Below are 72,089 nucleotides of genomic sequence, written 5' to 3'. Positions count from 1 at the left end.
CATGCCGGAAGGACCGACGTTGGCAGCAGACTTAATTTGTAAAGCTAGCCATTGACGTTGCTGGGAAAGATCTTTGGGAAACAATGCAACAATCATCAAGGAGATCAAACACCGCTCTCAAGCCTTTCGTTCTTGTTCCTTCGTTCATGAAGGTTGTCTCTCTAATGTGGAGGCACGTAGTTTAGCTAAACACACTCTTTCTCTGTCTCAAGGGCGCCATGTGTAGTTTTCGAATCCACATGACCTAATTGTAATTCCTACGTAACTTGTGTTAGATCAATAAAGTGAGTATGTTACTGTTATGACCGGCCTGACTTATGGCCGTAGAAGGCCCACCGGACAATCTTAGCCCACAAGTTATCTTAGGTTAATTCGTATGCAAGTTATCTAGGTTATAAATATATGCTATAAGACTCTTTTTCAGATTAAGCAATAAAAATATTATCTCTATTGCCCGGCTCCCAGAGGAGCCGGAACCCTACCAACCCTTGCCTCTTGCACACGCGGCCGCACATCGCCTCGCCCAGCCCCCTCCTTCCCTTACTGCTTACGCCCCAGGCCTGGTAGGGTACAAGCTCCTACCAATTTGGTATCCAGAGACTTGGGTCCGATCATGTCTTCTTCAACAGCATCGCCGCCGCTGCCCGTCTCCACCTCCGCGCCGATGACCACCGCGTCGATGATGTCCGCCCCGATGACCACCGTCGGGGCCTCCACGCTGTCGGGCCCGGTCACCACCGCAGACTCGTCACCGCCGCCGGCACACATCACGTTCGCGCCGCTGACGACCGCCGTCTTCACGCCGGAACAGATGACTAGCACGCCGCGGGATCTCGTGACGGCCGTCCAAGGGCTCCACCTCAACCAGTACCACCAGTATATGGCTGGGCCATACGCACCTCCGCTGGCTGCGCCGACCGCCGCCTACGGCCACCCCGCGCTGCCGTGGCCGTCCCAGGGTGCACATGCATACAGCGGCCAGCCGCTGCTGCCGTTCCAGGCCGGGCCCCCGGCGTTGCCATGGCCGACTCAGGGTGCGCCGGCCTACACCGGGCTGCCGCTGCTGCCGTTCCAGGCGGGGCACCCCGGCGGGACCACTCCGGCCGCGGGCCCTCTGTGGTATCTGCAGCCGCCGTCCCCCGCGGCCACCGACGCGACCGCCCACCCTCCACAGCCGACGCTGCAACCACCGGCGCCACCTCTGCCCAACTCAGGGGCATCCTCGCCGGCGGGATTACCGATCCATCAGGTTCTGTTTCCGTCCTCTCCGTCGCCACTACCAGCTTGGGCGGCGGGGTCGTCGCCATCGTCGGTCTACTCTACGGCTCCGGAGCAGCTGACCCCGTTTCCACAGTTCGGCAGGCCGTCCGGCTCTGCGGGTCCCTACCCGGAGTCCCCCGACTAGGCGCCATCCACCTCGCTGCTCCGCACCTCCGAGCCAGCTCGACACGGTGCTCCAACCCAGGCACCGCTGCGGTTCGCCAATATTGACTTCGCCACATATGACAGCACGAAGGACCCCCTCAACTAGCTCAACCAGTGCAACCAGTTCTTTCGCGGGCAGCGCACCCTTGCATCGGAGAGTACGAGGCTCGCCTCTTACCACCTCCGCGGCGTGGCACAGACCTGGTATTACGCTCTCGAGCAGGATGAGGGTGCCATGCCTCCTTGGGAGCGCTTCCATGAGCTCTGCCTCCTTCGCTTTGGATCGCCGGTTCGCGGGAGCCGCCTGGCGGAGCTCGGCCACCTTCCCTTCACCTCCATGGCGCAGAACTTCACCACCGTTTCCAGGCCTTGGCCTGTCATGCGTCGGGCGTAACGGTGCAGCAGCGCGCCGACCTCTTTGTCGGTGGCCTTCCCGATCACATTCGTGTGGACGTGGAGCTTCGCGGCCCTCAGGATCTCCAGACGGCCATGTATTATGCCCGCGCCTACGAGGCTCTGGCCCAGGCCATGCAGCCGGCCGCCCCGGCTCGAGGAGCCCGGCAGGTCGCCCGATCGTCCCCTGCGCCGGGTCGGCCACCTCCGGCCAATCTGGCATCTACTTCCCCGGCCACGACGCGACCCTTCCGACGTCTCTCTCCGGGGAAGCAGATGGAGCGACGACGCCAGGGCCTCTACTTTAACTGTGATGAGCCCTATACACCGAGCCATGTCTGCCCGCGCCTCTTCTACTTGGAGACGGTCGACTTCATCGAGGAGGACACCCTGGCCGACGGGGCCGATGCACTACCGCCCCCCGCGGCTGCCCCGGCGACGGCCCTAGTGGTCTCCCTCCACGCGCCCGCTGGCATCCGCGACGAGCGGACCATGCTCTTGCCGGTGATGATCCACGGCGAGCGCTTGGTGGCCTTAGTGGATATAGGCTCCACCCATAACTTCCTGCCCGAGGCTACCATGTGTCGCTTAGCGCTTCAGCCGACAGGCGGGGAGCAACTTCAGGTCACGGTGGCCAACGGCGATCGCCTCCGGTGTCATGGCCTCGCACGAGACGTACCCATCACCGTCGGCGATGAACACTTCTCCATCACATGTGCGGGCATTGATTTGGGCTGTTTCGACTTCATCCTTGGCGTCGACTTCCTGCGGATCCTCGGTCCCATACTTTGGGACTTCGACGCTCTGACAATGACCTCCGGGCCGACCTTCGGCCTCTTCAGGCCCAGCAGCTGGGCCGCCACATCCGGTGGGATAGCATTGGGGGCGCCGCACCGACGACGCCACAGCTTCAGCTGGCCGCGGCTACCTCCGAGGCTGAGCACCCACTCTTGGAGTATCTTCTACAGCAGCACGGCGACCTCTTCACCGAGCCGCAGGGCCTCCCGGCCGCCCGGGCTTATGATCACCGTATACATCTCCAGCCGGACTCCGCACCGGTGGCAGTGCGTCCTTACCACTACCCGCAGCTGCAGAAGGACGAGTTGGAGCGGTAGTGTGCACTCATGCTCGCCGCGGGCATCATTCGGATATCCACGTCGCTGTTTACCGCGCCGGTTCTCCTCGTCCGCAAGTTGGATGACACGTGGCGCTTCTGCATCGACTACCGCTGAAGGAAATATGCCCTAGAGGCAATAATAAAGTTATTATTTATTTCCTTATATCATGATAAATGTGTATTATTCATGCTAGAATTGTATTAACCGGAAACATGATACATGTGTGAATACATAGACAAACAGAGTGTCACTAGTATGCCTCTACTTAACTAGCTCGTTGATCAAAGATGGTTATGTTTCCTAACCATAGACATGAGTTGTCATTTGATAAACGGGATCACATCATTAGGAGAATGATGTGATTGACTTGACCCATTTCGTCAGCTTAGCACTTGATCGTTTTAGTTTACTGCTATTGCTTTCTTCATGACTTATACATGTTCCTATGACTATGAGATTGTGTAACCCCATTTTTTATTAACAGTAAAGGAAAATTCTGTAGTTCCGAAACTGGTAAAGGGTCCCTGGAAATTGCAAAAATAGGAAGGACGTCGTGAATAACAGTGTCCATGATGGACTCTGTTGCTAACAGCGTCTAGGTCTGGACGCTAGTATCGTCGGTGTCCAGTCATGCTGTTCCATTGGTGCTCTGATTAGGCTCAATCTAGCCGTTTTGCACTTATAGATAGAGGTTTCATGACTTATAAAACCTAATACGCATGTAGTCATCGCTCCTTACCTCACAGGGTTGTAAGCAAGCTCTAGCGCGGGCATCACTAATCATCACAAGAGCAACATCGTCTCACTGGATACTCGTCATTAGGATCATTCGCTCGTCATTAGGATCATCCACTCGATCTATGAATGGCGCATGTGAGTTGTTCCAAGTACTCATTGAATCTTCTTCGTTTGCTATTCTATATAATTTATTCAGTGGTTACAAGGGTACATTGTATAGATGACTTGGTTGTTACTCTTGGGTAATATAATTGGTAATTGGCTAGTTTATGAGAATAGATAAGTCGACCTTGAGTTGGCGGCCGCGCTTTTGCCTCTACATGCCAGTGCACCGCTGCCAGTACTTTTGGGAGCATGGCGTGCCGGCGCCGTAGCTCAATGTGAACCTACCATAAGGGTGCCACCTCAACCTCGATAGGGTTCCAGTGTCGGCCCTGCCGGCCTCATGCCACGCGTAGCTGACGAAGATCCACTGCCACCCGTGCTCTACTACTGCCGACCTTTGCCATGACCCAACGTACGCGGTGGATTCGCCAAAGGGGGATGCGTGGTTCGCCACCGAGAACGGCCAGCGTTGTCGGTAGTGCTTCGAGTGTGCGTTCGATGCACCGCGCGCACTCGCCGCTCCACCACCACTGCCGGTCGTGGCAGGCGGAGCAGCAGCTGGCAGCCTTCCAATAGGCGTTCCCGTGGATGGTGGCGCCAATCTACATCAACCTGACCAAGGAGGAGGAGGACAACGACGACGCTGCCTAGATCTACTGCCCGTAACTGACTATTTTATAGTTTTCATTTATTTTTTAGATTTAATTAATATAAATAAGACTTCTGTTGGCTGTTTTATTTTTCAAAATTTCCAAAAGCTAGCGCAAATGTGAAATGCTTCCGATCGTGTTGGACGCACCTACGAACCGGCACACAAAACGAACACTGGCGTCCACCTGACCAACCTAAATGAATAAAGAACGAAGAAAATCGGCGTCAGTTTGGGTCGCCTCGGAGTTTCCCTCGGACGGAGGCCAAGTTCAACACATGGGACACTGCTAATAATAGCTTCCAGGTGTGGACGTGATCCGCAACAGCGACCAGGCCTGGATGCTACTAATCATTGCGTCCTTCCTATTTTTCAAAATTCCAACTTATTGTTACTAGTTTTGGAATTACACAATAATTATTTATTATTAATAAAAATATCGGTTATGTAACTCCTGATTACCGGAGGAACACTTTGTGTGCTACCAAATGTCACAACGTAACTGTGTGATTATAAAGGTGCTCTACAAGTGTCTCCAATGGTACTTGTTGAGTTGACATAGATCAAGATTAGGATTTGTCACTCCGATTGTCGGAGAGGTATCTCTGGGCCCACTCAGTAATGCACATCACTATAAGCCTTGCAAGCATTGTAACTAATGAGTTAGTTGCGAGATGATGCATTACAGAACAAGTAAAGAGACTTCCCGGTAACAAGATTGAACTAGGTATTGAGATACTGACTCTGTTGGAAAAGGCGGTGCCTAGGAGGCGCTTAGGCACGCCTAGGCGCTAGGCAATGGCCAAACACCTCGCCTAGGGCATAAATGGAGGTCTAGGCAGGGCAAGCAAGGAATTGCCTACCCAAGAAAGAAATCATGCCAGATACTGCACTGATATGCCAAATGGGTTATACTCCAATGGCAGTAGATGGTAATTAACTTATTTATATGCCCTAAACTAATATCGACATCCATATAATAATCACAAATACACCATGAGTAAAAACTATATTACCGCCTAGGCCGCGCCTAGGGCGCTTAGGCACCGCCTAGGCACTAGGCGAAGGCAAACCGCCTCGCTTACGCCTACCGCCTTTTCCAACCTTGGATACCGACGATCGAATCTCGGGCAAGTAACATACCGATGACAAAGGGAACAACGTATGTTGTTATGCGGTTTGACCGATAAAGATCTTCGTAGAATATGTGGGGGCCGATATGAACATCCAGGTTCCGCTATTGCTTATTGACCGGAGACGTGTCTCGGTCATGTCTACATAGTTCTCGAACCCGTAGGGTCCGCACACTTAAAGTTCGGTGACGATCGGTTTTATGAGTTTTTGTGTTTTGATGTACCGAAGGTAGTTCGGAGTCCCGGATATGATCACGGACATGACGAGGCATCTCGAAATGGTCGAGACGTAAAGATCGATATATTGGACAACTATATTTGGACACCGGAAGTGTTCCGGGTGATTTCAAAGAAAACTGGAGTGCTGGAGGGTTACCAGACCCCCCCCCCCAGGAGAAATAATGGGCCTTATGGGCCTTAGTGGAGAGAGAGGGCTGGCCTAGGGCAGGCCGCGCGCCCTTCCCCCTCTGGTCCGAATTGGACTAGGAGAGGGGGGCTGCGCCCCCTTTCCTTCTCCCTCTCCCCCTTCCTTTCCCCCTCCTAGTAGGAGTAGGAAAGAAGGGAGTCCTACTCCTACTAGGAGGAGGACTCCTCCTCCTGGCGCGCCATAGAGGGCCGGCCGGCCTCCCCCTTGTTCCTTTATATACGGGGGCAGGGGGGCACCTCTAGACACACAAGTTGATCATTGATCCCTTAGCCGTGTGTGGTGCCCCCCTCCACCATAATCCACCTTGATCATATCGTAGCAGTGCTTAGGCGAAGCCCTACGTCGTTAGCAACATCATCATCATCAACACGCCGTTGTGCTGACGGAACTCTCCTATGAAGCTCTGCTAGATCGGAGTTCGTGGGACGTCATCGAGTTGAACGTGTGCTGAACTCGAAGGTGTCGTGCGTTCGGTACTTAGATGGTCGGATCGTGAAGACGTTCGACTACATCAACCGCGTTCTCATAATGCTTTCGCTTACGGTCTACAAGGGTACGTGGACGATACTCTTCCCTCTCGTTGCTATGCATCACCATGATCTTGCGTGTGCGTACGATTTTTTTTGAAATTACTACGTTCCCCAACAGTGGTATCAGAGCCTGGTTTATGCGTAGATGTTATATGCACGAGTAGAACACAAGTGAGTTGTGGGCGATACAAGTCATACTGCTTACCAGCATGTCATACTTTGGTTTGGCGGTATTGTTGGATGAAGTGGCCCGGACCGACATTACGCGTACGCTTATGCGAGACTGGTTCTACCTACGTGCTTTGCACACAGGTGGCTGACGGGTGTCAGTTTCTCCAACTTTAGTTGAACCGAGTGTGGCTACGCCCAGTCCTTGAGAAGGTTAAAACTACACTAACTTGACAAACCATCGTTGTGGTTTTGATGCGTAGGTAAGAATGGTTCTTGCTCAGCCCATAGCAGCCACGTAAAACTTGCAACAATAAAGTAGAGGATGTCTAACTTGTTTTTGCAGGGCATGTTGTGATGTGATATGGTCAAGACATGATGCTATATTTTGTTGTATGAGATGATCATGTTTTGTAACCGAGTTATCGACAACTGGCAGGAGCCATATGGTTGTCGCTTTATTGTATGCAATGCAATCGCCTTGTAATTGCTTTACTTTATCACTAAGCGGTAGCGATAGTCGTGGAAGCAATAGTTGGCAAGACGACAACAATGCTACGATGGAGATCAAGGTGTCGCGCCGGTGACGGTGGTGATCATGACGGTGCTTCGGAGATGGACATCACAAGCACAAGATGATGATGGCCATATCATATCACTTATATTGATTGCATGTGATGTTTATCTTTTATGCATCTTATTTTGCTTAGATCGACGGTAGCATTATAAGATGATCTGTCACTAAATTTCAAGGTACAAGTGTTCTCCCTGAGTACGCAACGTTGCGAAAGTTCGTCGTGCCGAGACACCACGTGATGATCGGGTGTGATAAGCTCTACGTTCACATACAACAGGGGCAAGCCAGTTTTGCACATGCAGAATACTCGGGTTAAACTTGACAAGCCTAGCCTATGCAGATATGGCCTCGGAACACTGGAGACGAAAAGGTCGAGCATGAGTCATATAGAAGATATGATCAACATATTGATGTTCACCATTAAAAACTACTCCATATCACGTGATGATTGGACATGGTTTAGTTGATATGGATCACGTGATCACTTAGATGATTAGAGGGATGTCTATCTAAGTGGGAGTTCTTTAACAATTTTGATTAACTGAACCTTAATTTATCATGAACTTAGTACCTGATAGTATTTTGCATGTCTATGTTGTTGTAGATAGATGGCCCGTGCTGTTGTTCCATTGAATTTTAATGCGTTCCTTGAGAAAGAAAAGTTGAAAGATGATGGTAGCAATTACACGGACTGGGTCCGTAACTTGAGGATTATCCTCATTGCTGCACAGAAGAATTACGTCCTGGAAGCAACGCTAAGTGCCAAACCTGCTGCAGGAGCAACACCAGATGTTATGAACATCTGGCAGAGCAAAGCTGATGACTACTCTATAGTTTAGTGTGCCATGCTTTACGGCTTAGAACCGGGACTTCAACGATGTTTTGAACGTTATGGAGCATATGAGATGTTCCAGGAGTTGAAGTTAATATTTCAAGTAAATGCCTGGATTGAGAGATATGAAGTCTCCAATAAGTTCTACAGCTGCAAGATGGAGGAGAATAGTTCCGTCAGTGAACATATATTCAGAATGTCTGGGTACCATAACCACATGACTCAACTAGGAGTTAATATTCCTGTTGATAGTGTCATTGACAGAGTTCTTCAATCACTGCCACCAAGCTACAAGAGCTTCGTGATGAACTATAACATGCAAGAGATGAATAAAACAATTCCCGACCTCTTCGCAATGCTAAAGGCTACGGAGGTAGAAATCAAGAAGGAGCATCAAGTGTTGATGGTTAACAAGACCACCAGTTTCAAGAAAAAGGGTAAAGGGAAGAAGAAAGGGAACTTCAAGAAGAACGATAAACAAGTTGCTGCTCAAGAGAAGAAACCCAAGTCTGGACCTAAGCCTGAGACTGGGTGCTTCTACTGCAAACAGACTGGTCACTACAAGCGGAACTGCCCCAAGTATTTGGCGAATAAGAAGGATGACAAGGTGAACAAAGGTATATGTGATATACATGTTATTGATGTGTACCTTACTAATTCTCGCAATAGTGTCTGGGTATTTGATACTGGTTCTGTTGCTAATATTTGCAACTCGAAACAGGGACTACGGATTAAGCGAAGATTGGCAAAGGACGAGGTGACGATGCACGTGGGAAATGGTTCCAAAGTCGATGTGATCGCAGTCGGCACGCTACCTCTACATCTACCTTCGGGATTAGTATTAGGCCTGAATAATTGTTATTTGGTGCCAGCATTAAGCATGAACATTATATCTGGATCTTGTTTGATGCGAAACGGTTATTCATTTAAATCAGATAATAATGGTTGTTCTATTTATATGAGTAATATTTTTTATGGCCATGCATCCTTAAAGAGTGGTCTATTCTTTTTGAATCTCGATAGTGGATATACACATATTCATAGTATTGAAGCTAAAAGATGAAGAGTTGATAATGATAGTGCAATTTATTTGTGGCACTGCCGTTTAGGTCATATTGGTATAAAGCACATGAAGAAACTCCATTCTAATGGACTTTTGGAATCACTTGATTATGAATCACTTGGTACTTGTGAACCGTGCCTCATGGGAAAGATGACTAAAACGCCGTTCTCCAGAACTATGGAGCGAGCAACAGATTTGTTGGAAATCATACATACTGATGTATGTGGTCCGATGAATATTGAGGCTCACGGCAGGTATCGTTATTTTCTCACCTTCACAGATGATTTGAGCAGATATGGGTATATCTACTTGATGAAACATAAGTCTGAAACATTTGAAAAGTTCAAAGAATTTCAGAGTGAAGTGGAAAATCATCGTAAAAAGAAAATAAAGTTTCTATGATCTGATCGTGGAGGAGAATATTTGAGTTACAAGTTTGGTCTTCATTTGAAACAATCCGGAATAGTTTCGCAATTCACGCCACCCGGAACACCACAGCGTAATGGTGTGTCCGAACGTCGTAATCGTACTTTACTAGATATGGTGCGATCTATGATGTCTCTTACTGATTTACCGCTATCGTTTTGGGGTTATGCTTGAGAGATGGTTGCATTCACGTTAAATAGGGCACCATCTAAATCCGTTGAGACGACTCCTTATGAACTATGGTTTGGCAAGAAACCAAAGTTGTCATTTCTTAAAGTTTGGGGCTGCGATGCTTCTGTGAAAAAGCTTCAACCTGATAAGCTCAAACCCAAATCGGAGAAATGTGTCTTCATAGGATACCCAAAAGAGTCAGTTGGGTACACCTTCTATCACAGATCCGAAGGCAAGACTTTTGTTGCTAAGAATGGATCCTTTGTAGAGAAGGAGTTTCTCTCGAAAGAAGTGAGTGGGAGGAAAGTAGAACTTGATGAGGTAACTGTACCTGCTCCCTTATTGGAAAGTAGTTCATCATAGAAACCAGTTTTTGTGACACCTACACCAATTAGTGAGGAAGCTAAAGATGATGGTCATGAAACTTCATATCAAGTTACTACCGAACCTCATAGGTCAACCAGAGTAAGATCCGCACCAGAGTGGTATGGTAATCATGTTCTGGAGGTCATGTTACTAGACCATGACGAACCTACAAACTATGAGGAAGCGATGATGAACCCAGATTCCGCAAAATGGCTTGACGCCATGAAATCTGAGATGGGATCCATGTATGAGAACAAAGTGTGGACTTTGGTTGACTTGCCCGATGATCGGCAAGCCATCGAGAATAAATGGATCTTCAAGAAGAAGACAGACGTTGATGGTAATGTTACTGTCTACAAAGCTCGACTTGTTGCGAAAGGTTTCGATAAGTTCAAGGAGTTGACTATGATGAGACCTTCTCACCCGTAGCGATGCTTAAGTCCGTCTGAATCATGTTAGCTATTGCCGCATTTTATGATTATGAAATTTGGTAAATGGATGTAAAGACTACATTCCTGAATGGATTTCTGGAAGAAGAGTTGTATATGATGCAACCTGAAGGTTTTATCGATCCAAAGGGTGCTAACAAAATGTGCAAGCTCCAGCGATCCATTTATGGACTGGTGCAAGCCTCTCGGAGTTGGAATAAACGTTTTGATAGTGTGATCAAAGCATATGGTTTTATACAGACTTTTGGAGAAGCCTGTATTTACAAGAAAGTGAGTGGGAGCTCTGTAGCATTTCTAATATTATATGTGGATGACATATTGTTGATTGGAAATGATATAGAATTTTTGGATAGCATAAAAGGATACTTGAATAAGAGTTTTTCAATGAAAGACCTCGGTGAAGCTGCTTACATATTGGGCATCAAGATCTATAGAGATAGATCAAGACACTTAATTGGACTTTCACAAAGCACATACCTTGACAAAGTTTTGAAGAAGTTCAAAATGGATCAGACAAAGAAAGGATTCTTGCCTGTGTTACAAGGTGTGAACTTGAGTAAGACTCAATGCGCGACCACTGCAGAAGATAGAGAGAAAATGAAAGATGTTCCCTAGGCTTCAGTCATAGGCTCTATCATGTATGCAATACTGTGTACCAGACCTGATGTGTGCCTTGCTATTAGTTTAGCAGGGAGGTACCAAAGTAATCCAGGAGTGGATCACTGGACAGCGGTCAAGAACACCCTGAAATACCTGAAAAGGACTAAGGATATGTTTCTCGATTATGGAGGTGACAAAGAGCTCATCGTAAATGGTTACGTTGATGCAAGCTTTGACACTGATCTGGACGATTCTAAATCGCAAACCGGATACGTGTTTATATTGAATAGTGGAGCTGTCAGTTGGAGCAGTTCTAAACAAAGCGTCGTGGCAGGATCTACGTGTGAAGCGGAGTACATTGCTGCTTCGGAAGCAGCAACTGAAGGAGTCTGGATGAAGGAGTTCATATCCGATCTAGGTGTCATACCTAGTGCATCATGTCCAATGAAAATCTTTTGTGACAATACTGGTGCAATTGCATTGGCAAAGGAATCCAGATTTCACAAGAGAACCAAGCACATCAAGAGACGCTTCAATTCCATCCTTGATCAAGTCCAGGTGGGATACATAGAGATTTGCAAGATACATACGGATCTGAATGTTGCAGACCCATTGACTAAGCCTCTCTCATGAGCAAAACATGATCAGCACCAAGACTCCATGGGTGTTAGAATCATTACTATGTAATCTAGATTATTGACTCTAGTGCAAGTGGGAGACTGAAGGAAATATGCCCTAGAGGCAATAATAAAGTTATTATTTATTTCCTTATATCATGATAAATGTTTATTATTCATGCTAGAATTGTATTAATCGGAAACATGATACATGTGTGAATACATAGACAAACAGAGAGTCACTAGTATGCCTCTACTTGACTAGCTCGTTGATCAAAGATGGTTATATTTCCTAACCATAGACATGAGTTGTCATTTGATAAATGGGATCACATCATTAGGAGAATGATGTGATTGACTTGACCCATTTCATCAGCTTAGCACTTGACCGTTTTAGTTTACTGCTATTGCTTTTTTCATGACTTATACATGTTCCTATGACTATGAGATTATGTAACTCTCGATTACCGGAGGAACACTTTGTGTGCTACCAAACGTCACAACGTAACTGGGTGATTATAAAGGTGCTCTACAAGTGTCTCCAATGGTACTTGTTGAGTTGACATAGATCAAGATTAGGATTTGTCACTCCGATTATCACAGAGGTATCTCTGGGCCCACTCGGTAATGCACATCACTATAAGCCTTGCAAGCATTGTAACTAATGAGTTAGTTGTGGGATGATGCATTACAGAACGAGTAAAGAGACTGTAACGCCCCGGATACAACTTTCCATATTTGTAACTCTGACTCTTGCCTTTTCCAAAGATGCGATATGAGTTTCCCTTCGTGGTTGGGTTTTGTCTTCGTTTCGCATTATGTTTGTGTCATGCATTTCATATCATGTCATCATGTGCATTACATTTGCATACGTGTTCGTCTCATGCATTCGAGCATTTTCCCGTTGTCCGTTTTGCAATCTGACACTCCTACGTCCTCCGGCGTACCCCTCTTGTCTCTTTTTGTGAGCGGGTGTTAAACGTTTTCGGATAGACCAAGATTTTCCAAGTGGCCTTGGTACACCACCGGTAGACCGCCTGTCAAATTTCATGCCATTTGGAGTCCGTTTGATACTCCAATGGTTAACCGGGGAACCGTAAAGGCCTCGTGTGTGTTGCAGCCCAACACCCCTCCAAAACGGCCCAATAACCCATCCAAACCTCTTCCATGTCCTCCGCCGTCAGATCATGATCGCGTGGGCAAAAACTACACCCCATTTGGACACTCCAGACTCCTTCTGTGTATAAATAATCATTCCCTTGCCCAAATCTGAGAAAGAGCACCCTAACCCTAATCCGCCTCGTTTTCTGTGCCCAACAGTGCTAGCCGCAGCCTCCCACTGTGCGGGCCCGCCAGATCCATCTCCGGCCCGCCCAAGCCCATCTGGGCCCGAGCGCGCCGCCGCCCGCGCCCGTCTCGCTAGAGTTTCCCCGCCGTTCATCGCCGTCGTCGCCGGCGAGCTCCACCACCGGAGTTTCCTCGGCATCCGCTCCACACCGCCATCCCGCAGCGCCGCCGCCCGACCCTGAGAGCCTCCCCGCTCAGGACCCCGACGCCCTCGCTCCTCGGCGTCCCGCGCCTCCGCGTATCCGTCGGCCGGCGAGCCCCGGTACCCGCATCGCCTCCCCGCAGCCGGTCATGCCGCCTCCTCGCGCCGCATCTTCGACTCCGGTCGCCACCCGGAGCTCCGCCATCGACTCCGCTCCAGATCCTGACCCCAGCGACCGGATCCGCCGGCTCCCCACTGCCCCGGCCTTCTCTTCGCCACCTTCACCAGGCTCCCTCGCCGTCGCGGCTCCGTCGTCGTCCCCCGCGCGTGGGCACACGCGCAGTCGGCCACGTGGGCCCCGCGGCCCTTCCCCGCCGGCCTGCTCTGCGCTGGCCCGATCCGCCTCTCCCTCCTCTCTGGCCCAAGTGGCCCAAGGTGAGCGATCCCACCTAAGTCCCCGCCCGTGCGCACTTTAGCTATCCTGCGCCCATGTAATTTTGTCCAAGTCTGGAAAAATCCATCTCAGTGCATGTTCAACATAGCATATCTATGTGCATTTGCTCCATTATACATGCATGATATATCAAAATGTTCATTGTGAGATGCTCTTCATTTCATTCCATTGTGGCATGCTTGTTTGAGTCCATCTTGATGCCCAAATCACTGATGCAAGAGTGCTATAAAATGTTTGCTACTGTTACTTAGCAGATTAAGAGGATTTGTCATTTTTGTCACTTTTGTTGTGTGCTTCATATGGGCATGAGCTCTACATGTGTTTGTTGGAAATATACCCTACATGCAATAATAAAATGGTTATTATTATATTTCCTTGTTCATGATAATTGTCTATTGTTCATGCTATAATTGTGTTATCCGGAAATCGTAATACATGTGTGAATACATAGACCACAACACGTCCCTAGTGAGCCTCTAGTTGACTAGCTCATTGATCAAAAGATAGTCATGGTTTCCTGACTATGGACATTAGATGTCATTGATAACGGGATCACATCATTAGGAGAATGATGTGATGGACAAGACCCAATCCTAAGCATAGCTCAAAGATCGTGTAGTTCGTTTGCTAGAGCTTTTCTGAATGTCAAGTATCATTTCCTTAGACCATGAGATTGTCCAACTCCCGGATACTGTAGGAGTGCTTTGGGTGTGCCAAACGTCACAACGTAACTGGGTGACTATAAAGGTGCACTACGGGTATCTCCGAAAGTGTCTGTTGGGTTGGCACGAATCGAGACTGGGATTTGTCACTCCGTATGACGGAGAGGTATCTCTGGGCCCACTCAGTAATGCATCATCATAATGAGCTCAATGTGACCAAGTGGTTGATCACGGGATCATGCATTACGGTACGAGTAAAGTGACTTGCCGGTAACGAGATTGAACGAGGTATTGGGATACCGACGATCGAGTCTCGGGCGAGTAACGTACCGATTGACAAAGGGAATTGTATACGGGATTGATTGAATCCTCGACATCGTGGTTCATCGGATGAGATCATCAAGGAGCATGTGGGAGCCGACATGGGTATCCAGATCCCGATGTTGGTTATTGACCGGAGAGTCGTCTCGGTCATGTCTGCGTGTCTCCCGAACCCGTAGGGTCTACACACTTAAGGTTCGGTGACGCTAGGGTTGTTGAGATATTAGTATGCGGTAACCCGAAATTTGTTCGGAGTCCCGGATGAGATCTCGGACGTCACGAGGAGTTCCGGAATGGTCCGGAGGTGAAGAATTGTATATAGGAAGTCCAGTTTCGGCCACCGGGAAAGTTTCGGGGGTCACCGGTATTGTACCGGGACCACTGGAAGGGTCCCGGGGGTCCACTGGGTGGGGCCACCTATCCCGGAGGGCCCCATGGGCTGAAGTGGGAGGGAAACCAGCCCCTGATGGGCTGGTGCGCCCCCCTTGGGCCTCCCCCTGCGCCCAGGGTTAGAAACCCTAGGGGTGGGGGTGCCCCACTTGGCTTGGGGGGCAAGCCACCCCCCTTGGCCGCCGCCCCCCCATCTAGATGGGATCTAGAGGGGCCGGCGCCCCCCTAGACCCCTATATAAAGAGGGGGAGGGAGGGCTGCGCACCCTAGCCCTTGGCGCCTCCCTCTCCCTCCCGTGACACCTCTCCCTCTCGCTGAGCTTGGCGAAGCCCTGCCGAGATCACCGTTGCTTCCACCACCACGCTGTCATGCTGCTGGATCTCCATCAACCTCTCCTTCCCCCTTGCTGGATCAAGAAGGAGGAGACGTCTTCCCAACCGTATGTGTGTTGAACGCGGAGGTGCCGTCTGTTCGGCGCTCGGTCATCGGTGATTTCGATCACGACGAGTACGACTCCATCAACCCCGTTCTCTTGAACGCTTCCGCTCGTGATCTACAAGGGTATGTAGATGCACTCCCCTTTCCCTCATTGCTAGATAACTCCATAGATTGAACTTGGTGATGCGTAGAAATTTTTAAATTCTGCTACGTTCCCCAATAGTGTTTTGGTCTATGCCATGCCATCTTTACAGGGGTGCTTGCCATGTATTTTTGTGATCTTTTTGGTCACTAGCACAAGCATGCAAAGTAGCCTTCATGATATTGCTGATTTCAGGGACACATGATTTTTTCTAAGTCCTTGCTCTGCTATTATTTTTATGCCATGTAACCATGATGCTACAGTGAGATCCATGCTTGTTTTGAGTATCTTCAGTAAGGATGTTTTGGACATATGGTTATGCTCTATCCATCCATGCCAATGTTTGCAATTATGGAGTGCCCTAGCATGTGTCAATCTTGCTCTACTTTTGCTATAAAATGTTCCTGGCAGATTGTTTACCTGTTAATCAATTTTGCCATGGTTGTTGTAGTTTATCCATGCATGATATGAACTTGCTCTTGCCTTGGTTAGCTTCATAAACATGTCTTCTTACTGTTTCCATGCTTGTCTTGTCATGAAAGGCCTTGTGATGAGTGATTTTAGCTCGCAAAGATGCCTTCGTAATGCTGTTTATGCCATGCTCAGTTTTCTGCTAAGTCTGAATCTGTTGAAACTTGCTATGTTTACATGGGTGCCATCATATCTTCTGTACCTTTTTGGCTCATGATCAGTAATGGACTTTTGTTCTATGCATTTAGTAGATTCATGCCATGCCTTGTTTTTCTATGATCAGTTCTTGTAGCATGCTGTTTGCTTGCTCTAAAGATGGCTTCCTGATGTTATTTCTGGCATGTTAGTATTTTCACCAAGTCTGTGAAGCTGATATCTTTTGCACTTTTGCATGCTTGTTTGAACCTGCTCGTGTGTGATTTAGCCGTAGCTCAGTGTTCATGTTTTGTCAAGCATCTTGAGTATATCACTGCCATATGCTTTGTTGCTTTGTTGGAGTGCAGCAGCTTAGTTTATTGTTGCATTCCAAATGGCATCATGCTGTTAATCGCAGAATTGTGCCATTCTTGTTTTGCTTGCCATTTGCAAACCGTGCCTCTGTTTCCGGTGATCCTTATATCGATTTCGACCAAAATCATCTCATCTTTCTAGCGACACACTTGGTCTGCCAAGTTGATTCCTTGATCAATCTTTTCCTTCAGGAGCACACATATGCATTGCATATCACATCTCACATATCATGCCATGTTTTGCATCATGTTGCTTGTCCATTGCACCGTGATTGATTGTTGGCCCTTTTGCTTGTGTTCTTGCTTTGGGTAGAGCCGGGAGACGAGTACGTGATTGAGGAACCCGTTGAGTACGCTAACAAGGATCAAGCTTTCGTCAACTCTGAGAACTTTGCAGGCAAGATGACCATACCCTCGAAATCACTTCTATCTTTGATTGCTAGTTGCTCGCTCTATTGCTATGCCGCGCTACCTACCACTTGCTATATTATGCCTCCCATTTTGCCATGTCAAGCCTCTAACCCTCCTTTCCTAGCAAACCGTTGTTTGGCTATGTTATCGCTTTGGTCAACCCCTCTTATAGCGTTGCTAGTTGCAGGTGAAGATGTAGTTTGTTCCATGTTAAAACATGGATTTGTTGGGATATCACAATATTTCTTATTTTAATTTAATGCATCTATATACTTGGTAAAGGGTGGAAGGCTCGGCCTTATTCCTGGTGTTTTGTTCCACTCTTGTCGCCCTACTTTTTGTCATATCGGTGTTATATTCCTTGATTTTGCATTCCTTATGTGGCTGGGTGTTATGGGAACCCCTTGACAGTTCGCTTTGAATAAAACTCCTCCAGCAAGGCCCAACCTTGGTTTTACATTTGCCTAACAACCTATAACCTTCCCTTGGGTTTTCGCGAGCCCGAGGGTCATCTTATTTTAACCCCCCCTCCCCCCAGGGCCAGTGCTTCTCTAAGTGTTGGTCCGAACCAGAGCACCGTGCGGGGCTGTCCCTTGGCAACTTGGGTTATGTTGGTACCTGTACGCTTAGCTTATCCGGTGTTCCCTAAGAACGAGATATGTGCAACTCATATTGGGATTTGTCGGCACATCCGGGCAGTCTTGCTGGTCTTGTTTTACCATTGTCGAAATGTCTTGTAACCGGGATTCCGAGTCTGATCGGGTCTTCCTGGGAGAAGGAATATCCTTTGTTGACCATGAGAGCTTGTGATGGGCTAAGTTGGGACACCCTGCAGGGTTTGAACTTTCGAAAGCCGTGCCCATGGTTATGGGCAGATGGGAATTTGTTAATATCCGGTTGTAGAGAACTTGCACTTAACTTAATTAAAATGAATCAACCGCGTGTGTAGCCATGATGGTCTCTTTTCGGCAGAGTCCGGGAAGTGAACACGGTTCTTGTGTTATGCTTGAACGTAAGTAGTTCAGGATCACTTCTTGATCATTTCTAGCTTCACGACCGTTGCGTTGCTTCTCTTCTCGCTCTTATTTGCGTATGTTAGCCACCACATATGCTTAGTGCTTGCTGCAGCTCCACCTCATTACCTTATCCTACCCATAAACTTAAATAGTCTTGATCTCGCGGGTGTGAGATTGCTGAGTCCTCGTGACTCACAGATACTTCCAAACAGTTGTAGGTGTCGATGATACCAGTGCAGGTGACGCAACCGAGCTCAAGTGGGAGCTCGATGAAGATCTTGATCGTTGCTTTGTGTCTTTTTCGGTTGATCAGTAGTGAAGCCCAGTTGGGATGATCGGGGATCTAGCTTTTGGGGTTGTCTTCTTTTATTTCGGTCCCATAGTCGGACCTTGATTGTATTCTGGATGATGTATGTTTAACTTGTATTTGTGTGAAGTGGCGATTGTAAGCCAACTCTTTATCCCTTTCTTATTCAGTACATGGGATTGTGTGAAGATTACCCCTCTTGCGACAAACCTACCATGCGTCTATCCCTCTAAGTCGTGCCCCGACACGTGGGAGATATAGCCGCATTGTGGGTGTTACAGAGACTTGCCGGTAACAAGATTGGACTAGGTATTGAGATACCGACGATCGAATCTCGGGCAAGTAACATACCGGAACAACGTATGCTGTTATGCGGTTTGACCGATAAAGATCTTCGTAGAATATGTGGGAGCCAATATGAACATCCAGGTTCCGCTATTGGTTATTGACCGGAGACGTGTCTCAGTCATGTCTACATAGTTCTCGAACCCGTAGGGTCCACACGCTTAAAGTTAGGTGACGATCGGTATTATGAGTTTTTGTGTTTTGATGTACCGAAGGTAGTTCGGAGTCTCGGATATGATCACGGACATGACAAGGAGTCTCGAAATGGTCGAGATGTAAAGATCGATATATTGGACGACTATATTCAGACACCGGAAGTGTTTCGGGTGATTTCGGAGAAAACCGGAGTGCCGGAGGGTTACCGGACCCCCCCCCGGGAGAAATAATGGGCCTTATGGGCCTTAGTGGAGAGAGAGAGGGTTGGCCTATGGTAGGCCGTGCGCCCCTCCCCCTCTGGTTCGAATTGGACTAGGAGAGGGGGGGGCGCCCCCCTTTCCTTCTCCCTCTCCCCCTTACTTTCCCCCTCCTAGTAGGAGTAGGAAAGAAGGGAGTCCTACTCCTACTAGGAGGAGGGCCGGCCGGCCTCCCTCCCTTGCTCCTTTATATACGGGGGCAGGGGGCACCTCTAGACACACAAGTTGATCATTGATCCCTTAGCCGTGTGCAGTGCCCCCCTACACCATAATCCACCTCGATCATATCGTAGCGGTGCTTAGGCGAAGCCCTGCGACGGTAGCAACATCATCACCATCAACACGCTGTCGTGCTGACGAAACTCTCTTGTGAAGCTCTGCTGGATCGGAGTTCGTGGGACGTCATCGAGCTGAACGTCTGCTGAACTCGAAGGTGCCGTGCGTTTGGTACTTGGATCAGTCGGATGTGAAGACGTTCGACTACATCAACTACGTTCTCATAACGCTTCCACTTATGGTCTACGAGGGTACGTGGACGATACTCTTCCCTCTCGTTGCTATGCAACACCATGATCTACATCATGTCATCTTACTTAAAGCATTACTCTGTTCTTATGAACTTAATACTCTAGATGCATGCTGGATAGCGGTCGATGTGTGGAGTAATAGTAGTAGATGCAGAATCGTTTCGGTCTACTTGTCGTGGACGCGATGCCTATATACATGATCATACCTAGATATTCTCATAATTATTCGTTTTTCTATCAATTGCTCGACAGTAATTCGTTTACCCACCGTAATACTTATGCTCTTGAGAGAATCCACTAGTGAAACCTATGCCCCCCGGGTCTATCTTCCATCATATTAATCTTCCAATACTTAGTTATTTCTATTGCCGTTTATTTTACTTTGCATCTTTATTTCTCTTTATCATAAAAATACCAAAAATATTATCTTATCATATCTATCAGATCTCACTCTCGTAAGTGACCGTGAAGGGATTGACAACCCCTTTATCGCGTTAATTGCGAGGTTCTTATTTGTTTGTGTAGATGCGTGGAACTCGAGCGTGATCTCCTACTGGATTGATACCTTGGTTCTCAAAAACCGAGGGAAATACTTACGCTACTTTACTGCATCACCCTTTCCTCTTCAAGGGAAAACCAACGCAGTGCTCAAGAGGTAGCAGGAAGGATTTCTGGCGCCGTTGCCGGGGAGATTCGCGCCAAGTCAAGTCAATATTTAACTCCCGACAATGAGCCATTACTGGCACCGTTTCCGGAGTCTACGCACAATTCAAGACATACCAAGTACCCATCACAAACTCTTATCCCTCGCATTACATTATTTGCCATTTGCCTCTCGTTTTCCTCTCCCCCACTTCACCCTTTCCGTTTTATTCGCCCTCTCTTTTCCGCTCTCCCTTCTTTCTCCATGTCGGAATCGAAAAGGGTTGGGGGTTCTCTCCCGAGTTTTAGTACTTTGGACAATCCTTCTATTCTCTCTAAACTCATAAATAATGATGCTATGGAAATACCTACCGGAGTTATCAATGAGAATCTTAATAATTTTTATGAAGATGATTCCGGAATTTTTCGTTATTTACTTGATGAATATTTGAAAGATGCTTGGGATAGACTATTAAGGATCCGGGCTAGCTATGTGCCCTAGTACCAAATCAAAATTTACTTAAAGAGCTTTTATGTTGCCCTACCTTCTTTGTTTAAGCATGTCCTAGATTCTATTTTTGTAGAAGGTTTTCTCGAAGGGGATGTCGTAGATACTTATGAAAGGATGAAAACCATATTTGGGCACCCCATGAATGAGAAGGTTGAATCCACATCTATTTTGCTCTCCTACCAAAACGAATCTATCAAAGAGATGAAAGCTAGTTTAGATGCAAATTTCCGTAAAATGCTTAATCATTCTTCTACCATTAACAACCATGTGCTTTATAAAAATAGAAAGATTAATTCCATAGATAATAAGTTTGCTCTTTTCTTCCCTAAAACCAAAGATGGCAATACCTAGATCTATCTTCGCTTTTATGCCTAGCTAGGGGCGTTAAACGATAGCACTTGTTGGGAGGCAACCCAATTTTATTTTTATTCCTTACTTTTTGCTCCTGCTTAGTAATAAATAATTTATCTAGCCTCTGTTTCGGTTGTGTTTTTTGTGTTTAATTAGTGTTTGTGCCAAGTAGAACCGTTGGGAAGACTTGGGGAAAGTCTTTTTGATCTTGCTGTAAAAAACAGAAACTTTAGCGCTCACGAGAATTGGTGCCATTTTTATTTGGAAGGTTCTATTTAGTTAATTATTTTTTTAATATGATTAATAGATACATTACTCACGTCCAGCAATTTATTTTAGAATTTTTGGGGTTCCAGAAGTGGTCGAAACCTACAGATTACTACAGACTGTTATGTTTTTGACAGATTCTGTTTTTCTTGTGTTGTTTGCTTATTTTGATGAATCTATGGCTAGTAAAAGAGTTTATAAACCATAGAGAAGTTGGAATACAGTAGTTTTAACACCAATATAAATCAAGAATGAGTTCACTACAGTACCTTGAAGTGGTGTTTTGTTTTCTTTCGCTAACGGAGCTCACGAGATATTCTATTTTGAGTTTTTTGTTGTGAAGTTTTCAAGTTTTGGGTAAAGATTTGATGGATTATGGAACAAGGAGTGGCAAGTGCCTAAGCTTGTGGATGCCCATGGCACAGCAAGGTAAAATTCAAGTACACCAAAAAGCCTAAGCTTGGGGATGCCCCGGAAGGCATCCCCTCTTTCGTCTTCGTCTATCGGTAATTTTACTTGGAGCTATATTTTTATTCACCACATGATATGTGTTTTGCTTGGAGCGTCTTGTATGATTTGATTCTTTGCTTTTTAGTTTACCACAATCATCCTTGCTGTACACACCTTTTGAGAGAGACTCACATGATTTGAAATTTATTAGAATACTCTATGTGCTTCACTTATATCTTTTGAGCTATATAGTTTTTGCTCTGGTGCTTCACTTATATCTTTTAGAGGACGGAGATGGTTTTGTTTTATGGAAACTATTGTTCTCTCATGCTTAACTTATATTATTTTGAGAGTCCTTTAGAACAACATGGCAATAATAAAAACTTTCATACAAGTGCATTGAATACTATGAGAAGTTTGATACTAGATAATTGTTTTGAGATATGGAGATGGTGATATTAGAGTCATGCTAGTTGATTAGTTGTGAATTTGAGAAATACTTGTGTTAAAGTTTGTGATTCCCGTAGCATGCGCGTATGGTGAACCGTTATGTGATGAAGTCGGAGCATGATTTATTTATTGATTATCTTCCTTATGAGTGGCGGTCGGGGACGGGCGATGGTCTTTTCCTACCAATCTATCCCCCTAGGAGCATGCGCATAATACTTTGTTTCGATAACTAATAAATTTTTGCAATAAGTATGTCAGTTCTTTATGAGTAATGTTGAGTCCATGGATTATACGCACTCTCACCCTTCCACCATTGCTAGCCTCTCTAGTATTGCGCAACTTTCGCCGGTACCTTAAATCCACCATATACCTTCCTCAAAACAGACACCATACCTACCTATTATGACATTTCCATAGCCATTCCGAGATATATTGCCATGCAACTTTCCATCATTCCGTTATTATGACACGCTTCATCATTGTCATATTGCTTGCATGATCATGTAGTTGACATCGTATTTGTGGCAAAGCCACCGTTCATAATTCTTCATACATGTCACTCATGCATCATTGCACATCCCGGTACACCGCCAGAGGCATTCACATAGAGTCATATCTTGTTCTAAGTATCGAGTTGTAATTTTTGAGTTGTAAGTAAATAAAGTGTGATGATCATCATTATTAGAGCATTGTCCCAGTGAGGAAAGGATGATGGAAACTATGATTCCCCCACAAGTCGGGATGAGACTCCGGACGAAAAAAATAAAAAAAGAGATAAGGCCCAAATAAAAAAGAGAAAAAAAAATGAGAGAAAAAGAGAGAAGGGACAATGCTACTATCCTTTTACCACACTTGTGCTTCAAAGTAGCACCATGATATTCATGATAGAGAGTCTCCTATGATATCACTTTCATATACTAGTGGGAATTCTTCATTATAGAACTTGGCTTGTATATTCCAATGATGGGCTTCCTCAAAATGCCCTAGGTCTTCATGAGCAAGCAAGTTGGATGCACACCCACTTAGTTTCTTTTGTTGAGCTTTCATATACTTATAGCTCTAGTGCATCCGTTGCATGGCAATCCCTACTCACTCACATTGATATCTATTAATGGGCATCTCCATAGCCCGTTGATACGCCTAGTTGATGTGAGACTATCTTCTCCTTTTTGTCTTCACAACCACCATTCTATTTCACATATAGTGCTATATCCATGGCTCACGCTCATGTATTGCGTGAAGATTGAAAAAGTTTGAGAACATAAAAAATATGAAACAATTGCTTGGCTTGTCATCGGGGTTGTGCATGATTTAAATATTTTGTGTGGTGAAGATAGAGCATAGCCAGGCTATATGATTTTGTAGGGATAACTTTCTTTGGCCATGTTATTTTGAGAAGACATGATTGCTTAGTTAGTATGCTTGAAGTATTATTATTTTTATGCCAGTATTAAACTTTTATCTTGAATCTTATGGATCTGAATATTCATGCCACAATAAAGAAAAATTACATGGAGAAATATGTTAGAAAGCATTCCACATCAAAAATTCTTTTTTATCGTTTACCTACTCGAGGACGAGCAGGAATTAAGCTTGGGGATGCTTGATATGTCTCCAACGTATTCTATAATTTTTGATTGCTCCATGCTATTATATTATCATTTTTGGGACTAACCTACTAACTGGAGGCCCAGCCTAAATTGCTGTTTTTTGCCTATTTTAGGGTTTCGAAGAAAAGGAATATCAAACGGAGTCCAAACGGAATGAAACCTTTAGGAACGTGATTTTCTCAACAAACGTGATCCAGGAGACTTGGAGCGTGCGTCAAGAAACGATCGAGGAGGGCATGAGGCAGGGGGCGCGCCTACCCCCCTGGGCACGCTCTCCACCCTCGTGGGCCCCTCATTGCTCCACCAGCGTACTTCTTCCTCCTATATATATCCACGTACCCCCCAAACATCCAGGAGTACCACGAAAACCTAATTCCACCGCCGCAACCTTCTGTACCCAAGAGATCCCATCTTGGGGCCTTTTCTGGAGCTCCGCCGGAGGGGGCATTGATCACGGAGGGCCTCTACATCAACTCCATGGCCTCTCCGGTGATGTGTGAGTAGTTTACTTCAGACCTACGGGTCTATAGTTATTAGCTAGATGGCTTCTTCTCTCTCTTTTTATCTCAATACAAAGTTCTCCTCAATTCTCTTGGAGATATATTCGATGTAATCTTCTTTTGCGGTGTGTTTGTTGAGATCCGATGAATTGTGGGTTTATGATCCAGATTATCTATGAACAATATTTGATTCTTATCTGAATTATTTTATGTATGGTTGGTTTATATTTGCAAGTCTCTTCGAATTATCAGTTTGGTTTGGCCTACTAGATTGATTTTTCTTGCAATGGGAGAAGTGCTTAGCTTTGGGTTCAATCTTGCGGTGCTCGATCCCAGTGATAGAAAGGGAACCGACACGTATTGTATTGTTGCCATCGAGGATAAAAAGATGGGGTTTATCCCTCTACATCATGTCATCTTACTTAAAGCATTACTCTGTTCTTATGAACTTAATACTCTAGATGCATGCTGGATAGCGGTCGATGTGTGGAGTAATAGTAGTAGATGCAGAATCGTTTCGGTCTACTTGTCGTGGACGTGATGCCTATATACATGATCATACCTAGATATTCTCATAATTATTCGCTTTTCTATCAATTGCTCGACAGTAATTCGTTTACCCACCGTAATACTTATGCTCTTGAGAGAAGCCACTAGTGAAACCTATGGCCCCCGAGTCTATCTTCCATCATATTAATCTTCCAATACTTAGTTATTTCTATTGCTGTTTATTTTACTTTGCATCTTTATTTCTCTTTATCATAAAAATACCAAAAATATTATCTTATCATATCTATTAGATCTCACTCTCGTAAGTGACCGTGAAGGGATTGCCAACCCCTTTATCGCGTTGGTTGCGAGGTTCTTATTTGTTTGTGTAGGTGCGTGGGACTCGAGTGTGATCTCCTACTGGATTGATACCTTGGTTCTCAAAAACTGAGGGAAATACTTTCGCTACATTACTACATCATCCTTTCCTCTTCAAGGGAAAACCAACGCAGTGCTCAAGACGTAGCAGCGGGATACTGCCAGAAGTTTATCCGGGAGTTCGGCCTCATCGCATCGCCACTCACGCGTTTGCTGCGCCGCGATGCCTTCGCATGGGACGACGAGGCGACGATGGCATTCGAGGCCCTCAAGGGGGCCCTCACGACAGGCCCCGTTCTTCAGATGTCGGACTTTGACCGCCCGTTCGTGGTGGACTGTGACGTCTCGGGCGCAGGGTTCGGCATCGTGCTTCATTAGGGTGATGGACCTCTCGCTTTCTTTAGCAGGCCTTTCGCTCCGCGCCACCTTAAGCTCGCGGCGTACGAGCGGGAGCTCATTGGCTTGGTGCGGGCGGTGCGCCATTGGCGGCCCTATCTGTGGGGCCAGTCTTTCCAGATTCGCACGGACCACTATAGCATTAAGTTCTTGCTGGACCAGAGGCTCTCGACCGTGCTGCAGCACCAGTGGGTCAGCAAGCTCTTTGGCTTCGACTTCTCCATCGAGTATCGTCCGGGCCGCCTTAACACCATCGCTGACGCCTTGTCTCGCCGCGATGCTGACCACAAGACCACCAGCGGCGACTCCGAGGGGACGGCGCTCTGCATCCGCTCCGGGCCGACCTTCGGCCTCTTCACCGACATTCGCCGAGCAACGGCAGCTGCGCCCGATGCTCTTCTTCTTCAGCAGCAGTTGGCTACGGGCGAGCTGGAGGAGCCTTGGCGCATTGCCGATGGGTTGCTCCTTCATGGGTGCCGCGTCTTCGTGCCGGCGCTTGACGATCTCCGTCACCAGGTTCTGCTGCTGGCCCACTCGGCGGGCCATGAGGAGTGTAGAAAACCCTCCATCGTCTCCGTGCCGACTTCTACATCCCTGGTGATCGGGCCCTGGTCCGTGACTGGGTCCGGCCTTGTGTGACGTGCCAGCGCAACAAGACAGAGACACTACGACCAGCTGGTCTGCTCCAGCCGTTGGAGGTGCCATCTCAGGTCTGGGCGGATATTTCCATGGACTTCATTGAGGGCCTCCCTAAGGTGGGCGGCAAATCAGTCATTCTCACGGTGGTGGACCGCTTCTCCAAGTATGCTCACTTCATTGCGCTCGGTCATCCATACACTGCTACCTCCATGGCCCGCGCCTTCTTCAACGGGATAGTTCGTCTCCACGGGTTTCCCTCTTCGATCGTCAGCGATCGGGACCCGGTGTTCACCGGCCATGTCTGGCGCGATCTCTTCCAGTTGGCGGGCGTGAAACTCCGCTTGAGCACGGCCTTCCATCCTCAGACGGACGTCCAGTCCGAGGTTGTCAACAAGGTGTTTGCCATGTATTTGCGTTGTGTCATAGGTGATCGTCCTCCCGCTTGGATGGACTGGCTCTCATGGGCGGAGTACTGCTACAACACCTCCTGCCACTCCGCCCTGCGCGCCACTCCTTTTGAGGTGGTCTATGGCAGACTTCCCCCGGCCATCATTTCGGTTGATTCGGCCACAGCTCGGACAGAGGTGGCGGTGAGCTTCTGCAGCGCCGGGACGAGAAGTTGGCCGAAGTCCGGCAACGCCTTCTTCAGGCCCAGCAGCTGGCCAAGCACTACTTCGCGAGGCGGAGTACGCGGTGGGAGATTGGGTGTGGCTGCGTCTTCTTCACCGCTCTACGCAGTCAATGGACCCGCGCAAAGCGCAAGCTGGGCCCTCGTTACACCGGGCCTTTCCTTGTCTTGGAGCGCATCGAGAAGGTGGCTTACCGCCTTCAGCTTCCTGCCGGTGCCCGCATCCACGACGTCTTCCATGTGGGGCTGCTGAAGCCTTTCCGTGGGGAGCCACCTGCGGCCCCTTCCGCGCTTCCTCCCACCTTCGACGGGCGCATCCTTCTGGGACCGGAGAAGGTCTTGAAGGCCTAGCTCCGTCGCGGGGTGTGGTACGTGCTGATTCAGTGGGCTGGACTTCCGGAGGACGAGGCCACTTGGGAGCAGCGTGATGAGTTCCGCCAACACTATCCAGACTTTCAGCTCGAGGACGAGCTGTTTGCGCAGACGGGGAGAGATGTTATGACTGGCCTGACTTATGGTCGTAGAAGGCCCACCGGGCAATCTTAGCCCACAAGTTATCTTAGGTTAATTCGTATACAAGTTATCTAGGTTATAAATATATGTTGTAAGACTCTTTTTCAGATTAAGCAATAAGAATATTATCTCTATTGCCCGGCTCCCAAAGGAGCCAGAACCCTAGCCGTCCTTGCCTTTCAACGCTGCCGCCATCTTCATCTCCTGCGACGGCGTCCAGCCGCCGGCGCGGCCACTCATCGCCTCGCCCAACCCCCTCCTTCCCTTACTGCTTACGCCCCAGACCTGGTAGGGTACAAGCTCCTACCAGTTACCCCTAAAAAAATCAGGCAACACACGTAGCACTCGCTTGGAGTCCCACGTGGACTGTTTTTATTCCTTTTCAGGCAATCGTTCGGTCCCAAGTGACCAGAACAGTAAGCCATTTATTTCCGTATATATTGTTGTTGTTTTTTAAATAATTTTTTTACGCCATAAATGAACTCCTTTTCTTAAAATTTTGAGTTTTTCTTCTAAAAACATAGACATATATTGAGTATGAACAACTAGATTTCTAGGAAATATATTGAAATATACATAAACATGTTTTGATAAAAATTACATTTAAAAATTTTATGAGGTTTTTAACAAGTATGATCATTTTGTAGAAATTTCAGGAATATTAAAAATGTGTTGATTTTTTATCATTAATGATTTGAAATGTGCAAACTATTTTTAGTAAAGAAACCAACTGCGAATTAAAAATTATCAATGTGTCATTGAAAAATATTAATTGTGCGTATAACATAGTGTAATTCAAACACTTTAATCATTTATTTAAGAAAAATTCAACATGTATTGAAAAATAAATCCACTGCATATTCATAAAAAATTCAACATTTAAGATCACCATAAATTTAAAAGTATTCACGCTGAATTTATAAAAAATATTTGTTGTGTATTAAAAAAAGCCGCATTGCACATTTAAATTGTTTAACATGTATTGAAAAATGTGCATTGTTGGTTTAAAAAATGCTTATAGTGTAACAAATGATCTTGTATTTAAAAAATATTACACGTGAATTTAAAAAAAATGTTCGCATTGTGGCATGCAAATAACTTTTTTGTTATTCATTAAAATTGTTCATTTGTATTTATTTTTATTATTATGCATTAAAATTTTCATCATCAATAAAGAATTCTATAATTATTAATCAAATTAAGAAAAGTAATAATCATGTTTTTACTTAAATTCAGCATGTATGTATCAAAAATCATTTATATTTTTCAAAAAATTAAAAATGGAAAAGAAGAAAATAAAAATGGAACGTGAAAAGAAAAACGAAAGACAAGAAAACAGAAAACAAGTTTCAAAAAATAAATAATTAAAAGAATAAAATTAACAGCAACATAAACCTGTTGGTGAATAACCAAAAAGAAAAAGCACACAAATCTAGTGCCACTAGGAGGCTTGCAGCGGAATTACTAATTAAGAAGTACTGCCTTCAAGATCACTCACACCTTCCCAGGTTGCCACAAGTGACGAACTGCACGTGCGCTACTGGTCGTAATTTGTGAGTTTTCCCTTTTTTCATAGATCTGTTTATTTAAAACATTTTATCTCTAAAACCGTGCGGCACCGCGAGAGGCACAGTCATACCTCTTGAAAACGAAAAAAATCATGTTTTCTCTTTTTTTTCTGTGAGAGGCACGGCCGTGCCTCTCGAAAACGAATTCCGGAAAGGGAAAAAACGTGCTCCCGGTTTGCGTCTGGTTTTTTCATGAAAAAGAAGTTCATCGAAACCTATCAACATAGGATCTAGTTTTGAAGATCTCGACGATAGGAATCCCACGGTGAAAACGGTTTGAGATTTGGACGCACGGTTTTAGAGATAAAACATTTTGAATAAATAGATCTACGAAAAAAGGGAAACTCTCAGGTTGCGTGCGCCACTTGTCACGACATGAGAAGGTGGAAGTGATATTTGAAAGGAGTACTCCTCAATTAGTGATTTCGGTGATCGCCTGGATGCGGCGTTGCACTGCCAGCTACTGGGCCACTATGGGTTCTATTCAACTTGTAGGTCATGACCTTGTTAAAGCAATGGAGTCCGAATTTTACTAGTTTTCTGTTTTTTTCTTGTTTCTTCATCAGGTTTTCTTCTGTTCTTTTCTCTGTTTTTACTTTATTTATTTCGTTTATTTTTATTTTTTTCGTTTTCACTAGCCTTTTTCTTTTCTTTATTATTTCTTCATTTTTCTTTTTTTTCTCTTTCTCATTTGTTTTCTTTTGTTTACTCTCTAGTTCTTTCTTTTCTATACACATTCCGATATATATCTAATAAAGTTTTCTAATACACATTAAATATTTTTCAAGTACAAGAACATTGATTGAATACATGGTCTACATTTTCCAATACAAACTTAACATGTTTCAAATGCTTGATTAATATTTTGCAAATACCGGATTAACATTTTTTAATACATGGTCGACAATTCTTCAATACACATTTAATATTTTTGAAATACCAGATTAACATTTTTTAATGCATGGTCAATACTTTTTCAACACACATTTTACATTTTTTTATAATCCTTTATTAAAAAATTTGAAATACAAGTTTAACATTTTTTAAATACATGGTCAATATTTTTTTGTACGGAATTAAAAAATCAATACTTGATTAACAATTTTTTGTACAGATTAACAAAATTTAATGCTTGATTAACATTTTGCAAATACTAGATTAGCTTTTTTGAATGCATGGTGAATATTTTTTCTATATAAATTTAACATTTTTTCAAATGCTTGATTATCATTTTTTAAATACAAGTTCAACAATTTTATAATACATAGTCAACATTTTTTCTTTACACAGTTAAACATTTTTCAAATGCTTTGTTAACATTTGAAGTTTTTTAAATGCTTGATTAACATTTTCAAATGCTTGGAATAACAGTTTTAAATACATAATCCAGTTTTTTCACGCGCATTATATATATTTAGTATAAATTTTTCCTATACATGAGAAACCCTTTTCTCTATGTACACTTAACATTTTCCAAATGCTTGGTTAACTCTCTTTTTTGAAATGTTTGATGTACAGTGTTTTTTGTAATATATCTATTTATAATATTTAACAAGTATAAGCGAAAGGTAAAAAATTGAAAGAAAAAACAAAAAAAAGTGAAAAAAACAAGGCAATGGCCTTCTGCACACTGGGTATGCCCATGCGCTCGCGCGACGTGAGTCATAAGGTTGCCTCACTACCTCAAGGTCTACGAAAAAAGGGAAAACTATCAACCACTTGTCGCAACCTGGGAAGGTGGAAGTGATCTTTGAAAGGAGTACTCCTCAATTAATGATTTCGGTGATCACCTGGATGCGGTGTTGCAGTGCCAACCACTGGGCCACTATGGTTTCTATTTACTTGTAGGTCATGACCTTGTTAAAGCAATAGTGTTAGATTTTATTTCCTTTATTTACTTTTTGTTTTCACTAGCTTTTTTCTTTTCTTTCTTCTTTCTTCCCTTTTTCATCTTTCTCATTTGTTTACTCTCCACTTCTCATTGTTTTTCTATACACATTTCTATATATATCGAATAAAGTTTTCTAATATACATTAAATATTTTTCAAGTACATGATTGACATTAATTGAATACATGGTCAACATTTTTCGAATACAAATTAAACATGTTTCAAATGCTTGATTAACATTTTGCAAATACAGATTAACATTTTTTAAATACATGGTCAACATTTCTTAACTACACATTTAACATTTTTTAAATACCAGATTCACATTTTTTTAATACATGGTAAAAACTTTTTCAATACACATTTTACATTTTTTTAAATACTTGATTAACATTTTTGAAACATAAGTTTAACATTTTTTCAGTACATGGTCAACATTTTTTGTATGGATTACAAAACTGCAACACTTGATTGACATTTTTCTGAAAAGATTAAAAAAATTCAATGCTTGAGTAACATTTTTCAAATACTAGATTAGCTTTTTTGAATACATGGTGAACATTTTTTCTATATACATTTAACATTCTTTCAAATGCTTGACTAACAGTTTTTAAATACAAATTCAACAATTTTATAATACATAGTCAACATAATTTCTTTACACATTTAAATATTTTTCAAATGCTTTATTAACATTTACTAAATTCAAGTTTACCATTTTTTTCTTTGAATACAAGGTCAACATTTTTCTATACACATTTGACTTTTTTAAATGCTTGATTAAAAAATTTCATATGCTTGAAATAACAGTTTTTTAAATACATAATCACGTTTTTTCACACGCATTATATTTTTTTGTATACATGAGAAACCCTTTCTCTATGTACATTTAACATTCTCCAAATGCTTGGTTAACTCTTTTTTTAAATGTTTGATGTAAAATGTTTTTTGTAATATATGTATTTATAATATTTAACAATTCTAAGTGAAAGGTAAAAAAGTGAAAGGAAAAATAAAAACAAAAAATGTGAAAAAAAACAAGGCATTGGCCTTCCGCACACTGGGCATGCCCATGCGCTCCTGGTCCTTATCATGCACGACGAGGGGCGGCGGGGTGCCAGCCTCCACGTCGCGGACGCCGCGCCGACGCTGCTCCTCATGCTCCAACGCGAACCAGGCCTCCCAATAGGGAGAGTCTGATGCGTAGGCGGGGTTGAGGCGCTGCTTCGATGTCAGCTGCTGCCGCCGGAGGCATCGATGTGTTCATATGCATGTCTCACACACGAACCTCCTCACAACGGTCAGAGGGAAATCATTTCCTCCTCCCGTCGCCCGGCGTCCCAAGTCCAAGTCACAGGGAGATCAAAGGTTCGACACTCACTGCGAGTGGGTGAATCAACTCTGCAGGTTTGCATCAAGCGATGCAAAAGCCTCCATCTGCACAAGCAAATAAAAACCCAGAGTAGGAAAACTACAACTGAAGACAAAAGCAAAAAACTGCACAAGGGGGGAATGCCACTGGAATTACCAATTTTTGTACTTGTGGGTACCAGATATTTTTGTACTTGTGGGTACCGGTGGAACAAGAACCTCCTCACAGCAGTCACGGTAAGAATTCTTGACCGGATTGGGTCTTGCTGCTTTTTTTCAAGAATTTGCCAGGACAGAAGAGGAGGTCTGGTTCTCACAAGTTTGTGGAGAGGCCGACATGGCACCTAAGGTGTGATCTTCTTGTACTACATGGCAAAGGATATGGCAAAAGGAATACAGAGTTTTGCAGTCATACAGCCCCTGCTTTCTGAGATGAGACTGATTCTTTATCTTCCTGACTAATGTGAACAAAATCATTGGATGAAAATAATCAGATTGCTCACCTGTGGGTTAGATTGGACTGGCTAGTTGTGGCACCTGCTCCACCACTGCCTGGATCCGCTCGTTGGTATACCTGGTACATCTTGCCACCGTGGTGGATGGAGTGGAGGAATACGGTGAGGTGCCCCCCATTAAGAAAATCTTCTATATATCTGCACAACTAGTGGGTTTGATTGGATTTACTCTCACCATCATCACAACACAACACAATAGCGGAACAAGTGCTCGGCAAAGTTGTTCCCTACCTACTTGATCTACTAGGTCGATCCAGCGAAGCCGGATCCAAGTCTAAGTCCAAGTTGCACGCGCATCCGACACACGGATGGATGACTACTTCTTCTATATATATAAATAGATGGAGGCATGGTGAAGAGAACAAGCTATGGAGAGGTGCAACCATGTGGTCCAGGGTCAAAGGAGACGCCGTTGCCATGGATCGGTGAGGTAGCGCAAATCAGCCATCCCACCCTGGCTGGTTGATACGTCCATTTGGCATCATGTTTTTCTACTATTATTTATGATCTTTTAATCCATAATAATGCTTTTTGGAGTAATTCTAATGCCTTTTCTCTCATAATTTCCAAGGTACACACGAAGAGGGAGAATTCCGGCAGCTGGAAATCTGGACCTGGAAAAGCTATGTCATGCTACCTATTCTACACAACTCCAAACAGGCTGAAACTTCACGGAGAATTTTTATGGAATATATGATGAATATTGGAGCAAATAAGTATCACAAAAGGTGCACCAGGTGGGCACAACCCACCTGGGGGCGCCAGGGAGCCCAGGCGCGCCCTGGTGGGTTGGGCTCACATAGGCCCACCTCCGGTGCCCATCTTCTGGTATATAGGTCATTTTGACCTAGAAACAAAATAAGGAGAGGACTTTCGGGATGGAGCGCCGCCGTCTCGAGGCGAAACTTGGGCAGGAGCACTTTTGCCCTCCGGGGGAGCGATTTCGCCGGGGGAACTTCCCTCCCGGAGGGGGAAATCATCGTCATCATCATCACCAACAACTCTCCCATCTTGGGGAGGGCAATCTCCATCAACATCTTTAACAACACCATCTCATCTCAAACCCTAGTTCATCTGTTGTGTTCAATCTTGTTACCGGAACTATAGATTGGTGCTTGTGGGTGACTAGTAGTGTTGATTACATCTTATAGTTGATTGCTATATGGTTTATTTGGTGGAAGATTATATGTTCAGATCCAATATGCTATTTAATACCCCTTTAATCTTGAGCATGATTATCATTTGTGAGTAGTTACTTTTGTTCTTGAGGTCACGGGAGAAATCATGTTGCAAGTAATCATCTGAACTTGATATGTGTTCGATATTTTGATACGTATGTTGTGATTCCCTTAGTGGTGTCATGTGAACGTCGACTACATGACACTTCACCATATTTTGGACCTAAGGGAATGCATTGTGGAGTAACAATTAGATGATGGGTTCTGAGAGTGATAGAAGTTTAAACCCCAGTTTATACGCTATTCCGTAAGGACCGATTGGATCCAAAAGTTTAATGCTATGGTTAGAATTTATTCTTGATACTTTTCTCGTAGTTGCGGGTGCTTGCGGGAGGGTTAATCATAAGTAGGAGGTTTGTTCAAGTTAGAACAACACCTAAGCATCGGTCCACCCACATATCAAATTATCAAAGTAGCAAACACAAATCGAACCAACATGATGAAAGTGGCTAGATGAAATTCTCTTGTACCCTCAAGAACGCTTTGCTTATCATAAGAGACCGTTTTGGCCTGTCCTTTGCCTCAAAAGGATTGTGCTACCTTGCTGCACTTTTGCTACTATCATCGTTACTTGCTCGTTACAAATTATCTTGCTATCAAACTACTCTATTACTTACAATTTCAGCACTTGCAGACATTACCTTGCTGAAAACCACTTGTCATTTCCTTCTGCTCCTCGTTGGGTTCGACACTCTTACTTATCGAAAAGAGCTACAATTGATCCCCTATACTTGTGGGTCATCAAGGGTATTTTCTGGCGCCGTTGTCGGGGAGTGAAGCGCCTTTGATAAGTGGAATTTGGTAAGGAAACATTTATATAGTGTGCTAAAATTTACTGTCACTTGTTACTATGGAAAACAATCCTTTGAGGGGTTTGTTCGGGGTATCTTCACCTCGACCAGAACCACAATTAGCTACCCCTCAACCCACTGCAACTACTGAAAATGTTGAATATGAAATTCCTTCGGGTCTGATAGAACAAGTGCTAGCTAATCCTTATGCAGGAGATGGAACCGAACATCATATGCACTTGATAGATGTGGAACGAATTTGTGGATTGTTCAAGCTTGCAGGTTTACCCGGAGATGGAGTTATGAAGAAGGTTTTCACTTTATCTTTGAAGGGAAAATCATTGGCATGGTATAGGCTATGCGATGATATTGGATCTTGGAATTGGAATCGATTGAAATTGGAGTTCCACCAAATTTTTTATCCTATGCATCTTGTTTATTTTTGGCCTCGTGAAGGAGAAAGTATCGCTCTAGCTTGGGGAGGCTTAAGTCAATGTTATATTCATGCCCCAATCATGATCTCTCAAGAGAAATTATTATCCAAATTTTTTATGCTCGGCTTTCTCATAATGATCGATCCATGCTCGATACTTCTTGTGCTGGTTCTTTTATAAAGAAGACTATTGAATTCCGGTGGGATATTTTGGAAAGAATTAAACGCAACTCTGAATATTGGAAACTTGACGAAGGTAAAGAGTCAGGTATTAAGATAAAGTATGATTGTGTTAAATCTTTTATGAATACTGATGCTTTTTAAAAGTTTAGCACTAAATATGGACTCGACTCTGAGACAGTAGCCTCCTTTTGTGAATCATTTGCTACTCATGTTGATCTCCCTAAAGAGAAGTGGTTTAAATATCACCCACTATTAAAGAAGAAATTAAAGAACCGGTACTAGCTAAAGAAGAAACTATACTTTATAATGTTGATCCAGTTGTTCCTACTGCTTATATTGAGAAACCACCTTTCCCTGTTAGGATAAAGGAACATGCTAAAGTTTCAACTGTGGTTAACAAGAGCTATATTAGAACACCTAAACCTAATGAACAAATCAAAGTAGAGCCTAGCGTTTCTATGGTTAAGGATCTCCTGGAATAAAATATAGATGGGCATGTTATTTACTTCTATAATGAAGCTACTAGAATTGCTAAACCTGATAAAGAGGATAAACATAGACCCGTTGTTGGCATGCTTGTTGTCTCAGTTAAAATAGGAGATCATTGTTATCATGATTTATGTGACATAGGTGCTAGCGTAAGTGCCATCCCCTTTACCCTTTATCAAGAAATTATGGATGACATAGCACCCGTTGAAATAGAAAAAATAGATGCCACTATTAAACTTGCTAATAGAGATACCATCACACCACTTGGGATTGTTAGAGGTGTTGAAATCTTGTGTGGGAAAATAAAATACCCTACTGATTTTCTTGTTCTTGGTTCCCCACAAGATGACTTTTGTCCCATTATCTTTGGTAGACCTTTCTTGAACACCGTTAATGCTAAGATAGACTGTGAGAAACAAACGGTCGGTGTTAGTTTCGGTGATGAATCTCATGAGTTTAATTTTTCCAAGTTTAGTAGAAAGCTTCATGAAAAAGAATTGCCTAGTGAGGATGAAATAATTGGTCTTGCTTCTATTGATGTACCACCTACTGATCCTTTAGAACAATATTTGCTAGACAATGAAAATGATTTACATATGCATGAAAGAAATGAAATAGATAAATTTTCTTTAAACAACATCCTCTGGTTAAACACAATTTTTCTATTGAAACTCTAGGAGGTCCTCCTCCACCTAAAGGTGATCCTTTGTTTGAATTAAAACAATTGCCAGACACTTTGAAATATGCTTATCTCGATGAAAAGAAGATATATCCTGTTATTATTAATGCTAACCTTTCGGAACATGAAGAAGAAAGTTATTGAAAGTTCTAAGAAAGCGTCGAGCTTCTATTGGATATACTCTTGGTGATTTAAAGGGCATTAGTCCCACTCTATGTAAGCACAAGATTAATATGGAACCTGATGCTAAACCCGTTGTTGATCACCAATGTCGGTTAATTCCAAAAATGAAAGAAGTGGTAAGAATGGAAATATTAAAACTTCTGGAAGCAGGTATAATCTATCATATAGCTGATAGTAGATGGGTAAGTCTTGTTCACTGTGTCCCTAAGAAAGGAGGTATTACTGTTGTTCCTAATGATAAGAATGAACTTATTCCACAAAGAATTGTTACAGGCTATAGAATGATATTTGATTTTAGAAAATTAAATAAAGCAACTAGAAAAGATCATTACCCTCTGCCTTTTATTGATCAAATGCTAGAAAGATTATCTAAGCACACACATTTTGCTTTCTTGATGTATATTCTGTTTTTCACAAATACCTATTTCTCAACTTGATCAAGAAAATACCACTTTTACTTGTCCCTTTGGAACTTATGCTTATAGACGTGATACGTCTCCAACGTATCTATAATTTTTGTTCATTCCATGTTGTTTTTATTATCAATCTTGGATGTTTTATAATCATTTTATATCATTTTTTGGTACTAACCTATTGACATAGTGCCAAGTGCCAGTTGTTGTTTTTTCCATGTTTTTTACATCACAGGAAATCAATATCAAAAGGAGTCCAAATGCCACGAAACTTTACGATGATTTTTTATCGACCAAAAGGAAGAAGTTGGGCCCTGGTTGCACCTAGGAGGAGTCCCAAGGAGGGGACAACCCACCAGGACGCGCCAGGGGGCCCAGGCGCGCCCTGGTGGGTTATGCCCACCTCGGGTACCCCCCGGACCGCCTCTTTGCTATATAAATACCCCAAAAATCCCAGAACCCTAGGGGAGTCGATGAAATATTCATCCAGCCGCCGCAGAGTCCAGAACCACCAGATCCTATCTAGACACCATCTCGGATGGGGTTCACCACCTCCATTGGTGCCTCTCCGATGATGCGTGAGTAGTTCTTTGTAGACCTTCGGGCCCGTAGTTAGTAGCTAGATGGCTTCATCTCTCTCTCTTGATTCTCAATACAATGGTCTCTTGGAGATCCATCTGATGTAACTCTTTTTGCGGTGTGTTTATTGGGATCGATGACCTTTGAGTTTATGATCAGATCTATCTTTTTATATCCATGAAAGTAGTTGAGTTTCTTTGATCTCTTTTATGCATGATCCCTTATAGCCTCGTATTTCTTCTCCGATATTTGGGTTTTGTTTGGCCAACTTGATCTATTATCTTGCAGTGGGAAGAGGTGCCCGGTAGTGGGTTCGATCTTACGCTGCTTGATCCCAGTGACAGAAAGGGAACTGACACATATGTATCGTTGCTACTAAGGATAAAAAGATGGGATATATATCCAACGCAATAGATAAATGGATCTTGTCTACATCATGTCATCGTTCTTATTGCATTACTCCGTTTTTCCATGAACTTAATACACTAGATGCATGCTGGATAGCGGTTGATGCATGGAGTAATAGTAGTAGATGCAGGCAGGAGTCGGTCTACTAATCTTGGACGTGATGCCTATCTAATGATCATTGCCTGGATATCGTCATAATTATTTGAGGTTCTATCAATTTCCCAACAGTAATTTGTTCACCCACCGTTTGATATCTTTCTCGAGAGAAGCCACTAGTGAAACCTACGGCCCCCAAGTCTTCTTTCTCATATTATTTTCCTTTGCGGTCTACTTTTATTTGCTTTTATTTCAGATCTATTAATCCAAAAATCCAAAAATACTTTTCTGCACTTTATTTTATTTGTGATCTATTTATCCAATCTATTACAACCTTTTTCACGTCACGCACCAATTTCTGGCACCGTTACCCGAAAGGGATTGACAAACCCTTTAACACGTCAGGTTGCGAGGATTTGTTATCTGTGTGCAGGGGCTGTTTACGTTGTGTTGCTTGGTTCTCCTACTGGTTCGATAACCTTGGTTTCATATCTGAGGGAAATACCTACCGCTGTTGTGTTGCATCATCCCTTACTCTTTGGGGAAATACCGACGTAGCTTCGAGCGACATCAAGACGTATGCCTTTTGGTTTATGCAATGCACATGCTACCTTTCAAAGATGTATGACTGCTATATTCTCTGACTTTTTTGAAAAGATTGTTGAGGTTTTCATGGATGACTTCTCTGTTTATCGGAAGTCTTTTGATGATTGTTTAATCAATCTCGATCGAGTTTTGTAGAGATGTGAACAAACAAATCTTGTCTTGAATTGGGAGAAGTGCCACTTTATGGTTAATGAAGGCATTGTCTTGGGTCATAAATTTTTTTAAAGAGGTATTGAAGTGGACAAAGCTAAGGTTGATGCAATTTAGAAAATGTCATGCCCTAAAGATATCAAAGGTATTCGTAGTTTCCTAGGTCATGCTGGTTTTTATATGAGATCTTTCAAAGACTTCTCTAAAATTTCTAGGCCTCTTACGAATCTTTTGCAAAAGGATGTTCCTTTGTTTTTGATGATGATTGCTTAGAAGCTTTCGAAACACTCAAGAAAGCCTTAATTTCTGCACCTATTGTTCAACCACCTGATTGGAACTTGCCTATTGAAATTATGTGTGATGCTAGTGATTATGTTGTTGGTGTTGTTCTAGGACAAAGAGTTGATAAGAAACTGAATGTTATTCATTATGCTAGCAAAACTCTAGACAATGCTCAACGAAATTATGCTACTACTGAAAAAGAATTCTTAGCAGTAGTGTTTGCTTGTGATAAATTTAGATCTTACATTGTTGATTCAAAAGTAATTGTTCACACCGATCATGCTGCTATTAAATATCTTATGGAAAAGAAAGAGGCTAAACCTAGACTTATTTGATGGGTTCTCTTGCTACAAGAATTTGATTTACATATCACTGATAGAAAATGAGCTGAGAACCTCGTAGCTGATAACTTGTCTAGGCTTGAAAATGTGCTTGATGACCCACTACCTATAGATGATAGTTTTCCTGATGAGCACGTACCTGCAATAAATGTTGCTCATAACACTCCTTGGTATGTTGACTATGCTAATTACATTGTTGCTAAATATTTACCACCTAGATTTACATACCAACAAAAAAATTCTTCTATGATTTAAGACATTACTTTTGGGATGACCCACAACTTTATAAAGAAGGAGTAGATGGTATTATTAGACGTTATGTACCTGAGCATGAACATGGACAAATCCTACAGAAATGTCACTCTGAAGCCTATGGAGGGCATCATGCGGGAGACGGAACTGTTCATAAGGTATTGCAGTCTGGAATTTATTGGCCTACTCTCTTCAAGGATGCTCGTAAGTTCGTCTTATCTTGTGATGAATTTCAAAGAATAGGTAATATGGTAAGCGTCAAAAATGCCTATGAATTATTCACTTGTTGTTGAACCATTTGATGTTTGGGGATTTGATTATATGGGACCTTTCCTTCCTCTAGTGGGTATACACATATTTTGGTTGTTGTTGATTATGTTACTAAATGGGTAGAAGCTATTCCAACCAGTAGTGATGATCACAACACCTCTATTAAAATGCTTAAGGAAGTTATTTTCCCAAGGTTTGGAGTCCCTAGATATTTAATGACTGATGGTGGTTCGCACTTTATTCATGGTGCCTTCCGTAAAATGCTTGCCAAGTATGATGTTAACCATAGAATTGCATCACCTTATCATCCTCAGTCTAGTGGTCAAGTTGAACTTAGCAATAGAGAAATAAAATTAATCTTGCAAAAGACTGTCAATAGGTCCCGGAAGAATTGGTCTAAGAAATTAGATGATGCACTTTGGTCTTATAGAACAACATATAAAAATCCTATGGGTATGTCTCCTTATAAAATGGTTTATGGAAAAGCTTGTCATTTGCCTCTTGAGTTAGAACATAAAGCATATTGGGCAATCAAAGAACTCAACTATGATTTCAAACTTGCTGGTGAAAAGAGGTTTCATACGTCTCCAACGTATCTTTAATTTTTGATTGTTCCATGCTGTTATGTTATCAATCTTGGATGTTTTATAATCATTTTATATCATTTTTTGGTACTAACCAATTGACATAGTGCCAAGTGCTAGTTCCTGTTTTTTTCGTGTTTTTTACATCGTAGAAAATCAATATCAGACAGAGTCCAAATGCCACGAAACTTTACGGAGATTTTTTATGGACCAGAAGGAACATGTTGGGCCCTGGTTGCACCTGGGGGAGTCCCGAGGAGGGGACAACCCACCAGGGTGCGCCAGGAAGCCCAGGCATGCCCTGGTGGGTTGTGCCCACCTCGGGTGCCTCCTGGACCGCCTCTTTGCTATATAAATACCCCAAAAATACCAGAACCCTAGAAGCGTCGACGAAATATTCATCCAGCCGCCGCAGAGTCCAGAACCAGCAGATCCAATCTAGACACCATCTCGGATGGGGTTCACCACCTCCATTGGTGCCTCTCCGATGATGCGTGAGTAGTTCTTTTTAGACCTTCGGGTCCGTAGTTAGTAGCTAGATGGCTTTGTCTCTCTCGTTGAATTCTCAATACAATGGACTCTTGGAGATCCATATGATGTAACTCTTTTTGCGGTGTGTTTGTTGGAATCTGATGAATTTTGAGTTTATGATCAGTCATATCTTTTATATCCATGAGAGTTATTTGAGTTTCTTTGATCTCTTATAGCCTCATATTTCTTCTCCGATATTTGGGTTTTGTTTGGCCAACTTGATCTATTTATCTTGCAATGGGAAGAGGTGCCCGGTAGTGGGTTCGATCTTACGATGCTTGATCCCAGTGACAGAAAGGGAACTGACACATATGTATCGTTGCTACTAAGGATAAATAGATGGGATCTATATCTAACACAATAGATAAGCGGATCTTGTCTACATCATGTCATCGTTCTTATTGCATTACTCCGTTTTTCCATGAACTTAATACACTAGATGCATGCTGGATAGCGGTCGATGTGTGGAGTAATAGTAGTAGATGCATGCAGGAGTCGGTCTACTAATCTTGGACGTGATGCCTATGTAATGATCATTGCTTGGATATCATCATAATTATTTGAGGTTCTATCAATTGCCCAACAGTAATTTGTTCACCCACTGTTTTCTATCTTTCTCGAGAGAAGCCACTTGTGAAACCTACAGCCCCCGGGTCTTCTTCCTCATATATTTTCTTACGATCTACTTTTCCTTTGCATTTTTATTCAAATCTATTAAATCAAAAATACAAAAAATACTTTCTTGCACTTTATTTTATTTGCGATCTATTATTTCAATCTATTACCAATTTCTGACATCGTTACCCGAAAGGGATTGACAACCTCTTTAACACGTCGGGTTGCAAGGTGTTGTTGTTTGTGTGTAGGTGCTATTTACGTTGTGCTGCTTGGTTCTCCTACTGGTTTGATAACCTTGGTTTCTTCACCGAGGGAAATACCTACCATCGCTGTGCTACATCATCCCTTCCTCTTCGGGGAAATACCGACGTAGTCCTAGCAGACAGGAGCTTTTTTGTCGCTATGGTCAGAGAGCGATCAAGGTTACTTGATATTAGCTCATTAGATGAATGTAGAACCCAAGCTTATGAAAATGCCAAGTTATTTAAAGAATAAGTCAAAAGATGGCATGATAAGAGAATCCAAAAGCGTCAGTTTAAAGTCGGAGAATATGTTCTTTTGTACAACTCTCATTTTAGATTCTTTGCAGGAAAACTTCTCTTAAAATGGGAAGGACCCTATGTTATAGGAGGTTTATAGGTCTGGAGCCATCAAAATAAATAATGCCGAAGGTACTAACCCGAAGGTTGTTAATGGGCAATGAATAAAACATTATATCTCAGGTACGCCCACTAATGTTGAAAGTAATATTATCCAAACTTTGATACCGGAAGAACACATAAAAGAGTCCTTCCGGAACACTCCAGAATCATGAAAATAAGGGGGTACGTGATACGGTAAGTAAACGGACTCCGAAAAATCCGCAAAAATATTTTTTGTCGGTTTTGGAATATTTAGAAAATTAGGAAAATAAGAAACTTCCAAGAAACGTACCCTGGTGGGCACAAGACACCAGGGCGCCTGGCTTGCCAGGCGCGCCTAGGTGGGTTGTGCCCCACCTCGGGTACCTTCCGGACTCCGTTTTTTCTACATTTTGCTTGTTTCCCAAGATAAAAAATCTTATATACCCCCTGAACTTATTGACCACCACATCATAGAGAAATCTTCTGTTATCTTTTCTTGTTGTTTTTGGTCAGATCTGTTAAGCCAGGCATCATGTCTTCTTCCTCCTCGAACAACATAGAGGAGGATGCTTGGTTGATGAAGATCGAGCTGAAGAGAGAAGAGCCCGTAGAATCCGTCAAGGGAGACGAGAGCAAGGAGGCTACCGTAGATCAACCCCCGGTGTTCGAGCAAGCACTGCCAGCCGAGGAGGAAGAAGAAGATATCCTTAAACCTTACTATGCTCTTCTTACTCCTACTGAGATTGAAGCCTTTCGCATCACTGAAACGGTTCGTGTGCAAAATAAGTATCTCACCTGTGAAAATATTTTGCATCAAGAGCACATCATCCACCTCCGGAGCGTCATCCGTCGATTGGAGAATCTCTTGATCCTTAAGGACATGATCACTACACCACCACCATCTTGTTCTTCATCACAAAAAGAAAATTTAGTATCGGCCTATCGGGTATGGGCACTCCCCTTGGCTTCCGCCAAGCTTGGGGGAGGTGCCCCGGTATCGTATCACCCCCACTATCTTTTGCCTTTACTTATTTTAGTTCAATATTTTGCTTTAGATGAATAAAAGTTTAGTTCGATCCTTTCTTTTCGAGAGTTTTCTTAGTCACCTATTCTTGTAATCGTGTGCGAGATATATAATAAAGTTTAGTTTGAGTTTTTGCTTTCTTTACTTTAATGTTGCAATAAAAAGAAAGGAAATAAATAAAAGGAAACGAAATAAATCAAGAAGATCATATGCTAATCTTATGGTAGGTGATGACACCACATAAGGAAAAGTATAAGTAGAAATTTTTATTAGAGATTGACAAACATAGCATTAGTCAATGATGCAACTCATGAAAGAATTAATAAGGGAAGAGAAGATTCACATATAAATATACTATCCTAGAAATCTTTTGTGATTGTGAGCCCCCATCAAAATATTATATGCCAAAATTGTTGACGTTGGACAAGGAAGACAACTGAATGATTTTTGTTTGTTCATATTCACATAGAAGTTATATTGTCATAGATCCTTCAACATGTGGTGCTTGCCCACTATCTTTGCTAGCCAAAAACTCCGCACTAAGTAGAGATACTACTTGTGCATCCAAAAACCCTCAAACTATATCTACCTAGGGATTGAGCAAGATCCCTCAAGTAAGTTGTCATCGGTGCAATAAGGCAATAAAAATTGCTTCTAAAAGTGTGAGATCATTTAGTGTAAGAGAAAATTGAGCGTTGTATGAACTTGTGATGGTGAAGAATAAAAGCGACAGACTGCATAATAAAGGTTGCCATCACAAGGGGAAATACAACGTGACGCTCTTTTGCACTAAGGGGTTGAGCATACAAACAAATAATCGCATGGCAACCTCTGCTTCCCTCTGCAAAGAGCCTATTTTTTACTTTTATGTATTTACTTTTATGCAAGTTTTCTTTCTATTCCTTTTTATTTTCTCATTTGGCAAGCTTCATTTGGTGAGGAAACATCTAGGCACATATGTCCAGTTGAATATGGGTAGCATGAGTTATTATTGTTGACATCACCCTAGAGGTGAATACATTGGGAGGTGAAACTATAAGCCCCTATCTTTCTAAGTGTCTGATTGAAACGTTTTGCTAATGGGTATGCGGTGAGTGTTAGAAATCATAGAAGACTATATGATAGTTGAGTATGTGGACTTGCCTAGAGGCTCCGATACATGACCCTTCTTGAAAAGATGATGAATTGTAGTTGCAAAGTTGACTGAGAACATAGTTTGTTGGTTTCTAATAGAGTTTTTAGTTTATATACTTCAATAGTGTGATGAATTGTCACTTATTCATGAGAAGTCTATGATAAAAGTTCTATGATAAGAGTCTTATGTTTAAGTTTGTTGCTGTTATAATAATGAACATGATGCTTCTATGTCCGTATTTTGTTTTTATCAACACCTCTCTCTCTAAGCTCGTGGACATGTTTTTCGATTTTGGTTTTTCGCTTGAGGACAAGCGAGGTCTAAGCTTGGGGGAGTTGATACGTCCATTTTGAATCATGTTTGCCTATTATTATTTATGATGTTTTTATGCATAATAATGCTTTTTGGAGTAATTATAATGCCTTTTCTCTCATAATTTGCAAGGTGCACACAAAGAGGGAGAATTTCGGTAGTTGGAAATCTGAACCTAGAAAAGCTACATCAGGCTACCTATTCTGCACAACTCCAAACAGGCTGAAACTTCACGGAGGATTTTTATGGAATATATGATGAATATTGGAGCAAATAAGTACCAGAGGAGGCCCACCAGGTGGGCACAACCCACCTGGGCGCGCCAGGGAGCCCAAGCGCGCGCTGGTGGGTTGTGGTCACCCAGGCCCACCTCTGGTGCCCATCTTCTAGTATATAGGTCATTTTGACCTAGAAAAAATAAGGAGAGGACTTCCGGGACTGAGCGTCGCCGTCTCGATGCGGAACTTGGGCAGGATCACTTTTGCCCTCCGGCGGAGCGATTTAGCCGGGGGAACTTCCCTCCCGGAGGGGGAAATCATCGTCATCATCATCACCAACAACTCTCCCATCTTGGGGAGGGAAATCTCCATCAACATCTTCAACAGCACCATCTCATCTCAAATCATAGTTCATCTCTTGTGTTCAATCTTGTTACCGGAACTATAGATTGGTGCTTATGGGTGACTAGTAGTGTTCATTACATCTTGTAGTTGATTATTATATGATTTATTTGGTGGAAGATTATATGTTCAGATCCAATATGCTATTTAATACCCCTCTGATCTTGAGCATGATTATCATTTGTGAGTAGTTACTTTTGTTCTTGAGGTCACGGGAGAAATCATGTTGCAAGTAATCATGTGAACTTGATCTGTGTTTGATATTTTGATAGTATGTATGTTGTGATTCCCTTAATGGTGTCATGTGAACGTCGACTACATGACACTTCACCATATTTTGGGCGTAAGGGAATGCATTGTGGAGTAGCAATTAGATGATGGGTTGCAAGAGTGACAGAAGCTTAAATCCTAGTTTATGCGCTATTCCATAAGAGACCGATTGGATCCAAAAGTTGAGTGCTATGCTTAGAATTTATTCTTAATACTTTTCTCGTAGTTGCGGATGATAGCGGGAGGGTTAATCATAAATAGGAGGTTTGTTCAAGTAAAAATAACACCTAAGCACCGGTCCACCCACATATCAAATTATCAAAGTAGCGAATACAAATCGAATTAACATGGTGAAAGTGACTAGATAAAATTGCCGTGTATCCTTAAGAACGTTCTGCTTATCATAAAAGACCGTTTTGGCCTGTCCTTTGCCTCAAAAGGATTGGAATACCTTGCTGCACTTTTGCTACTATCATCGTTACTTACTCCTTACAAGTTATCTTGCTATCAAACTACTCTGTTATTTATAATTTTAGCACTTGCAGACATTACTTTGCTGAAAACCAATTGTCATTTTCTTCTGCTCCTCGTTGGATTAGACACTTTTACTTATCAAAAAAAGCTATAATTGATCCCTATACTTGTGGGTCATCACTGGTTGATGGGCATCTCTAGGCACATATTTATTTACACCTCCAACGCCACAAACTACTAAGTGGGTGCTCTTGTTGCCGCTGCTCCCGACCTCCTATCTTTATCAGTGTTATTTATTATGTACTTACAGCTCCAACGCCACAACTACACCATTAATCAATCATTGATGCTTCGTTACTTGTAAGACTAAGAGCAAGTATAATAAGCCTAGTCAGTTGGCTATAAAGTTTTACATGTCAGCAAAAATCCTTGCTGGAGGAGTGAGAAACGAAGAGAGAGAGAAGAGCCGGCGCTCCGTGTATCGCCCGGCTGCAGCTCAATCTTCAATGCAATACAGCCAGCATGCAGCCGGCGTGAGTGCTAAACGCAAGAGCTCCGTCTTTCCTGCCAATCATGTGAGCCTGTTTGACCTTGTTTACATGCAAACATTGAATAGTATAGTCCATCTAATAGCCAGCCTACAGCCAGCCTATTATACTAGTAGTCTTTTATCAAGCCTTTGGATGATGTGGCACCCATATACAGCCAGCAGCAGGCTCTTCTATTAGCCATGCTCTAATTGATGGATCAGGACTAGACTAGTGTAAAATGAAACTAATTACTCATCATGTCCACATATCACAGATAGACAAATAAGCTACGACCCCGACTCTGAAGAGTTATTCTGGCTTACCGATGACAGTCGGGATACGTACCCATTGATATAGGTGTAGTCCCCATCCCCACTCAACGGCGTCTATTGCTGCTGCTCCGTCCTCCTTGCCGGCGCCGGCAAGAAACCTGGGAGTTATAATAGAGCAGCATAGCATGATGTGTAAAATTGAGCTATTTTTGTGACGACCACATAGTAACAAAAGGAGATATGAAGATATGAACCTCTACTCTCTGGTCAAATTATATATGAAATTCATTTTGGAAGATCCGGACAAAACATTCTCATGCCACGCACTTGTCATCTTGTTTGATCTCTCTTGATGCTGCTTTGTCATTTCATTTGTCTTCAAATTCTAAGGAAAGGTGCTAGAGCTTGTATACACTTCCAATTGTACCATGCACTAGAATCAGTAACTATGCACAAAGGCGGAGGACGAAAAAAAATTAAGGTGTGCAAACTGTCAACTAGACAAAATTGATGCCCCCGCAAAAAAAATTGATGCAAAAACATAATAGCCAATTCAAACTGCACTGCACATAATCTTTTAATGATGTCTAGAGAAGACGCATGCAGTGGTGGGGATAGGTCGTGGGGTCGCGATGGAGTTCGGGATGGATGGACAGGCGGCGGCGGCGGCGTTTTCGGGCAAAAATCGCCGGCGGCGGAGGCGGGCAGTCATCAGCGTAGCAGACTCAAATCGGCGGGTCGGCCACGGCTACGACGCTGCTGCCGGCGGTGGGGTCGGGGATGGGCCGACAGGCGACGGCGACGCATTTCAGGGCAAAAATCACCGGCGGGCGGGCTGGCGGAAGTGCAATGAAGACGGTTGGGCGGTTGACGCATTGTCGTTCCTTTTACATCTCCTAAAGGTGTAGATGCAAATTTGCACCGTGAGGTGTTGTAGTTTGCATCTCCGGAGACGAAAATGTATTATTATTATTATTATTATTTGCATTTACACTATCTGTTGGGGAGGTATTTTTTGGCCTCAGAGATGCAAAAGATAGTTATTTTGCATACGTCTATGTAGTGAGATGGGTATGTGCAGTGGAAGCGAGCTGGTTCGCGTACGTCTACGTAGTGAGATGGGCATGTGCTGGGCAACACATCAATCAAGCTGCCAGTTTGTGTGCTTTCAATCTAACTTATGTGCTTTATCTAGCTTTGTTTGGATGAATCAATCTAGCGTGGTCTAAAACTAACGAGTAGTATATGTTTGCATTTCTAAAAAGAAAAGTATATGCTTATATATATAAAAAGTTGGTGCCAAATCAAGGTGTGGCGGCTGCCACATCTTGTCCACTGGGCTCCTCCGCCAGTGACTATGCAACATGGTCAATCTAATGTATATGTCTGAGGCACGTCATTTTACATCCAAACGGGCCCATAGAACAACTTGAATTACAACAGACACTGATCTAGACTATATGCATGCATGTTGATTATGAAATTCACACCACGCCTCGCACCCTGATCTGCTACGGTTCCTTGATGCGGCGACCTGGGTCGGCCTAACCGATCCTATCTCCAACATAATCGTCAGTGCGTCGACTAGGCCTCGGCGTCGACGAGGCCGTCGCCGACATGGACATGAAGCAGCGCTCCCTCGATGGCCTCGTCGCCTTCCTCACCTGCTTCTTCCCTCACCTCACCGACTGGGAGGCCGTCAGGTACCCCTCGTTGCCGCGCGCATCGTCGTCGAGGACCGCCGCATTCAGTTTGACATGCAACCCATCGTGATTGAACAACTTGCAGATATACCTGCCCCATATAATCCCCAAGTCCCCGTTTGAGGAAATTTGCAACAGCAAGTTTCAAAGTCTTTAGCATATTGCTCTCAATCACCCAAAGTGTTCATCGCATTGCAAAGTCCACAGTGGTTGGTAACAGCAACATAAACAAGGACTAGCAATTAACATACATCAATATTCAACACTTGAGCAACAAACAAAGCACAAGTAAACCAACATCCAAGAAACCAATCCATTTCTATCTTATATACAAGAATAATATCACCAGCCATATCATTTCACACACTTCCACAGCTATCAGCCAACACAAAAAACACAAGTCCGACTCTTCTTGCCTTTTTACTTAATGCTCAAGAAGAAAACAATTATTGGCGGATGAGTGGACATATCAACAAAGAATCAAGGTTCCACCTGTTGGCTCACTTGGAATCAAGCCTCGACAAGCTTCTTAAGGAGGCGACCATGTACCTACACTGGTGCTTGGCAAGGGAGGATCCCTATTATCAGTCACTAGCAAAGACTCTGGTGATGTTGTAAGGGATGCCCTAGCCCTCTGATGCCATCCATGTTGAAAATGCCCGAGCCAAAGGCTAGGAACGAGCAGCATCCCATGGTGCACCGGTTGGGTGATCACCAGCCAACTGAAGTGAAAAACATAATAAAACTGGGCAGGTCAGTAACAAGAGTAGACAAAGTTGTGTTAAAAAAGAAGAGTACAAAATCTACTCTACTCATAATAAGTAACTGGCATATTCTACATGCATAATACTTGCATATCACAGAACAATAACCAAGCTTTCACAAATGAGCTTTACAACACAAGAATAATAACACGTGTCCAGTAAAAACATAAACACAACAATCTCTCAAAAAGGTACTCCCTTGTGATGTTGTAAGGGATGCCCTAGCCCTCTGATGCCATCCATGTTGAAAATGCCCGAGCCAAAGGCTAGGAACGAGCAGCATCCCATGGTGCACCGGTTGGGTGATCACCAGCCAACTGAAGTGAAAAACATAATAAAACTGGGAGGTCAGTAACAAGAGTAGACAAAGTTCTGTTAAAAAAGAAGAGTACAAAATCTACTCTACTCATAATAAGTAACTGGCATATTCTACATGCATAATACTTGCATATCACAGAACAATAACCAAGCTTTCACAAATGAGCTTTACAACACAAGAATAATAACACGTGTCCAGTAAAAAAACATAAACACAACAATCTCTCAAAAAGGTACTCCCTCCGTTCCTAAATATAAGCCTTTTTAGAGATTCTAATATAGACCACATACGGAGAAAAATGAGTGAATCTATACTCTAAACTACGTCTATATACATCTGATGTAGTCCATAATGAAGTCTCTAGAAAGACTTATATTTAGGAACGGAGGGAGTAGGTACTAATATGGTTGATTGCTATTCATGAGTCACGTCAATGGCGTACATCAAAAAGGAAAGAAGTAGGTCCCCTTAATTGCAATGTTGAGTGCAAAACTGGTAGCTCCAAGAATTTATTGTCCTCAGCACTACAAGAGAGCTACAACTACAAAAATGTCTATTGCTCTCAGCACTACAAGATAACTAGTTTCCTTTCTTCATTACAAAGGGTACTCAACAGAAGTAACTGAATTTTAAGTTTCATACTGACAAACACAACTTAGTTTATGATATATACAAGTATAAATCTAATATTACTCGGGATGCATCAGTTATCCACTCACAATTACGTGCAGTGTCAAAACCACTCTTATATTATGGGACGGAGGCAGTACAAGAGACAAAATGTCATCAGGGATTACATAACACATACAAACTTCGGTTTAATAAATAATACTCCCTTCGTTCAGAAATACTTGTCGGAGAAACGAAGAAAAATATATGTATCTAGAACTAAAATACGTCTAGAAACATCCATTTCTCCAACAAGTTTTGACAAGAAGAAAGGGGAAGGAAGGAGAGGAGAGCATACCTCGTCGGGAGGAGGCTGGAGTGCCTGCTGCTGCTAGTTCCCACTCTTCTGTTCTTTCTCTGTTTTTACTTTATATTTCCTTACTTTTTCTTTGTTTATTTTTTGTTTTCACTAACCTTTTCCTTTTCTTTATTATTTCTTCATTTTTTTTTCTCTTTCTCATTTGTTTCCTTTTGTTTACTCTCCATTTTTCATTGTTTTCTATACACATTTCGATATATCTAATAAAGTTTTCTAATACACATTAAATATTTTTCAAGTACAAGATTAACATTGATTGAATACATGGTTTACATTTTCCAATACAAATTTAACATGTTTCAAATGCTTGATTAACATTTTGCAAATACCAGATTAACATTTTTTAAGACATGGTCAACATTTCACCAATACACATTTAATATTTTTTAAATACTAGATTAACATTTTTTAATACATGGTTAATAGTTTTTCAACAAACATTTTACATTTTTTATAATCCTTTATTAACATTTTTGAAATACAAGTTTCACATTTTTGAAATACATGGTCAACATTTTTTATAGATTAAAAAATCAATAATTGATTAACAATTTTTTTGTACGGATGATTAACATTTTGCAAATACTAGATTAGCTTTTTTAATACATGGTGAATATGTTCTCTATATACATTTTTTTTCAAATGCTTGATTATCATTTTTTAAATACAAGTTCAACAATATTTATAATGCATAGTCAACATTTTTTCTTTACACAGTTAAACATTTTTCAAAAGCTTTGTTGACATTTGCTAAATTCAAGTTTAACATTTTTCTTTGAGTACAAGGACAACATTTTTCTATAGACATTTGACCCTTTTTAAATGCTTGATTAACATTTTTCAAATGCTTGGAATAACAGTTTTTAAATACATAATCAAGTTTTTTCATGCGCATTATATATATTTAGTATACATTTTTTGTATACATGAGAAACCCTTTCTCTATGTACATTTAACATTTTCCAAATGCTTAGTTAACTCTTTTTTTTTGAAATGTTTGATGTAAAATGTTTTTTATAATATATCTATTTATAATATTTAACAAGTATAAGCGAAGGGTAAAAAAATTGAAAGAAAAAACAAAAACAAAAAACGTGAAAAAAAACAAGGCAATGGCCTTCCGCACACTGGGTATGCCCATGCGCTCGCTTACTCAAGTCGCTTCAGACATCGTTACTAATGGGCCGGTTCAAGTAGCATCTTGTAAGTTATTTTCTTTTTCTTCTCTGTTTTTAATAGACCACATTTTTATTTCGTTAATATTTTTGTAAACATTCGAAATACATTTATTTTGATGCTTAAATTTGATACAAAATTATGAAAAATAAATAAATTTGAATTGAACAAAAAATATTCTAGATTCACCGAGGAAAAGAACCTATAAAACAACAATCTATTATCATTTCTTAATTATAGATTGAGATCTTCTCCCACGAGGGTGCCTGAAACTCCAGTTTTTCTAGGCAGAGGTAGGGGGTACCTTGTCTGTCGGTCGAAAATGGCAACAAACAAGTGGAAGCAACTGATGCTTTGGTAATTCTACTCCTTCCTTTTACGTCTATCGCTTAGAGCACAAACCGTTGTGCTCCTCACTACTCAAGAGACTTCTTATTTTGCTTTTGCCAGATCTATAGAGATATTACGAGTCCTCCTTCAAGATTCCCTCGCGCGGATTCTCCATTTATGCGAGAAGTGCCGATTGAAAATCAGTTCGGATTGGCTCTTGCTTTGTGGCTTTTCAAGTCCCCCATCAAATCCCAGGGCTCAACCCTGGACATTTCATAGTTTATTTTAAAAAAAATTGTAAGGAATTTGGAAAACAAAATGTGGATAGCATTACAAAAACATGTTGTGATTTGAACAATGGCCACACATTTTACGTGAAATTGTAGAAAAATGTTTATACATTGTAAATAATAGCAACGTAATTCAAAAGAATAATTGAAAAATGTTCTCACATTTCAAAAATATTTCCATAACATTTTTTTGCAATTAGTAAAATGTGTGCATAGTTTTAAATAAGTTTTATACCATCCAGAAAAATGTTTCGATGTGTAATTGAAGAATGTTTAACACACATTGAGAAAAATCTTCAAAAACACGAATTTTAAAAATTATTAATAACATAGTTGGAAAATGTTTAAAATGTATATAAATAATGCTCAAGAACATTGTATTCAAAATTAGACATCAAAACATATATCTGAAAGATGTTATTTATGTATTTAAAATGTTAAACATGTATAAAAATTATTCATGATGTATACGAAAAATGTAATTATGTATGAAAAAGTAGACATGTGTTTTAAAGTAAAAGGAAAAACACAGCAAAAAAGAATGAATACTGGTGAAAATAGAAGAAAAAACAAAGGAAACCAAGCGAAAAAAGGAAGAATGCTGGAGAAAAAATCTGAAGAAAACATGAAGGAAAATGATGAAAAGTGGGAAACAGTTAAAAATTGATAAAGAAACCATAGATAAACAAAATCATGCCGCAACTATGGTACCGGGCGGGACCAGTAGTGGCACCACTGAGGCGAGACCGAGTTAAGGGCAAGTTCTTTTGAATGGCTTAAAAAATAAGCCGCCTCTTCAGCTTAACAAATAAGCTGCTCCCAAAGTTTGTTGAGACTTTTAAATTAGTTAGTCTATAACTAGTCAAGAAACATCAATAAATAAGAGAGATGGCGTATGAAAAATAGATTATTTTTAAAATTGCCAAAAGAACTGGCCCTAAGTCCCGCAGAGGCCCTAGGCTGTTGTCAGAGAACAATATTGGGCCAGCCCGCCTGATTGGACCAGTTTCATCCGAAATAAGAGGCCATGGATGCACGAGAAGCTCCCACCTCCCACGAAAACACTTTTTTCAAAGATAGCTTCTACATTTCAGGTTGCGACAAGGGACGCATTGCATGCACGCCACTTGCACCACTAGAGAGTTTTCTATTTTTTCATACATCTGTTTATTCAAAATGTTTTATCTATTAAACTGCGTATCCAAATCTGGAACCATTTCTTCATTGGATTCCTCGCATCGAGATCTTCATAACTAGATCCCATGTTGATAGGTTTTGATAAACTTTTTTATAGAAAAAAACGGACGGAAAAACCAAACCGAGAGCACGTTTTTTCCCTTTACGAAAGAGGCACGGCCGTGCCTCTCGCGGAAGCAAAACCGCGCCTCTCGCGAAATGGAAAAAAAAGAAATGAAATATGTTTTTTTTTCGTTTCCGAAAGGCACGGGCCGTGCCTCTCGCGGAAGCAAAAAATAAAAAAAAAACATATTTTTTGTTTTTGCGAGGTACGGCGGTGCCTCTCGCGGAAGCAAAAAAAAACGTGTTTTTTCTGTGTTTGACAGGCACAACCGTGCCTTTCACGAAAGTAAAACTGTGCCTCTCGTGGAAGCAAAAACCGTGCTTCTCGCGAAAGAAAAAAACTCATCTTTTTCATTTCCGAGAGGCATGGTTGTACCTCTCGCCAAAGCAAAAATCGTGCCTCACGCAAAAGCAAAAAAAGCGTAGGAAGACCGGTGAAAAACAAAAAAGTCAAGAAAAACCAGGAAAAAAAGTTTAAAAATCCAAAAACACATGCGAAAAAATATAAAAACCAAAATTTAGAGGAAGCGCCTAGAGCACGACATGTGGCGATTGCCGAGAACGCATCTCTGCCCATCCCCAAGTTTTTTTGAGATAGTCTCGCCAAGCTTTATTCATGTAACCATAATGTTTACCGGTACAAAAAGAAGATCGCCGGGCTGGCCAAACCATACATGGCGGCCAAACCCTAATGATAAAGTATGCTTAGCGAGATTGTGAGCCTCGGTATTCGAGGCTCTATGCTCGTGAACTATATTATAAGAAGTAAACGAGGTCGAATGGTCTATGATTTCACGAATTATAGCTCCACACTCCGCTGCTGATCCTTTCTTTATTCCGTGCACCACATTCTGGCAGTCCGATGCCACATGTATTTTTTGCTCATAAAGATCATTCGCCAAAGCCATGGCTTCTCTTACTTCCAAAGCCTCAAGAATCTCAGGATCCGAAATGTTCTTAAATGTTATGCATGAAGCTTCCAGAAAAGTACCTCCCACGTCACGGCACAAAGCCGCAACTGAGCCATAGCTTCCATTCCTCGTTACTGCCGCATCGGTGTTCAATTTCAAAAATTCCAACGGTAGTGCAATCCACACCTGCGCTCTGGCCGGCTGATTCCTTGCTTGAGCAATAGCTGGCTGCTTAAGAGACTCCAAGTCATCCAGAAAAGAGTTAATGAAAGAGAAAGTTGACATCGGACTTTGGAAAATCTCCTCGTGTATAGCTTTCCTCCTATCTCTCCAGATTGCCCACAAGGTGACCACCAATCTTGTGAAATCATTTTGGGCCAGAGTTTCATGCATCAGAAATAACCAGTCCTTCGCTTCCAGCTCCAAGTTTGCTTGCATATGCTCCACCATCTCAGAAGAAGCTAGCGCCCAGACACTACCCGCCATATGGCAATTGACCAGCGCGTGCCTCCAACTGTCAGAAGTTGAACAAATAGCGCAGACCAAAGAAGTCGACATGTTACGGTGATTCAGCAAGTCTGTTGTTGGTAATGAATTCTGACAGAAGCGCCATAAAAAGTTCTTGAGCTTCGATGGAACCTTAATCTGCCACAGATTAGACCACCTCGTCGCCTCCACTGCAACATCCGCAGGGCTTTCAGAATTTTCAAGCCAACTTTCCCTCTGCAGTTTTGTTTTCATGAGCATTCTGTAAACCGAGCTAACTGAAATCTCCCACGGTGATCAGCACCCCAAGCCCAGAAATCAGCAACCTTATGAGTACACAGTGGGATCCTTAATATGCTTTGGGCGTCATAAGGATTAAAGGTGGCCCGTATCAGATCTTCTCTCCAAGTGGTTGAAGTGGCATCAATTAATTCTGAAACTAGTTCACGCCGGTGAGCAACCATCGCGTTCAAAGGTAGTTTAACTCCCTCATGGGGGAGCCAGTTATGCTCCCAGATCTTTGTTTCTTCTCCAGTTTCCAACTCTTCGAATGATGCCCTAGGACAAGATGTCCCGCCCGTCTAGGATCGCGCGCCATACCTGAGAGGGATGACCGCCTAGGCCTGCTTCTAAAATGCTCGTGGTGGGAAAATAAACTGCCTTCCAATTTTTTGCACCGAGTCTCATTGTCTCCTGAAGGAGCCGCCACGCCAGCCTTGCCAAGAGAGATAGGTTGAACAACTCCATGTCACGGAAACCTAGGCCTCCTAGATGTTTCGGTTTTGTGCACACGTCCCAAGAGACCCAGCATGGCTTTCTCCTTCCTCTCTTACTGCCCCACCAAAACTGTCTGATTAGAGATGTTATGCTTTCACAAACTCCTCTTGATAATCTGAAATAGGCCATCGAGTAGACCGGGATAGCTTGTGCAATTGCCTTAATCAGAACCTCTTTGCCAGCATAAGATAACAACTTTTCCATCCACCCTTTAATCTTCTCCCAAACTCTATCTTTCAAATATTTGAAAGTGCCATTTCTTGAGTGTCCCACATCAGTGGGCATACCCAAATACCTCTCGCTAAGTTGTTCATTGTGAACGTTGAGCATTCCCTTTATGCCATCTCGCACTGTTTGAGGGCATCCCTTACTGAAAAAATAGAAGATTTGTCATTGTTCACCCTCTAGCCAGACGCATTACAATAGATATCCAAAAAGTTTGACACTGCAACTACTCCATCATTACTTGCCCTGAATAGCAGCAGGCTATCATCAGCAAAGAGAAGGTGGTTGACAACCGGGGTTGTCGGTGCCACCTTAACTCCCACAAAACTAGATGACTGAGAACTGAATTTCAAAAGGCACGAGAGGCCCTCCGTTGCGATCAAGAAAATATAAGGAGAAATTGGGTCTCCCTGTCAAATCCCTCTAGAAGGTTTAAACTGATCAAGTTTTTCACCATTGAACAACACTGCAAAAGAAACTGATTTCACCATTCCTATCACCAACTTTATCCATTCTGGGGCAAATCCCAGTTTGCCCATTATTGCTTCCAAATATGTCCATTCCAGCCTATCATAAGCCTTCATCATGTCCAACTTTAGGGCACAATGGATATTAACCTTTGACCTGCTTCTTTTCATAAAATGTAAACATTCATAAGCAGATATGATGTTATCAGTAATGAGTCTCTCTGGGACAAAGGCTGACTACTCCTCTGATATGATGTCTGGAAGGATTTGCTTGAGTCTATTTGAGACCACCTTCGAAGCTATCTTGTATAACACATTGCATAAACTTATTGGTCTGAATTGAGTCAGGAGAGTTGGATTCATTACCTTTGGGATCAAAACCAAAAAAGTATCATTAATGCATTCGGGACTCTCTTCCCCTCTTACTATTCTCAACACTGCCTTCGTTACCTCTTCCCCACAGACATCCCAATGCCGCTGGTAAAAGTGTGCTGGGAATCCATCCGGACCTGGTGATTTTGTCGGAAACATTTGAAATAAAGCTGTTTTTACCTCCTCACCCGTGTATGTAGCACATAGGATATCATTCATATGATCCGTGACTTTCCTTGGCACATGCTCGAGTACTCCCTCCATGTTTGTAACTCCCTCTGAAGTGTATAAATCCTTATAGAAATTTGAGACCAGAATCTTTAATTCAGCCGGATCATCAACCACAACTCCAAGGGAGTTAGACAGTGCCTTTATCATAATTTTTCCTTCTCCTCATACTGGCTCGGATATGAATTTTTTGTGTGTTTCTGTCCCCCTCCGCTAGCCAATTGATTCTCGATCGTTGCCTCCATAGCATCTCCTCTCTATGGTATAACTCAACTAGTCTTTCATTTATCTGTATCTCCTCCTGACTCGGTCCCACCCTTTGCGACGCATTTCTGAGTTTTTCAAGCTCTTTCTTTAGGCCTTTGATCTCCTTGCGGATTGACCCAAAGGTGTCGACGTTCCAACTCTGAAGTCTGGTCGCGAGAGAGGAGAGCTTCTGCTTTATATCTTCCACCCTACCACTGTGTTGGTTTGCAGCCCACTCTTCCACTATAGTTTCTTTCAGATTTCCATGAGATTCACAGGTTGTCTCATATCAAAAGACAGGAGGAGCTCTGAACCTGTTACTCTCCCCCTCGAGCTGCAATAAGATAGGCCCATGATCCGAGGTCGCAGCAGTCAAATGACTGAGACAAGCCAATGGAAACTGGGCGCCCACTCAGCCGACCCTAGAGCTCGATGAAGTCTGACTCTAGTGTATGTACCTCCTGTAACTTTCTTTTCGAAAGTCCAAAACCTGCCTTTGAAGCCAATATCCATCAGGTTGCAGCTATCCGCCATGTCTCTGAATCCTTGCATTTGTGCATTGCTCCGCTGCCCAACCCACTCATGCTCATCAGGCCTCAACACCTCATTAAAATCTCCCATACAAAGCCATGGGAGGTCATATAAACCACACATTTCTTTGAGCTTGTCCCAAGTTTGGCGGTGAAGATGAGTCTGCGCCTCCCCATATACTACTGTTAGCCTCCACCCACCATCCACCTTGCAATCAACATGATACACAGAGTAGCCCAAAATCTCCACATTCATTGAATTATTCCAAAAAATTCCAATACCTCCACTCCTACCACTACTACTTATTGCATAGGCTTTATCATAACCTATGGAGCTAGCTAAACCTTCTACTCTTGCTTTCTCCAATTGAGTTTCAACAATACAAAGCACAGTAGGGGTAAATTTCTTCGCTAACTCACGAAGTTCGCGAACTGTCGAGGCTTTACCCGCACCCCGGCAGTTCCAACATATGATATTCATTGTGCCCGGCGGTACTCCTCGGGGGAGCCCGCCGATGGTGCAACTGTGTTCTCTGTCCCTCCTACGTTGGTACCTTCTCCCAATCAGTCAGCGAGTTCTTCAACCTCTTGTTTCCTTTCCTGGGTGACACATAAACAGGGGGCAACGGAGGGACCCCCGATGGATTCGGGAGCGCCACCATAGCATTGTTTTCTCCGCCTTTCCATGGGACGCTGCTCGGCAGAGGACGCCACAGCCACCAACAAAGTGTTATCCTGTGATGATCTCTTGAAGTTTGATTTTACTCCAGTAGGGCCAGGTTGCTGCTTCGGGTCTACACCATCTTCCTCCTTGTCCTGCTGAAACTATGCCGCAGCTCCTCCTCTACCCCCACCTCTTGATTGACCTGATGTACCACCATTACTATGCCCTCTCCCCCCTCTGAAAAAACCTCTCCCAGAAGGCTGCGAGTACGTGACAGTCCTGCGCTTTGCGATCATCCAAGAGCCCCACTTCTTGTCCTCTTCTTTCCAAACCCCCTGCCACATTCCTCATGACTGTGCCCCATGATTCCACACACCTTGCAGAAAAACGGAATCTTCTCGTACTTCACCACAAGCATCCGGGTTCCTTCTCCTGCCACAGTCAATGGGGTGAAACGAGTCAAGAGTTTTGCAGTAAGAACCCTAGCTCTAACCCTCACAAAGTCCCCCTCGTAGTAGAGCGTTGGTCTCATCTGAACCTCCCTGACTTTCCCTATTCTTCGGGCAAGCTGATCCACCACCGGTTCATGGCGGTAAACTTCTGGGATCTTATGGATCTGTGCCCAGACATACAATCCATCTAGCACCACCGATTCTGGATCCGCCTTACCATCATAGTCCTCGATCACCACCGCCAATCCTCTGAACAACCATGGCCCTCTATGAACTACCTTCTTCCAATCCCCTAGGCAGAAGAACTTGAAGATGAATAAGTTTTCTCCAGCTTCTCTGAATTCCGGAGTCTGAGCCAAGCCCCATAGGAAGTTCATATTATCTGAGAAGGTTGTCGGACTGAAGGTCCGATTTGTGTTAACCCTAGCAATTGCCATCCACCCCGCCTTCTCATTGAAAGACTTCGCCTCCTCTGCCTCGATCACGACGTCGTCAAGTTCCTCATCCATCAGTTCCATGTTCTTGAGCATCTCCTCCAGATCTATCTCTTCTTCCGCCCAGGCGCTGTTGCAGAGCTCAAAGCCACCATGGCGAAAGAAACCGACAGTCCTTCCCAACTTGAGCCCTCTCCCTACACCCTCGGGATCCCCCGATTCGGTATTCAATTTCCAAGACGGAGATCTCCCGCCGGCGGAGGAGTCGCCAGCGGAGTCGCCTAAACCCTAATCGAGAGGGTAAATCGTTCCTCCCCGCAACTCGTAGCCCATCCCAAGTGATTGTTGCGAGGCTGGCGAAGGAGTGCTCGTCAACAAGTGCTCCTAGCTGACGTTCTCGTGCGTCAAAACGAGCAGCTTCCGCTGAAGGGTTAGCGCAAAACGGGCCGGCCCATTCCCACGAACGAACCTAAAAGAGAAATGCTACGAAAAAATGCAGCGTTCGATGGACTCGAACCCGCGACCCATCGCGACATAGCAACTTTGTTCGCCACTGCACCAGCGACTGATTAAATTACAACACTCAAAGATATGTATTATGCATAGAGGTAGATTCGTCTTTTAATCATTCCTTCAAGAAATAAATAATGTTTTCTCAAAAAAAAAATAAACGTGATTTTTACAAAAAGTGTAAATAATTATTGACCATGGATGAAAATCCAAACATTTGTTGAATTTTTATAAGTTTCGAATATTCGTTGAATTTTTTGTGAATGTACGCCGAACAATTTTTAACTACACACTGTAAATTTTTGTGATATAATGCACAAATTTTAAATATATATTGAAATTTTTTGTAATATACGTTGAACAATTTTTAACTATACATTGAACAACTTTTTTATATACACTAAACAAATATTAAATTCATATTGAACATTTTGTGATATACGCTGAACAATTTTGAAATTTTGATTTTTTTAAAAAATTGAACACAATTTTAAATCCATGAACAATTTTTAAAATCAGGAACAAAATTTGGAATTCGAACCATTTTCTTGAAAACAAAGTATAAAAGTTAAACGAAAAAGGTTAAAATGAAAGTAAAGAGACAGAAAAAGGAAACAAAAGGTAAAAAAAGAAACAGAAAAAAGGAAAAAACTAGCAAAATAAAAAAAACCTGGTTCAGGGAACCTACTAGAAGGTTCCCAAAACCAGGTCTCGCTCGAAGTGGGCCGCCCCGTGCGCCTCGTTCGCTCGCTTCGCTTCGCTTCAGCGAAGCAGCGACGAACGGACGCACACGGGCGTCATATAGGATCTGCCCTCGTCAACTAGTTGGACATCTCCCACCCTTGCATACACCAAGTCCATAGACCGCGTGTCCTGCATCGCGCCGGACAGGTGGCCCCTCCGGTATTCCCGGGCCGATAAACCCCCGCCTACGCCGCCGCGACCAGCGTCGTCGCCTCGTGCCCTCCGCCTCACCCACCTCGCCTGAATCGGCGCCACACCGTGTACGTTCGCCGCGTCCGCACCACCACGAGCGCGAGACCGATGGCCGTCGCCCCGTCGCCGCAAGCCACGGCGGCCGCCGCCGCCCTCTCCAGGCACAGATCCGCCGCCGTCCCACCAGGTACGCACGCGCCGAGTCCCCTCGACCTCAATCTCTCCTCTGCTCGCGCGCGCTCTACGATTATGCGAAGCCACTGACGAATTTGACCTTGCGCAGTGCCGAGGAGCGTGCGGGTGGCCACCGCGGCGAGGAGGCCGGGCTGGACGCGGGCGAGGGCCGGGCTGGTGGCCCGCGCCGTTGTTGCAGTTACTTTCCTCTGTGATTTTAACTCCCATTGCTTGCTGTGATGCGTCGCGCGTACTGATTGATTGGTCTGCTTTTGTGCCTTTGCAGGCCAAGGGTGAGCTTGCGAGCTCCGATACGGGCGGGTGAGTTGTGTGCCATCATCTAGTCGTTTTTGTTCACAGTAGCAAGGGTGTGATTGGTCTTGGGAAAGAGAAAAACGTATGAACTGGTTCTAATTGGACAAACAGTTCAGCTTAATTTAGATGTTCCCTACACCAGATATCGATTACTCCCTTCATATGAATAGGTTGCTTGATTTGTGTAGTTGTAATAGGTGCCTGCGCCTTGTTTAATTGACAGAAGATTTGTGGCTTTATATAGATGTGAATGCGATGACTGCTATATAGGGAGGGTGGCCTGTTCCTTGCAAACTTCTGTCCTTTCCAGTGTGTGTAGTTGAATTTATATCATGTTTTATGACTCAGCTTATCTGACCCTAAGGAATCCATGTTCCAATTACACTTGATTTTGACTCATCAAACTGTTTGAAGTTTTTATATATTCAATGTTTTGAAAATTCAAAACACTGTTTGTGACCACTTAGACCTTACTTGGTTTTGCAACATGTGGTTACCTTGTCTTCATACTAGCCGTATGTGAAGAATCAAAGCTAATATAATAAAAATTGTACAAACTTAGGCACAAGAGCTAATGTTAGTAAGTAATACGCGCGAATATGCAAATATGAAGTTATCTGCTTAAAAATTTGCTGTCATCCATTTGTGAGTTGAGAACAAGGTTTAACTTGCTTGGGTTTAAAATTGAAGATGGATGTAGAAATTTGTTGCAAACAACTTCTTGATACTTCTCTGAAGCCGTCAGTTCTGGCTTGTAACTAGCAAAAAGGAGGCAGATTATTATCCATTTAAATCCATACACATGCCCCATCAGTTGGTGGGGGAAAGTTGGACGCTATATGTTGCAGATGCAAGTAATATAAACTCTGAATCCATCAAATTACCTGCTTTCGAATTGACTAAATAACTGTCTCACCTTCCTCGGGTAAACTACCCAGTCTTCCCACATTATCTGCAGTGAATCTACTATAGTTAGTGTAAGTTCCATTACAAGATGGTAAGTGTTATACTGCTTGAATAATTAAATGAATGAATGCTGCAGTTCTGTTAGCTATATGCAGATATGACATATACATGTTGAATTTAGCAGTGAAGGATGAGTTTGCACTTATTATACCATACCTATCATTCTGCCTGTCGGAAAATGCCTGACCGATTATCCTTTCGTTCTCTTTAGTCATGAGGTTTTGATGTTTGAGGCCCTTCGTGAAGCCATGATAGAGGAGATGACTTTGGATCCAACAGTGTGCATGATTGGTGAGGATGTCGGTGACTATGGAGGTTCATACAAGGTATCCAAAGGCTTGTCTGAGATGTTTGGAGACCTCCGCGTCCTTGATACCCCTATTGCTGAGAACTCTTTTACTGGTATGGGAATCGGAGCAGCAATGAAGGGGCTCAGGCCAGTTGTTGAAGGGATGAACATGGGTTTCCTTCTCCTTGCCTACAACCAAATCTCAAACAACTGCGGTATGCTTCCTTATACCTCGGGCGGCCAGTTCAAAATCCCAATTGTGATCCGAGGCCCTGGCGGTGTTGGTCGTCAGCTTGGTGCGGAGCACTCGCAGCGCCTTGAGTCCTACTTCCAGTCTATCCCGGGCATTCAAATGGTCGCTTGCTCTACCCCTTACAATGCGAAGGGCCTTCTGAAGGCTGCCATAAGGAGCGATAACCCTGTGGTGCTGTTCGAGCATGTCCTTCTGTACAACCTGAAGGAGAAGATCCCCGATGAGGAATACATCTGCTCCCTGGAGGAGGCCGAGATGGTGCGTCCAGGCTCGCAGCTGACCATCCTGACATACTCCCGCATGAGGTACCACGTGATGCAGGCCGTCAAGACGTTGGTGAACAAGGGGTACGACCCGGAGGTGATCGACATCAGGTCGCTGAAGCCGTTCGACCTGCACACCATAGGGAACTCCATCAAGAAGACCCACCGCGTGCTGATCGTGGAGGAGTGCATGCGGACAGGCGGCATCGGCGCCAGCCTGAGGTCGGCCATCATCGACAACTTCTGGGACGAGCTGGATGCTCGCCCCGTGTGCCTGTCGTCGCAGGACGTGCCGACCCCGTACGCCGCGACCCTGGAGGACGCGACCGTTGTGCAGCCCGCGCAGATCGTGGCCGCGGTGGAGGAGATCTGCCAATAGTAACGCTGTCATGAGTTACATGTTTCGAGGATTCAGAAGCAGCGTGCGTGTCCAGTTTGCTTTGTCGTGTAATTAGTGTGTTTCGCCATCCCGTGGACGTTGTATCATACTTGGAAGACTGAAGTGTATCCTTAGCTGTTGTTTCTTGGTCCATCTGCCCATTCTATGTAAGCTGTGATGCTCCTGGGTTTTGATCATCCTTCTGCTTGGTCGGTGGAGGATGTGTGCTGCTGTTATTCATTTATTTACTACGTACCATCATAGTAATATTTGTTTTACTGATTCCACTCTGGAATCACATACTCCCTCCGTCCCAAAATATAAGAACGTTTTTAACACTAGCATAGTATCAAAAACGTTCTTATATTCTGGGACAGAGGGAGTAGAAGCTAACAGTGTGTTGATGCCATTTGGCACTTACGGAGTATTTACCATGTACTGTATGTATGATGAGTCCTTGTTCTTGTGAAGCGATGGTGGCTGGCTCCGTTGGATGGATGAGCACTGCATAGCTCAGCGATGTTAGACGCCACTTTTTTTTTAGAAAAAGGAGGATGACCCCCGGCCTCTGCATATACAGCATCATATGCCGTTATTCCTATCCAAAATGATGAAGGGGTGCTAGCTGGGCCACTACCCAAACCACTCATCTAAGTCTAACATCAAAAGCCGGAAGCCGAAACTCATTCGAAAGCCTCAGCCGAGCCACATACCGGGTCTGGGGCACAATCCGGTCAGACGCACTTGTGTGTTGTCGCCGCCATCTTCCACAGGTCTTCAGATCATATTGAGGCTTCTACCTTGTCTGGCCACTCTGCCATCGACGTCACCATGACGTCAGACAGCAACCTCCTCCTGCGTGAGCCCATCTCCGCACGTCGGACGCCGAGTCTCCACAGCGCCATGCTATCGATCTCCACCGCCATCAAAGTGTGGGATGAAACACCGCTCCACCATCCCTTCAGCCAGCACTTGCTCCAAGACGATGCCCTCAGAAGGGAAAGCGATAGAACGCCATCATCATCCGATTCGGAAGACCCAAATCTGGGGTTTCCCCCTGAGCACCCCCAACCTGATGGCGCAGACTGCCAACGATGCCTCGACCATCGGCAGTAGCTCCACCAGACGAGCGTCGCCTACGTCGCCGCAGCCTCCAAGATGAAGCTGACCAGAATGCATGTGTCGACACCGAACCGCCGCCATTTCCACCGCCACTTGAGCAGCCCCCAAGCAACGCCTTCAGGAAGGAGCATGCTACCGTGGTATCATCGTCGCTTGGAACGGGGGGTCTGATGTTGACGCCACTTGCCATGCGTGTATGATGAGTTCCTAACAAGTGGTGGCTGGCAATGTTGGATGAGCGCTGCATAGTAGTAGATGCAGCCAGGATTCATACCCATCTCGTGCGTGTGCGCGCATCCTGGAGCAGCCAGTCAGCTGTCCCCAAGAGGACAAGAGGTCAGAAGTTCACACGCTCCAAACAGAGCTGAGTTGCTTGCTCACAACTAGTTAGTCCGTTGTTCTCTTGTGGTTTGGCCGCAGCTGCAGCTGCACCAGAAGCAGAGCAGAGCGAGAGAGTGAGCAGCTGTAGAGTAGGGGCGAGGAGCAGGCAAGGGTGGATTTGCAAATCTGGGAGAGGTGCAATGCCATCGTTTCCATTTTCCACCCCAGTGGCTCACTGGCCAGGCCGGACAAGATATCGTGGCACAGGGCGGGAAACGTACCCTCACTCACCGGCCTAGGCCTGTAAAGTAAAGCAGCAGCCAGGCCACGCAATGGCACGACGGGGGGCGCGGCGTCCTTGCAATTTCCCAGAGTAGGAGCTCCCCGTCGTGGGCTGCTTCGCCATATGTGGGCATGGTTCCAGGATGTTCGCCCACGGGTCCTTCACTGGTCACCTCAGGTCGACCGCTGTAGACGGACGGACGGACGGACGCACGCACGCGGCGACAAATCAAACAGCGTATGGTAGTACTGCAGTATCAGGCAGCCGAGGTCGTGGCGAGATTATTCACCGCACGACCGCCGAATAAACAACGCGACCGCCTCTGCCCTCCGCGCGTATCCACTAGGCCGGCCACTGGCAGGCAGGCTGGACAAAACAGCGTATAGTATGGCGTGTCGGAACTCGGAACAAGACCGTCGTTGCGTGATTATAATTAATTAGCCAGCGTACGCATGCGTGCAGGGTGTTTTGGTTTGGCGCCCGCCGTATGTTGTTGCGCGCAGTACGGTCGACGCTGCAGGGAATCTCTACTTCTGTAGCATATACAGTAGCACACACGCTGCTGTCCCTGGGCGACTAGTCGGCTCTTGATGACAAATTAGTCGGCAGGCGGCACGGGGGGATCGAGCGCCGCGCCACGGCCCGGGGAGGCCATGTCGTCACGCTTCAGCAGCACCCAGGCGGCCAAACATGCATGCATTCCCCTTGGAGGTCAAGTGCTATGAGCCTGGATGTTGCAGATACTCACCAGGTTCATACATTCCTCACTCCTCAGCGTATGTATGTATGTATGTATGTATGTATGTATGTATGTATGTATGTATGTGTGTGTGTGTGTGTGTGTATGTTGTCGTCTGTGATTGCCTGCATGCCTGGAGCTAGCACACATGACTACATACTAAATCTTATCCGGTAGTACCCCAACATCACGGTGGAGGTGTCTACATTGGTATCTAGACAAATCTAACACAAGTAGTATGAATTGGAGGGAGTATTATCAATCCTAAGTTTCTCCTCTACTTTGACGCCATAGTTAGGCCTTAAAAACAACTTTGAGAAGAGCAAAGTGATGATCATGAGGTATCCGATTGAAGAGCAGCAACTGATTGCGAGCAATCTCAATTGCAAGTTGTTTTCGTTCTCGGTCACCTATCCAGGGATGTCGATTGGCGACAATAGGGGCGTGTTTAGTTGCCTGCATTTGGCCCAATCAGACCCGCACGGAAAGAATCCGACCTGTTTGATAGCATGTATACACTGTTCGGCCTGCATCGCACGAAGTTTAAAGCATCTCCTAGCCAGGCCCAACAGCTACGCCCGAATCGACGGTTTCTGGAGAGCCAGGCTCGACCGAAGTAGGGGAGGGGGACGCGGCGCTGAGCTCGTGCGACCATGGAGATGCCGCGAGCTCGCCTGCGTGTCCTAAAAATCGGCGGGAGGATTTCGGCTCACCTCCCGCCGATTCGGTTGCCCCTATTTAGCCCCCTCCCCTCACCGCCCAAAGTCCCGCCACCCTTCTCCCCCCCTTTTAAGCTTTCCCGCCAACGCACATCGGCACCGACGAGCAGGTAAGATGCACTCCTTCACCGGCAGGCGATCCACAATGGCGGCGACTCCTGTCCTCAACTTCTCCGACCGTTCCCGCGTCCACCTCGAGCTGTAGCCATGGCCTTTGTGAGTTCAATCACCCTCTTCTCTCTGTTCATTGTAGTTAGATCTGAGAGCATGTGGTCGTAGGGTTTGATGTGCAAGCATGTGGTAGCTAGGGTTGATTCGTGCAGTTCGTGTGCTATGCTTACTACCAATGCGGTAGATTGTGATGTTGTGGTAGCTATTGATGGTGGATTTGTAGTATGGTAGAGTAGTGTGATAGTGATGAACACAATGTATTCATAGATAGTTGTCATGTATAGTCCTCCTTTCATAGATCGTACCGTACTGTGTGTGCTATGCTTACTGTCAATGCGTGCTACGATTGTAGGACATGACCATGCAGACCCATGATCTTAGTCAGGCCCTTGTCCTGTCCAACAGCCAGTATGGTGCGTCCTATGTCGAGGACTCCCATCCCCCTCGATGAGCAGATGCCTCCTGATTCACATGTGTTCGAGGTATCAGTTGATGGTTCTCTTTTTGTGCCAGTTGTGCTCATTGACCCAACTACTGTTGTCCCTGCACCGATGGCAACCACAAAGGCAAAGAAGGATGCTAGGGGGAAGAATATGAAGTGGCAGCCGTTCATGTCCATGTTCATGCTGAACAAGATGTTTGAGGTCATCTCTAGTGGGGTTAGGACTGACAAGGCCTTCAAGAAGGTGCACTCGAACACCGTTGTGAAGCAGATGTTTGAGATATGTGGCCAGGAGGTGACTGCCAGCCAGGTGTACAACCACCTCAGGAAGTGAAGAGGTCGATGGATCCAAGTGTTCAAGGTCAGAGACCTTAGTAGTGTCTCATGGGATCAAAACACTTCCTCGATCGTTCTGGAGGCAGAGCACTACACCGGCCATGTCGCGGTTAGCTCACCGCCCCCTTGTTTTTCACACTAACTACCATTGCCTACTCGCAACTAACAACGCTTGTGCTTCTTTCTAAGGACCATCCCAAAGACGCTGAGTTGCTTAACACACCCATCCAGAATTACAACCAAATGCAACACATCTTCTCCTTCGGGCTGGCAACCGGCAAGCGTTCCATGGGCTCCAGTGAGCCTCTCGATTCTCCCATGCCGGAGTTCCCAGCCAGCCTGAATGTAGAGGAAATCCTTGATGGCCTTTGTCGGGGGGATAAACCCCAGGCAGGCAACAGAACCCAGATCCTTTTCAAAAACAACGGGGCCCAGCAGCGCCCCTCAAGCCGGCTCATGCTTGACCGGGTCGCCCGACTCGGCCAAGGCCCCTCGACCCGGCCAAGTTCCTCAACCCGGCCGAATCCCTCGACCCGGCCCCAACGGCCGGCGCAAGGCAGCCGAACCTGGCGCACCAAGACGTCTTCAACAAGCCAGCTTCCCCTTGGCGTGTTCTCCAACCCAGCCACGGGTCAGCTCCCGTCCCATCCAGGCCGTACGATGGGACGAGTCCTCAATCAAAAGATGAGCAAGGCAGCAGTGCCCCTCCCATGCCTCCGGTCATCCGAGGCATGGCAACAGTGCCTCACCTACCCGCTGACCAGGGCCGGCGTGGCTACAGTGCGCCCGTCGTCACTGCTGACGCTAGCAAGCGGCGTCCTGATGGGACGACACTGTAGCGGACTCGACCCGGCCACTCCCTGATAATCGACAAGACGGCAAACAATGCCCCTACACCCGACGGGTCCCACGCCCGGAGAATCCGGAGAGCCCTATCTCCCGGCGCGTCCCAGCGCCGGCTTTCCGGACGATGACAACCAGGCCCCACGGCCTTGCAACATTACCATTGTACCCCTGGGGGGTTGACCTATAAAACCCCCAGGAAGCCTCCATGCACAGGCGAACACAAACAGCGAAGAGATCCGATCAGTAGAACACACACACACACACGGAGAGGGAGCAGCCTAAGCCTTGGCCTGCCTTCCTTCCTCCCCGATACAGCTCAAGGAGCAACTCTGTACTATGACACATAAACCACACTCGGCAGGACTAGGGGTATTATCTCTTCGGAGATCCCCGAACCTGGGTATGTCTTGCGTCCCGCGCTCGCTCATGTCGACCTCGCCTTTGGAGCCCACCAGTGCCCTCGAGCCTCCTCCTCTCTTTAGCCATCCCTTGGCATCTGCTGTACGCCCACCATGACAGTTGGCGCCCACCGTGGGGCAGCTCGAGGTCCTGGCCGAGAGCATGCTTCAGACAGGGCTCCTCTCCGACTCCGACGATCCCGTCACGCTGGCGGACGACGTCATCGACGCACTCACCGCCTCCTTCGCCGCGCTGCGCATCTCCGATGCGCCCACGACCGACGAGTACCCCAGCGAGGTATTTGACTTTTCCGACTCCCCCCTTTCCCTCGGCGGCAACGCTCCCGCCCGGGAAATGGACCTCTGTGTGGAGGTCTTCTTCACCGACACTGGCGGTTCTTCCTCGTCGAGCGCGGCGAGGAAGGCCGCCGAAGCCAAGGCCGCAGCGGAGCGGGCCGGCTCACCCAACCCGCTGCGCGCCATGATGCAGAGCCTTCGCATCCCCATCGGCACCGACATCGACGCTTCCAAAGTCGCCGAGGCCTGGACTCGGCTCGAGGAGGACCGCCAGTGCTTGTTGGACCTCACCGAGACGCTCGCCGCCACGCAGCGCCGCCTGGACTCCGCTCAGCTGGAGCGCAACGCCGCCTACGGCTTCACGCCGGACGCGCCCGAGCCAAGCCAGGTCATGGACGTGCGGGCCCGGGGTGGCGCGATCGGACGCGCCTTCGGCGCCCTCCCGCCCGTCTACGAGACTCCCGTGAAGAACATGCGCGCCGCCCAGGTGGCTGCGGCCGGCCTGGATCAGCTCATGGGCGAGGAGCTGAAGGATCGCCTCAAGCGGGTGAACGACCTCCTCGACGCGACCAACACACAACAAGGCCGCCTCAACCAACTCGCCAAGCCGGCAGGATCCAGCTCCCTCCGCGACAACGGACCCAGCAATCATCAAAACACGACGTCTTCACCACCTGGCGAGGCGCCCTCCGGTCACACCCGGACCCGGTGCAACCCCGCCCCAACCTGTTGGCGCCTTGGGCGATGAGCCAGCCTTGGAGGACCGATGCCGGCTCGACCCTCTACTCCAACCCGGCCGACGTCCGACTGCGGTTGACCCGGCCCCCCCCGCGGCGTGGTCGCCGACCGGCTGGGCCCGCGTGCCATCGACGACACCGATGCCCGCCACCGCCTCGACCGACTTGCCCTCTCCCAGGAGCTGGAGGAGAGCAATCCTGTTGACCCGGCGTGTTTCGGTCCACACATCCGGGACGAGCCCTTTACCAAAGGGTTCACGCTCCCCCGTGACACCGCCAAGTACAACGACACCGTGAAGCCGGAAAACTGGCTCACCGACTACACCACCACCATTGGCATCGCCGACGGCAACCACCGCCTCGCCGTGCGCTACGCGCCGCTCATGCTCCAGGGATTGGCCCGCACATGGTTGAACAGCCTGCCGGTGGGCAGCATCAACGTGTGGGTCGACTTCGAGCAAGCTTTCATGCGCAACTTCACCGGCACCTACAAACGACCCGACCGTCCCAGCCAGCTCACCATGTGCGTGCAGGGACTGACAAAAACTGGCCGCGAGTACCTCTCACGCTGGACCGAGCTCCGAAACAACTGCGAGGGTGTCCATGAAGTCCAGGCAATCCAGTACTTCGTCAATGGGTGCCGGGATGGCACCCTCCTCAAGCATAAACTCTTACGCTCCGAGCCGGTCACCATGGCCGTGCTCATGGTGACGGCGGACAAGTATGCCAACGCTGACTCCGCCATGAAGATCCAGGTGGCACTAGATGAAGCCGACAAAGCGAGGCCAGTTCCCCCTCCGAAGCCGGCCGACGAAGGAAGCCAGCAACAGCACAACCAGCAGAACAACAAGCGCAAGGCCGACCAACCGGCCCAATGCTACGACAACCGGCTCGTCGCGGCCGCTGAGCAGGTGCCCGCGACCGACCCGGCCGCCAAGCGCCGGCAGACCGGCAAAATAGCGTGGCAACCCACCATGAGCTTTGAGGAGATGCTCGACGCTCCCTGCAAGCACCACAGCGGCGCAAGACCGTCCACGCACACGCTTCGGTAGTGCGCCATCACCATGCGCATCATGAGGGGCGACGTCCCGCCTCCTCCGGCCCCGGCTCCGGGAGCGGGGCAGCCGCCTCCGCCTCCTCCACCGCCCTCGACTGGCGGCGTGATGCGCGATGACGCCTACCCGACCCAGAACGCGACGTACGTTGTCTTCATCAGCCTCAGCGGCGGCAAGCGCAGCGAGCGTCTACTTTGGCAGGAGATGAACACCGTCATCCCGGCCAGGCCGGAGTACATGCATTGGTCGGAGCGCCCGGTCACATGGACCCGGGAAGACCACCCGGCTGTCATGCCGAGTCCGGGTGGCTACGCCCTTGTCCTCAACCCCACCATCGTCGCGCCTCGGCGCACCTGCAAGTTCTACCGAGTCCTCATCGACGGCGGTAGCAGCATCAACATCCTCTACCGCGACACCATGACCAAGCTCGGCCTCGAGGCCAAAGACTCGGAGGCGACCCGGACGATCTTCCACGTCATCGTTCCCGGCCTCTCCTGCTCTCCAATCGGCCGGATCCAGCTCGACGTCCTGTTCGGCGACAGCGACCATTTCCGTCGTGAGCCGCTCTAGTTCAAGGTGGTGGACCTGACCAGCGTGTACCATGCGTTGCTAGGCCGGCCCGCGCTCGCCAAATTCATGGC

At 44.9% G+C, this 72,089-nt stretch overlaps 2 protein-coding genes across 2 annotated transcripts; one reads left to right on the top strand and one right to left on the bottom strand.

Moving 5' to 3' along the window:
* Positions 1-59,303: 59,303 nt before the first annotated feature.
* On the bottom strand, positions 59,304-59,993 carry LOC147967786 (uncharacterized). Its single transcript, XM_087523252.1, has one exon. The coding sequence runs from the start codon at positions 59,991-59,993 to the stop codon at positions 59,304-59,306; it is 690 nt and encodes a 229-aa protein (XP_087379378.1).
* A 1,285-nt stretch (positions 59,994-61,278) lies between these two features.
* Positions 61,279-64,179, top strand: LOC125507651 (pyruvate dehydrogenase E1 component subunit beta-3, chloroplastic). Its single transcript, XM_048672164.2, has 4 exons — positions 61,279-61,530; positions 61,627-61,715; positions 61,804-61,838; positions 63,010-64,179. The coding sequence occupies exons 1-4, from the start codon at positions 61,452-61,454 to the stop codon at positions 63,980-63,982; spliced, it is 1,176 nt and encodes a 391-aa protein (XP_048528121.1). The 5' UTR covers positions 61,279-61,451; the 3' UTR covers positions 63,983-64,179.
* Positions 64,180-72,089: the final 7,910 nt, after the last annotated feature.

This window comes from Triticum urartu, chromosome 5A (assembly GCF_056163025.1).
Source record: "Triticum urartu cultivar PI428250 chromosome 5A, HENAU_Tu73, whole genome shotgun sequence".
Taxonomy (NCBI): Eukaryota; Viridiplantae; Streptophyta; class Magnoliopsida; order Poales; family Poaceae; genus Triticum; species Triticum urartu.
Note: the sequence above shows the minus strand (reverse complement) of the source record. Positions and strands in the feature narration are given on the sequence as shown.

Bases quoted from the DNA above. Each gene is read 5' to 3' on its own strand.
- LOC147967786 (XM_087523252.1), bottom strand. From the start codon at position 59,993: ATGCTCAAGAACATGGAACTGATGGATGAGGAACTTGACGACGTCGTG.
- LOC125507651 (XM_048672164.2), top strand. From the start codon at position 61,452: ATGGCCGTCGCCCCGTCGCCGCAAGCCACGGCGGCCGCCGCCGCCCTC. The intron at 61,531-61,626 runs GTACGCACGCGC...GACCTTGCGCAG, and splicing joins ATCCGCCGCCGTCCCACCAG to TGCCGAGGAGCGTGCGGGTG. The intron at 61,716-61,803 runs GTTACTTTCCTC...GTGCCTTTGCAG, and splicing joins TGGCCCGCGCCGTTGTTGCA to GCCAAGGGTGAGCTTGCGAG.